Raw genomic sequence first — 60,948 nt, forward strand, 5'->3', positions numbered from 1 at the left:
TGAGATTCATACGTTGATTATTGATGTCTGTGTTTGTGATCGAACAGTAATGATTCGTGCTCATGTTTGTTAAAGTCTTCTAACTGATTGTTATAATATTGCTGGACCTCACGTTGCAGTAACACAGGGTTTGTGATGAGAATATATTAATGGTACAACACAATTGTTAGATTCAAATTATCTCAGTGAAACAGGTTATTTCATGATGATTATAAAACCATCAACAGGTAACCATCATCACCTGATCTCATTTCACTTTAGCTTTCTTTGCTGCTGTAAATGTGTTTGACAAACACTCTGTCACAGCAGCCAAAGAAGACAATAGATATAATAAGAGTTAAGAGCCCAACTAATGGAAACACTATTCACTGTAATGGTGACTTCAAATGAAACACATTATAGTTAAAACTCTGTTAATTCTCAATAAAAACTTTTGTAGACGTCTGAAAGAAATAAAGTCAGTCTGGTTGGTAATAAGTGAAGCTGGTAATGCTGTTTGTGGAGTTGTTTAATCCTCCAGTTCTGGTTTATTTCTTTGCTCTTGGCTGAGATGTGGCATTGCTATGGCCTGCTTGTGGCCCAGATCTGGCAAACAGGAGTGGCCCACCCAAGTGCCGTAAGTCCATGCTGCATGTGGGCCAGATCATCTTTCCATGTGTGCCAGATGTGGGCCGGATCTGGGCCGACACAATGTTGCTATGTGGGATATATATTCTCAGATTATTTGTACCATTTGTAGTGTTGATTTATGTGTGTCTTATTTCTGTTGTAGCCACAGCAAGACGCCACAGTAAGATGAAGCACAAGCTAAACTTTACTCAGCTTTTGTCTCATCGCTGGACAGATCCACATCACAACTACTGATGAAAAATGAAACGCATCTTCAGAGTTTCCATTCTGCAGAAAGTAATAGATTATATTCATGTGACATAATTTAACAGTCAAAGTGTAATTAATTAACAAGTTTAGAGTAGTTTCTGTAATATTTTATACATTTTATCTGTGTATTAAAGGGTCCATGTGACAGATTTTTCTATTTTTTCCTTTTCAAATAAAACATTAAATGATAAAAAGGTATGAATATTCAGAATATTCATATATCAATATTCTGTTTCAAATCTGTGTTTTAAAGTGCATATCAAAACTGGCCAAGTCACGTGATTTCAGCAAACGAGGCTCCGTTACGTCATACAATGTCAAATGAAATTCTGATAATTTGGCGCTAAAACAGTGGTTCTCAATTTTTTTTGGTTTTGCCCCCTTTAATCCTTAAAAAAAAAAAAAATCTTGTGCACCCACCTCAGACAACCATATAATTTCACAAAAAAATTATGAAGATTGAAAGATTTGCAGCTAAAAAACCTGCAACGAGAAACACCTGCAATAGTTTCAATGTCACCGTGTCTGCATGTGACGCGAGCAGCGAAACACAACTGAAGACAATAGAAACCATCGGCACTGGATCCGGCGGGACAAGACAAATCCCAGACAAGAAGCTGATGCTTCTAGTTTTGACATTGATCTTTCTGACCCCTCCTCATCCCCTCTCCTGACTGAAAATCCTGTGGGTTTATTCAGTAATGTGTAAAATGATGACATGTCTAAGATACAAATAAGATATAAACCAAAACTTAAGTATATAAGCTATTAGACAGTGTTGTATAAAACATTGATATTTTACTTTTTTTTTCATTAACTTTCGTAGACATTGTCTGGTTTTAAGCATTCGTTTCTCTTCTGGAATTTATGTATGTTTGAGTACCTGGCGTAAGCAAGACACACACAGTAAGACAAATGGTTAAGAACCTTTAACTCTTTAGGTATGGAAGATAATTTAGCCAAGGAGGGTTAGAGGGGTCATTCTATTCGAACGGCGTAGCTGCTGTGATTTTGTGACTAAGCCTCTTGCAAGAGAATAAATATCTTTTAAAATACAATTTGATTCTTGGTGTCTCTTATGCAGTGATGATGATTGTTTAATTATTGTTTTTGCCACAACAGCAGTTACTGCTTCTCAAAACTATACCTGAGACAAAAGTGAATGATTTCTGTGTTATATTCAATAACTAAAATACCATCTCAAGGTAGGTTTTTTTTTTTTTTTTTTTTTTTTTGCATTCTAACAGTTTTCTGCTCTATATTAAAGGGGACCTATTATGCAAAATTCACTTTTATAAGATTGATAAACTTTATTAATCCACAGGGGGAAATTTACATGTCACATGTCTCAGCAGCACAACAATAAAATGACTAAATAGAACTTAAACAACATTCATAACAGCAACACAACTTATTCTCCAGTATCAATTTTTGATTACAGCATTCCCAGTCAACATGTTGATCTCACAGTGATCTCTCCATATGACCACAATGTGAGTTCACAGTGAGCTAAAAGTGTAACCGCACTGTGCACTCACTGTGTGCTCATATTATGGACACGATGTGAGTCACCCCAGCTAGAAATGTAATTGGACATGGATGGACACAAATTGTAAGTTACCATTAAGGTGATGGGTGTTTGCTTTAGTTGGGCTCTAGACCATTATATGTTTACTTTAATATTTACTGTTGTTTGACTGCTGTTATTGATTTATAACAGTTAAATGAACAAAGTAAAATATTATCTTATAGTGTTGGTTATGTTTTGACATAATCATGCTGTGATCTGAAAAAGGAGACTTATTGAGATAGTTTGATTTAACTTGTTAGCTGCAGTATAGTGATTCTTCAGCCTATGATTATCAGTACTTTACTTATAATTCAAAATATTTTATAAACATTGTTCTGAGCAAGAGACATTCAGATAACTTCATTTAAAACACAGAGATCAATAATCAGCCTGTGAATCTCAACAATGGTGACAATAATAAAGCATGTTGCAGTGGCTGCCACCAATCACAACTCATTAATGGCTCCCATCATGCATTGCGGTATGAATAAATTATGATCTGAATTGTCTATGTAATTTACTTTTCCTATTTGAATATTCTGCTCCTCACCATTGTTGAGATGCATAGACTGAATCTTGACATCTGTGTGTGCCTAAAAGAATGATTTTTTTTAAACAACTTTTAAGAAATCCTTTATATTATATCAAAAATTCTGGGCATTTATGCAGATTCCCTTACCAACAACATAAATCGAAGTCAGAAAGAAGGATTTTAATGAGTTCAGTGATCAAGCTCAAATGATGATTCAAACAAAATCTAAAGTTAATAATATATGGGTCTAGAGTCCAACTAAAGCAACCATTGATCGTCATAACGGTAACTTACAATTTGTGATTTTCTCCTTCAGTGATTCTGCTTGTTATCATCAGGTGTCTTCAATAATGTTCAATCATCACTAAATTAATCACTTAATTATCTCATTAACTTAAACACTCTTGAGTGTGGACTCATACACTCCCAGGAGTGTTAATTTAACACTGGAGTTTTTGCTGTGTACAAAGAGCCGTAGTTCACTGACAAGCTGAGCCATATCGCATTAATTATTGCTGCCGATACGTCCGCGATATTAATGCGATATGGCTCAGCTTGTCAGTTAACTACGGCTCTTTGTAGTAAATGCCGCTCCATCTGAAAGCAGGTGATGGCGATTTACTACTAATCAAGGAACCGGCTTTACTGACGAGATGCGCATAGCAATATCGCGATTTAAATCGCCCAACCCTAGTCAAGACCAAAGAGCCCAACTACAGCAAACACTGACCTCTACAATGGTGACCAAACCAAACTCTTCAAACAAACTTCAACATGTAAACCTCTTAAACATAATTTCTAAACATCGAAACTTCCCGCTATAACTGTCTAAGAATGTTAGGGGGGATAATGTTCTATCAATGTCATCACTAAACATGTTTGAAATGTTTATAGAGAGTGTTATCCTACCTTTTAGGAGAACATTCTGGTTACAAAAATAAAATTAGCTACAGAAAATATTACAAGAACATAACATAATGCTCTCAAACCATTCATAGAACAATAACAATTTCTAGCTGGGATGAGCTCATATTGTGGTCATAGTTTGAGCACACAGTGAGAGTGCTGTGAGGTTACACTTTTAGAACACTGTGAACTCAGATTGCAGACGTTGTGACCACATGGTGACATCACTGTGAGATCATAGTGTTGACTGGGTTATGCATATAAAGCATTATGATTACAACCAAATAATCCTAGAATATAGTCTCTCATCTTGTATAATGCTGGTGGTACAATCTAATTGCGTTTGTAAAAAAACATACTTCCTAAAACGCTCCTTGTAACAGCGGGGATGAATTAATCTTGAGCTGTGAGTACTCACAAGAGCTCAAACTGTTTCATTAAGGGGATGACAATCATGATTCATCATAAAAATTATTCTTCTCTAAGGTGGGTAACACAATCCCTACAACAGAACCTGCCTTCTTTATAAGATTATTTATTCTTCTCCTTTTCCAACAGTCCCCCTCCCCAACATGTGACAGAGTACAAGATCACAGATGAGACTACAGAGTCATAGAAGGTCTTAAGTAGTACATGACAAACCCCAAAGGATCTCAGTCGCCTTAACAAATGAATATGACTTTAACCCTTCTTATAGTCTTGCATCGTATTTTCAGACCAGTTGAGCTTGTTGTTCAAATATACACCCAGATACTTGTAAGTTCTTACAATCTCTCATATAAGGTGTTTGAACACAGATGTGTGTCCACAGTGTGTGTAAAAAACAGCCTAATGGTAAAAATCAACCCCACACTTTGTTATAATCCCCACATATCATTATCAATCTCTCAGAACAAGCTGTTTCAGATTTCCCTCTACTCCTACATAAGACTAGGGAAACTCGCCCAGGACACTGGTGACGACCTGCACTAGATCCCGCCCTGAGTGAAAAGCAGCAGTCCCACATTATAACTGTAAACTAAACCATACCTGCAACTAACCATCTCCATGCAGCATGATCTGGCTACATCCTAATACAGTTCACACACAAGCACCTTTACAACAGTTTATAGATTAACACGACAGTACAGGCTAGTCGATGAGATGAAGAAACATAACTCCACAACAACTAAGTTACATAAATGTATCCACTAACCATTGAGAAACGTCCATGTAGAGTCTAACAGTTGCAGCCTCTTCCTGAGTCTCTCCATCTGTGTCTGACTCTGGCACAACCATGTAAGGCTGCACTCGCTACTGGGTATTATTGACATTTTGCCTGAAAGAAATTTGTCAGTTATGTAGTTCCCACAGTATCCGAAGCTCATGTAAAGGATTGGTCCTCGTCTGAACGGGGGCGGGGAGCAGCAGCTCATTTGCATTTAAAGACAACCTATAATAAAAAAATCTGGGTGGTATTTTGAGCTGAAATTTCACTGACACATTCTGAGGAAACCAGAGATTTATATTAAAAATGGGCATAATAGGTAAACTTTAAAGGTGCATTGTGTAATATTTAGGAGGATCTGTTGACAGAAATGCAATATCATATACATAACTATGTTTTCAGTGGTGTATAAAGCCTTACATAATGAACCGTTATATTTTTATTACCTTAGAATGAGCCATTTCTATCTACACACACCGCGGGTCTTTTTACATTGAAATAGACATTTTGCGCCGACATGTTCCTACAGTGGCCCTATATGGACAAACTGCTACAGAGCGTTTAGTCAATATGTTGTTCTTCGTGCAAAAAAGCTAGCTAAGATCAGCAAATTAAACACTGACACAATGATGAACAAGTAGCAATAATATATCGATTTACTGAATAATTAAGTAAACACAATTTCTTAATGAATCTTTGTTAAGAAACCTTAAATGGCTACTCTCTACTGTCTCAGAAGACGACATATTTTCCTGTTGGCCACCTTAACTCATGTTGGTTGCAATTTGCAACCTCGCCACTAGATGCCGCTAAAAATTACACAGTACACCTTTAAAAGTACAATATGTAAGATTTTTTAATTAAGATATCCGAAAAAAACACTGGCACAGATATATGCATTTGTTCAGTTGTGTACTTATAATATCCTAAATGTTTCCAAGAATTTGTAAATCCAGAGAAATTCACAATTTTAAATACTGCCCGTCGCTTGTCGCCTGTCAATGACGTAATATTCCTGGTTTCCGCTTGTACTGCCATAGTAACCATGGCGACAGATGTGGACAACTGCATAACGTCTAGCAACACGCTGTTGTTGTTTTGTTCAAACATTATGGACCATGGCAAGCAGACTTTGGGACAAAAGGAGAAATACAATATCGGTGTGCCGTTTTCGAGATGACGAGAGCTTCGCGACACACTTCTATTTGAGACGCAAACTCTAGAATGTGCTTTATTAGACAGGTGAGCAAATGTACATAAAAACAAATCAATGTTATATAGATCAACATGATGAAATGTTAGAATATGATCAGTATGATTAATGTTGATCTATCTTACTGCTAGTCTCATTCAGCCAACCAACTAACACACAGAATAACATTATAACTTTCAACACACTCAAATGCTTTAGTGTGATAGTGTAACTGTTAGACCAAGTGAAACAGCGCTGCATTACCTCACAAGTTTAATTTGTCTACTGACCTGTGTGAGTAGTAATTCAGAAATTGCAGGTAGTTCGGTTCAATGAAATGTCCTCATTCCTTTATATCCCCAGGACTCTCATTAGCAATCGAGCCCTACTTCATACCACAGTCATGTTAAAAACATCAATGTATTCACTCATCCATAAACATTTCCCAATAGACATTATTAGATCCATCGGCATGACGACAAGTTCCATGATTCCACGCTCATTCACTGCGTCATCAATCTACGCCTTTGTTATTGTTTAGAAGAGGTTAGCGACTCCTAGCGGCAAAAAACTACATATTGTACCTTTAACAAAAGGCTGTATCAATTCATTCAGTGAACTTAATATTTTTTTTTTTATTTAGTGAAAACAACAAAAAAACGTGTGGTGCTGACAGAGGTTGGATTATCGTAGCTGTCAGAGGAATCTAGGGTTTTGATGAGGCTGTTGATGAGGATTCAGTGATCAATAGTGTGATAGATCGCCTCTTCTTGAGCAGAATCTGCTGTTAAACTCTGATACACGTGACTCCGTCTACTGGCGTTCAGTTCTGTGTAGATCTGATCTTGTGTTTGTGCTGAAACAACATCTGTGTAGTAGGAGTCTGTGTCGGCCACTTCTGTGTTTGTGTAATCCAGGTTTATGGGTCTGTAAAATTCCTCTTTATCACGTTGAGCTTTGGATGAGTCTGGAAGCATTATTCTCTGGTAGTCATCCTATAGAAAATAAATAAATATAACATAAATTATAAGCAGATAACGGTTAATATATAATATAAACTGCCTTCTTAAGAGTCTATGGTTGGATCATTATCACAGTGATTATTCACAGTTTCTAGCATTTTATGTTTGGCAACAGTTCTTCTAACCCTAACTGATGGAGTGTGTGGTTTTCATTACTTAAACAACCATGCAGGAAGACACATAATGGCCATATTCCAGGATTACAATGTCAAGATTCATGAAGCTCATATTGTGAAGGAATGGTTTGGAGGATCATGAAGAATCATTTTCACACATCAATCTGCTCCTCTGAGTCCAGAGTTTAAATTCACTGAAAGTCTTTAGGATGAGCTGGAGGAGACTTTACAGAGAGCTGGACTCTTGCATTGACAATACAAGATCCTGACCAAAAACATCACACAGTTATTTCCATCCAGAGATGAATCTTGATATTGTCATCCTGGAATATGGCCATGATGTGTATAATAATAGTGTCTCAATGATTCTAAAATAACACTGATGTTAAAACAACATTATTAATTATGAATGAGATTTGCTGTCGTCACCTGAACTGGGTTTGATATTGTCCTTCGGTGAGGAGCAGAACCTGATAAGAACATAACGATTTAATTATCGATTTATTGAACTCTCTCAGAACTTGAACAGAAGATGTTTTGAAGAAAAAGACATGTTCTGTTAGTGCTGTAGTCTCACCTGAGTTACTGCGACTGCTGTGTTTCAGGACTTGAAACAGACCAAACAGAAACACGAAAAGCAGAGCGCAAACACACATCAAAGCCACCATCATCATGAACCTGGAGTAAGACTCTGTTGATGCAAACCCACAATGAGTTGACTGAAAAAAGCAAAACCACATGTGTGTGTGTGTGTGTGTGTGTGTGCGTGTGTGTGTGTGTTTCGTAACCTCACCGCCAGGTTCTTCCGGGAACAGGTCTGTGGTTTGTTCTTGTGGATCCTCTGCAGAGAAAACAAAAGTGAAAGGACTATAGTTCATCATCTGATAGTTCATCATCTGTATCGAAACCTCAGCTGGCATTCATTCACCACACATTTGAGTGAATTCAGGTCTCACAGTGACTCATTATGAGACGTGTAAGAGGAAGACGACGCTGTATCACATCCCATCTGAAACCAGTCTGAGTCTCAGTGGCACCTCAGAAATCCCTGTAACTGTTGAACGGTCGTGTTTCTCAGTGCAAATGATGCCGAACAGATCGAGATCGCATTAATAATCGATCGGGTTAATGACAAATATACAATAAATGGATGTTTTTTTTTTGTCATCAAGATATTAGGTGTCACAGTCTGTGTGACGAATTGTCCTCATGGCTCAATTTACATGAGCTCTTAAAAACCACAGGCACAGTGAAAAAAGAGCTTTTTAAAATAGTTTTAAAACTATTTTTTCCACAACAGTTAGACAAATGAAGATGTTTAAGTCAAGTCAAGTTGCCTTCATTTATATAGCAACAATATAGATTGTTTCAAAGCAGCTTTACAGTGATAACAGGAGATTACAGTAACAGAGATTCTTTGGCTTTACAGCAGCTCTAGAATAAAGTTATTGTCCAGCTAAAGTTAGTTTTGATTGATTCACTTCCGTTGCAAAGATCATTAGTTATTAACTTAGGGGCCGCTAATATGACACCGTTCTAACAGAAAACCCAACTCATCACATCAACTGCTCGTATTAAGGATATTCATTAGGACGGATAGTCTTCAGCTGTTGTGAATCTCACCTTTGCTGACTGTTATCCAGATCTCAGAGGTAAAGTCAGGCAGGAGATCGACATCTACACCACACCAGTACTTCCCCGAGTCTTCTGGAGCCAGTCTAGAGACGAGAGCCGTGAGAACATGAGCGCTGGTGTCGTCCAGAAGAGCCAGTCTCCCTCGATCAGACCTCGTGTCTTGATGGGTCGTGTGAACACACTGAGGATCTCTCAGAGAAAACCATCCGCTCATCTGACAGAAGAACTTGCTGTTATTCTCGTATGTTTCAGGGTATCTGCAGGAGACTGAGATGTTGCTTCCCACAGATCCATTGACGGTAAGAGCCAGTGAGTTATTCATCAGCCACAGCGCTGACAGAACAAGCACTGCTGACAGAGGCAGATTCAGAGTTATTAGGCTGAATTGTGGTGTTTATCAATGACACTGAAGAGTAAAAAGTGCAATTCTTACTGATTTAGTGTTAGGACAGATATCATACCTGAGAAACTGATGGAGGAGACGGTTCTCATGACTGTCCACTTGAACATCGACTCCCACTACCTGTTCTCACACTACATACTAGATAGATATTGTGTGTGTGTGTGTGTGTGTGTGTGTGTTTATAGAGTTACACTTCCCTAATGCACTTGGATAAACACAAACACAGTGTCAGAAGTATGATCTGAAAAACAGCTCCCTCTTCAGGACAGTGGAGGTAAAGTCTGGACATCCTCAATGTTACACCATCCATCCATCATAGTGGTGCCTGATTCTTTTATATAAGGGAATGCAATTACATGTTAATGCCCCATCCATCCATCCATCCACATTTTCATCCATCCATCCATCCATCCATCCATCCACATATTCATCCATCCATCCATCCATTCATTCATTCATTCATTCATTCATTCATTTATCCACAAATTAATCAATCCATCCATCCAATAATCTTTCTTTCTTTCTTTCTTTCTTTCTTTCTTTCTTTCTTTCTTTCTTTCTTTCTTTCTTTCACCCACAAAATTATCAACCCATCCATCCATTCATTCATCCATCATATTGTTTCCTGATTATAAGGGAAGGCAATGGCATGTTCCTCCTCAAATAGGTGTAAATACTGAACATGCATGTAAACACACACAGTTTGATCTTATTTTGTAAACACTGTCTTTAAAAATGAAGAACTACTTGTCTTAAAGAAAAAAGATCACTTTTCAGGAAGCTGAAAAACACCATCTAATCATGTTGACAGGAGGTTTCCCTTCACACTGAAAGTTTCATTTGATATGTGTAATGTAAGCTCTATAGTCATGCTTTTAGATATTCTTTAACCAATCCTTTAGAGAGAGTGTTTTATCTGTTTCTATTTCCGAGTGGTTTCATTAGGGTTGTTCCTGTCTCGGCGTGGGGAAGGTTGCTCAGACTTTAAAAAGAGGAAGGAAAAAAACTGTAAAATAGCAGAAGAAAGTTTTCAGCTTGCATTTGCACTTCACTTTCCTGGAGTCTGTTTACAGCGGCTGAAACTACAAAACGGTAAGAGATTCACTTGTTCAGTAATTAATATTGTCTAACTAATTAATCTCCACACAAGAAAATGGAAGTGAGAAACATTTTCTTTCATAATAACCTCTGTTAGATGACTCATGTGTTCCTAACATTATCTTTAAATGAGTTTCATCTGTGGAAATCTACTAACAGTGAAGATTGTAAAGTATTTGTATCATTTTTGCAGTGTTTATAATGCAATAAACGGCTGTTATTATAGTTTTGATGAAATGAAAGATGACATATTGAACTGTTGTGTAAATTTAGTTTCCTGTGATGTCACTGATAACTCTTGCTCTGGTGTTTCTGCTCCTGATTCCAGGTGAGTCTCTCCTGTAAATGACATATGAGTCCATTACTAACTAAGAGTAAAAGGTTTTGGCTAGTTAACATGGATCAGTTAGCACTGCTGTTAGCAAGTTAGCACTGCTGGTGCCCCAGGAAACATAGCACTGGTAAAATGTCTGCTATAATGGAGGGAAATTTCTGTGATTTATTTTTTGCTTGTAAAGAAAATGGCATTATTCAGGTTATGCTGATATAAACTGATGAAGCTGCTAACATTTCGAGCATAACATGTTTCATGGTTAGTGTTCAATGTTCTGCTTCCTGCATTTCATCACCTTCTGTCTGGTGGCTGTAGGTTTTACACAGATCACACCATAAGTGTAATTCTTCATTTATAAACACTAGTTTTGTAAAGAAAAACAAGTTTTAATGATAGTGTATGGTCCTGTTTAACTCATAGATGGGTATTTGTTTCCTTCTGTTGTTGTTTCCTATCCTTGTTGCCTTATAAATGTTGTGTTTCAGGAGTTTGTAGCGCGTGGGGTTGGAGTGTGAGTTACAGTGCTTCACACATCTGTGCACTAAAGGACTCAACAGTGACAATGAGCTGCACTTATACATACCCTACTGGATATCAGATCAAGAAAGTGTTCTGGACTAATAAAAATAGTGAAGAGCCTCCAGATCTGTCTAATGACCCTGAATACAGTCAGAGGCTTCAGTATCTGGGAGATCAACAGCAGAACTGCACCGTCAGACTGAGTCATGTGACACTGACGGATTCACACATGTACTATTTCAGATTCATCACTGATAAACCTGGTGGAAAATGGATTGGTAATCCTGGAGTGACTCTTACTGTCACAGGTGACTTTGGTGAGGTTTACCTCTTCTTCTGTGCATTATGTTGAATAATAATCAGTGTATGACAGCAGCACTAGATATAATGTGTGTGTTGTGTTCAGATCTTCAGGTGGAGTCTCCTGAGAGAGTGACAGAGGGAGATTCAGTCACTCTGAGATGTAAAAGCAGCTGCGCTCTGACTGACAGAGCAACATTCATCTGGTACAGAAACTCAATGAAGATATTAACTGAGAATAAATACAGTAACAAACTCTCCCTCAATCCAGTCAGAAGAGAGGATTCAGACAGATATAGCTGTGCTGTAGATGGACACACTCACATCTCTCCTGATGTTCAGCTCAATGTCATGTGTGAGTATGTTCTTTGAAGTTTTCTTTCCAAAGCCAGTAGAGTTCACTCGTCCCTCCTTTTTAATAAAAATGATAGTAATTGGGGCTAATATTTAAAACATTTAAATGCTCACTGTTTCAATAGTACAGTCACAAAACATGAACAATATGTGGGATTTTAACATTTCATGTTATATTAAATTTTACTCCCTTGTCATGGCAACGCCACACCATAAACACAACACACTAAAACAGCTGTTCAAATAATGGTTTAAACACCTTTAAAGCTCAAATAATGCACATATTTGAACAACATACTGATTGTAAATGCTTTTATGAAATAATAAGATTCATATTTATGCCTTTAAATTCTCCAAAATTAACCCCTATTCACTTCTATTGTAAGTACCTCAACATTTTTTTCTCTTTTTTAAAGCTACACTGTGTAAGATTTTCTCCCATCTAGTGGTGAAATTGTATATGACTACCAACTGAATATTACTTTCCAGCCCCTCCTATTCCGAGGGCGTTTTAACTTCTACGGTGGCTGTATTATTTACAAGGTAACAATCCTTTTTCATCATTGACGTGAGGAAAAGTATCCTAGACGTCGTTCTAGCATTATCCACAACCATGCTATAGTTAGCCAATCAACTATAAAACTTTGAATTTACACAAATAGGCTGAATTACCTCTGTCGAATGAGCGCCTATTGAGATCAGAGGAGTGAGGTTTACTCGCACAGCGACTACTAGCTGTGGTGTGGTGTGGGGGAAACCGAAGTACCCTGGAAGAAACCCACGCTGACACGGGAGAACATGCAAACTGAAAGCACTCCTGCTGTGAGGCAACTGTGAGCTGACCAATGAGATTCATGAATAAGGACTGTTTATTTCTATGAATCTCCTGCATCGGTTGCTTTCTTGTGATGAAAAGTCTGATTCATTTCCGCGAGCCAGTTTATTCGACAGTAGACAGTTGGTTGAAAAAAACGATTCGTCTGTTCCATATGTCATCAAGCAATGATGGCACTACGCCATCCTCGGTAATCCTTGGCAAACTTCGACAGTGGGGTCTTTTTGAGTGGGATATGCTTTAGCTTGTGTGTTTTGTATCATTAACCTGGAACTAAAGTTCGATTCAGTTTGATTAATGAACCAGCTCGACTGGTTACTTCCTACCGGCTCAAAAGAACAATTCGTTCAAGAACCGAATGTGACCAGAGCGGTATTTTCGATATGCTTAAACCCAGATTGTACTGACAACGCCATCTTGGGAATTGCACCCAAGGAAATATGAAAGGAACACAGGGTCAGTGGTGCAGAGAAAAAACAGAGTCGTGTCGTCCAATAAACAAATGAATAATTTTATTTAAAAGAAAGAATATTTCACTGGCATCATTTAATCATGGTATAAAGCACTGGCAAGTTTATTATAACAATATTAGGAATATCACAATGTTAAAAGAACATTCCTCCAGACCCGCCTGATTCAAACACTGAATCACATCAAACCAAACATCACAAAAGAAAAAAATACTGTGCCGTTCCCACCAAAAAAAAAAAAAAAAAAAGAATTAATAACAAAAATAATAGAAACTGCAAGACTAAAGCTTACCTTAGGGGTGGCAACCTAGCTGTAATAAATTGTGCTCTCAACCACATGTGTGCATGGCAAACAAAATAGGAAGAGGTGCTCAAACCCTGGTGCTCCAAACTCACAGCAAATGTGTTTCACCCAAGTGACTAGCCTCGCCCTCGGCGCACTCAGCCTTGACTCGAACCAAAAGAAACAAAGAGAAATGAGTGGGTGCGGTACAAATACAAAATCGTCACAACAATCACATTAGACACAACTATGATGATTGACCAAATCAGTTGGTGCACGGATAACCCGTCCTTGAGGACCCCAAAGTACTCAACGGGTGACGATTAGATGGACACACTACGCGCTGCTAGATAATTACACCACACGGCCACTACGGCCCAAATCACACTGGTCAAACCAACTGACATACAGAAATAACAAAATAACCCAAACCATAAAAATGAAAAACAAAACACAGAGACTAATGAAGTTATGGGAACCTGAGAAAAGTATCCGTTCACGAAAAACAGCAGCGCGACCTGAGTTAACCCTCTGAGGTCGGCAAACGCGCGGGCGCGTTTTGCTGGATTTTCTCCACATTGTAGCACTATAAACTTAAATTACTCCGTCATTTATGGTCATACAGAAAAAAGAAATATAAAAAAAGAATCTGTGATATTTCTACTTTTGTATGTGTCCACTTACAATCAAATCAAAACGGTGTGCTTTTGTAAAATAATGAAAATAAACAGGGTGTGCGTTCTGCCTCTCCGTCGCGGTGAACTTTTTTTTATTGAGCACGTCTATAAACTGAAACAAAACTCAGCGAATACTTGTCACACATTTATGAGCCATACACCTTTATAAACATTTAAGTATGTACTTTTAAATGATCGGGTTCAAAACGAAAACAAATATTTTCTGTTTAAGTAATTTGTATAAAACCAACAAGATGTCCAGCTTCTCAAACGCTTGCTCATTACAGTTAATTTGGCCACGCCCACTCGCGCAAAAGATATTCACATGCAAATCTCCACATGGAACGCGAACGCGCTCGTTACCTCAACAACAAAACACCAAAACACTGCACTTCACTTTTCGTCGAGTTTGAAAGACGCGCCTGAGCTTACATTGGATTTAGGCTACCTCAGAAGAAGAAGAACGCGATTTGAAGACAAGAAAGATTTAAGGTAAGAAATTCTTACATGTTTGTTATTGTTGCATAAATGTCACATTGCAGTTGAACTGTTGCTAGATATATGGGGAATATTATAATATTTAGACCCGTGTTTACTGTTAGGCCTACTGTGTTTGTGGATATCTGGTCAAACGTGGTAACCATAATGTTTTATATTTGAGCGCGATCGCGTTTGAATGTATCAGATTTTGCAGCGCGATCGCGTTTGAATGTATCATTTGAAAATTTGAAAAGCAAAACACACCAAACGGCTTCATGTTTTTACTATTATCTCATTTCATATCATCATAACGAATGGAAACATTTGAAGTAACATGATAATCAATATATTTTTCTCTAGCTTGGTTGTTACTGAAATATTTTGGAAGATTTATACTGCTATCTATTGTTATTATTATTTTACCCAGCACTGCGCATAGCCTATGCCTACAAGGCACAACAAACCTGGTGTTCATTATATTATATATTGTTGGAAACATTTGTGTGTGTGTGTGTGTGTGTGTGTGTGTGTGTGTGTGTATTTTGTGAATTTTAAAAAGCAATTTTAACCAGAAAAATCTAATATTTATAATCGTGCAGGCCTTTCTCTTGATATCAGTATGTTCACTTTTTTTTCAGGGCCCAGATGCCACTGAGTCCTGCCGACTTCAACATTCACATGAGTCTCTGGAACATGAACATGGTAAAGTGAAAATCAAACACCTTGGAAATGAAAGGTATGTACAATGTTTTTAAGAATGGCACAAAGGTCTCTGTCTTTCAATAAGTGCTTTTTTGCCATTTGTTGTGTCTATTTGGATTATGTTGTGTAAATAAATCCAAACAATCTAAAAGCCATTCTTTTTTAAATCTCCTCATTTACAGTATTGTGCAAGGTTGCTCAGAATGATAGGGGCCTGATAGCTCCTAATAGGGCCGTTAGGGGAGTGTCTTTGTCTTTCTCAGGTGAGAAAAGCCATACATATTAATGAGCTCTCGCATAAGGCTTATTCACACAAAACACGTCGTAAAATTTTTAAATCAATATATTGTCTTCTCTGAATGAGCAGTCAGGGTGATTTTCACATAGTTTTGCAGCAAATATTCTAGGCTACGTCATACAATTTTCAAAAGTCTTGTGAAGAAATAATCAGTATGGGTTTCATGGCCTTATTTCAGTGAGAATTTATTTTTGTATTTTCACAAACCACGCATAAATGTCATTATCTCAAAACTACAAACTTTTACATACATGCTGTTGATATATTATTGTAGCAGAGTTTGTGCTGAATACAGTGTAATTAGACTTTAGCCATGAAAATGTCACAAGTAACAGAAATAACCAGAAATGTCAGAGCATGTCAGAACACCTCCAGGGCCCAGAAAACAGCTCAGACCTCAGAGGGTTAACCATCATGTGGTACGCGAGAGACTGCAAAACAAAACATAACAATCAGACAAGGATTTACTCCAATCAAGAGATACAAAACATTCACTAAATCATACATACCACACGAGAATCACACGTCACGATGTCAGGATGCACTCGCGAATGTTCCGCTAAAACACACAATAACCCCCATTAAACTCGACTAACACCATAGAAGCCACACCACAACACATTGCGATAGCCGACATACCTTAAAGCTTTCAATGAGCGCTTAACGCAACTCCAAGGGCACGACTCAGAGACGGCTACAACAATCACTTCAAAGATACACTTTAAAACCACACAAAGCCGTGCATAACCTCCGTCACTTACCTCGACTATAGTGACACCGGTAACCGCAAGAGGGGCGGGAATGACAAAGCCTACATTCTAGGGCTTCCAGTCTACACACTTAAATACACCGGCCCTAATTACCTCATTCCACCCATTCCCGTATAAGGGTAACAAACGCAAAAAGGGAAAGGAAAATCCCCTATTACTACATTCCACCCCCCCCCCCCCCCTTCTTTTATCGGCGCCCCAACGTGCCAGGGCCTAAACAAAGCCGAAACGGTCTGAGATGCAACCCTGGAAGAGCAAACAGTCCCACCAGTGACTCCCTGTACCGTCTGCGGAAGATGGTACAAATTAGAATGTTGCCCGGCAGTCGAGCGAGCCGTCCGTCGTAAAGATGGTTGAGTCTCAGCTGGCAAACTTGAAACTGGACCGTCAAGCAGAGCAGTAGGAGGGGTCAACAGCCTTAACTCCTGAGCATCTGGGGTAACCGAGGGCAACACTGGGACATCTGCTGATGTTAAAAGGTTGTCGGGAGAAGACCTTGTAGGGGCAGCACTTGTACTTGGACCATCTAAGCTGGTAGATACTAAAAGCCACAAATCATCATTAACACCTTCCTGAGGTGGCACAGCCGTCACCGATGGACTGTCCTGAGGAATGTCCTGGGGCTCTGGCTGCAATTGGGCCTTCAGCATAGTACGATGTACGTGTCCACCTTCCCAAGATCGTTCACAGGTGCAATTGAATACACCACTCCTTTTTCTTTAGGCGCCTTCAGTACCTGGTAAACAGTAAAGCTCCAAAGATCTTGAATTTTGTGACGGCCCCTTACCCCAACATTACGCAAGTAATGACTCGTAAGGGCTCGCTGAACTTCATACAGTGGATCCTTCTTCACCCTCTTGTCATGATAGTCCTTGCGGCATGAGGCAGCACTGGCCAGTCTCTCTCTAGCACCCTCAAATGCAACCTGAAGTCAGGCCTCATGTTCTCGAATCTAAAGGTGTCCCATGCAACTAGGGGTAGCTGGATTCGTATGCTTTGCCACTTGACACCTCTCGCACTCTTGGCACCAGCGCTTCACTTCCGCAGCCATTCCCGGCCAAAAGCAGCATCGACGGACCAACTCCATAGTCCGTTCTACCCCCTGATGCCCATGGTCATGGTGTAACTGGGTAAGTACATCTTGCTTCAACACTGCTGGTTGAACTACTTGAAACTACTCCTCACCCCCATTAGGTCGAAGGATGCGACGATGTAATACTCCATCCATCTCCACCAGACGATCCCAGTGCTGTAGTAACGCCAACTCCTTGGTGGATAGTGCTTGATGCATCACCAAACTAGAGTACATCTTCTGCTTCCGAAGAGTCCAAATAGCTTGAATATCCGGGTCTGACCACTGCAGAGAACATATATCAGAGGCAGAATGATGGGGTAAGACAAAGATGGCCATTTGGATTACCTGAGATGGTAGTACAACTCCGGTCTGCTGCAGAGATTCTGGAACAGAGGTGGTGGTATTCTTTGGCAAATACTGTTGAGATAAAGCATCAGCATTCCTATTTACTCTGCCAGACCGGTATCAAATTTTGTATTCAAAGCATGACAATTGGGCCACCCATCGCTGCTCCGTTGTTCCCAACTTGGCAGAGGCAAGATGACTCAAAGGATTATTGTCGGTGTAGATTATGCACTTTTGTCCCAAGAGATACTCGCAGAACTTTTTGGTAACTGCCCATTTCAAGGCCAAGAACTCTAATTTCATTGAACTGTAGTTATACATATTACGTTCAGGGGGGCGAAGGCCACGACTTGCGTAGGCTTTAGGCCGGACTTTGCCATCCTGTTCTTGTGACAGGACTGCTCCCAAGCCATTATGGCTAGCGTCCACTTCCAGGATAAAAGGTAGTGCGAAATTGTCATAAGCCAATACTGGGGTGGAGGTGAGTTTAGCTTTCAGTCCTTCAAACCTCTGCTCACAGGCCTCTATCCAGGCCACAGCGAAGTCCCGTCCGGTGCTTTTCCAAGCCCTCGTACCAGCCAACTCTGCTACTAACTTATGTAAGGGTGCGGCCATTTTCACAAAGCCCTCCACGAAGCTTGGCTTTAACCCTCTGAGGTCTGAGCTGTTTTCTGGGCCCTGGAGGTGTTCTGACATGCTCTGACATTTCTGGTTATTTCTGTTACTTGTGACATTTTCATGGCTAAAGTCTAAGTACACTGTATTCAGCACAAACTCTGCTACAATAATATATCAACAGCATGTATGTAAAAGTTTGTAGTTTTGAGATAATGACATTTATGCGTGGTTTGTGAAAATACAAAAATAAATTCTCACTGAAATAAGCTCATGAAACCCATACTGATTATTTCTTCACAAGACTTTTGAACATAGTACCACGTAGCCTAGAATATTTGCTGCAAAACTATGTGAAAATCACCCTGACTGCTCATTCAGAGAAGACAATATATTGATTTAAATTTTTTACGACGTGTTTTGTGTTAGAAAGCCTTATGCGGCAGCTCATTAATATGTATGTTTTTTCTCACCTGAGAAAGACAAAGAACCTCCCCAACGGCCCTATTAGGAGCTATCCTAATATAGCTCCTAATAGCCCTGTCATTCTGAGCAACCTTGCACAATACTGTAAATGAGGAGATTTAAAAAAGAATGGCTTTTAAATTGTTTGGATTTATTTACAACACAACATAACCCAAAGATACACAACAAATGCCAAAAAAAAACACTTCAAAGACAGACCTTTGTGCCATTCCTAAAAACACTGTACATACCTTTAATTTCCAAGGTGTTTGATTTTCACTTTACCATGTTCATGTTCCAGAGACTCATGTGAATGTTGAAGTCGGCAGGACTCAGTGGCATCTGGGCCCTGAAAAAAAAGTGAACATACTGATATCAAGAGAAAGGCCTGCACGATTTTGCAAATAAATATTAGATTTTTCTGGTTAAAATTGCTTTTTAAAATTCACAAAATACACACACACACACACACACACACAAATGTTTCCAACAATATATAATATAACAAACACCAGGTTTGTTGTGCCTTGTAGGCATAGGCTATGCGCAGTGCTGGGTAAAATAATAATAACAATTGATAGCAGTATAAATCTTCCAAAATATTTCAGTAACAACCAAGCTAGAGAAAAGTATATTGATTATCATGTTACTTCAAATGTTTCCATTCGTTATTATGATATGAAATGAGATAATAGTAAAAACATGAAGGAAACGTTTGGTGTGTTTTGCTTTTCAAATTTTCAAATGATACATTCAAACGCGATCGCGCAGCAAAAATATGATACATTCAAACGCGATCGCGCTCAAATATAAAACATTATGGTTACCATACATATCTACGTTTGACCAGATATCCACAAACACAGTAGGCTTAACAGTAAACACGGGTCTAAATATGATAATATTCCCCATATATCTAGCAACAGTTCAACTGCAATGTGACATTTATGCAACAATAACAAACTAATATGTAAAAAATTCTTACCTTAAATCTTTCTTGTCTTCAAATCGCGTTTCTTCTTCTTCTGAGGTAGCCTAAATCCAATGTAAGCTCTGGCGCGTCTTTCAAACACAGTAAGGAGTAAGTTACGAAGTCTCTGCTTCTTTGTTTTGAGGTGATGAGGGCGTATACAGGTCTGCGTTTCTCCGCATGGATCATTTGCATGTCAATCGCTCGTGCGCGCGTAGGCGTGTTCAAATTAAATTTAATGAGGATGCGTTTGAGAAACTGTACATGCCGCTGCTTTCGTATGGATTACTTAAAAATAGAATATTTGTTTTTTATATAATTTACATACTTTAAAAATAGAGATTCCAAGCGTTGTATAGACATGCGTTTCAAGTCTGTGTGACAAACATTCGCTGAGTTACAGGTCATTTTCTGTCGCGTTTCAGAATGAGTTTCACATTGAGAGAGACGGCAGAACGCGCATCATGTTTATTTTCTTTGTTTTACGAAAAACACAACATTTTGTTTTTATTATGAGTGTACACAAATAAAAGAAGACATTTAACAGTTTTGAATGATGTACAATACAAGTATGTAAAATCAAAATCAACAGAGTATTTTGCACTGATATAAAAAAAAAACGAGCAGATCACGCCGGCGTGATTGCCGACCTCAGGGGGTTAAGTCCTTCCTGTCCCAGTCGGCTTAACACTCCCTCTAATCACTCCAGATGTTGTGAAATGGAAGAAGAGAAAACCACAACGTCATCCAGGTAAAGTAACAGAGATTGACAGTGCTGTTCCCCAAACAAGCGTTGCATGAGGCGCTGGAATGCACTTGGGGCGTTGCAGAGGCCGAAAGGCATACGGTTAAACTCGAATAATCCAAAAGGTGTACAAAAGGCCGTCTTGGCTTTATCCTTCTCGGCAACAGGAACTTGATTGTAGCCGCTGACTAAGTCGAGAGTAGAGAACCAATGGGCCCCAGAAAGGGCATCCAACGTTTCGTTGATGCCTGGTAACGGACCACAACAATGAGGGACGCATAGGGACGGCTACAGCAATCACTTCAAAGATAAAAACACACACTCTAAACACTTTAAAACCACACGAAGCCGTGCATAACCTCCGTCACTTACCTCGACTATAGTGACACCGGTAACCGGAAGAGGGGCGGGTATGACAAAGCATACATTCTAGAGCTTCATGTCTACACACTTAAATACACCGGCCCTAATTACCTCATTCCACCCATTCCCGTATAAGGGAATCACTAGCACTTTCTACAGCCACACCTAACAATTATGTTACTAACTACAATTTTTGTCATGTAATTTGGAATCAGTAACCGACTATAGTTTGTAAGTAATCTATCCAGCACTGATTTACTGACTACCACACACACAGAAAAAAGTACTGTTTCTTAATATTTCTTATTTCTTAATAAGTGACATGACCTTTTGACTCAAGGATCCATGGATTCATGTTGTTTATGCTAAATTCTGCCCCTACTATCTGTATGTAAGAACAGAAATAGAAGTGCTTTGGTGGGGCGAGTGATGGGTGATACTATATGCTTCTCCTGTAGATCCTCCAGTGAATCATGTGATCTCCATCAGTCCAGCTCGTGTAATAGTGGAGGGAGATTCAGTGACTCTGAACTGCATCAGTGACTCAAACCCTCCTGCAGAAATCAGCTGGTTTAAAGGAGGAACGTTTGTAGGATCAGGAAGAATCTACAGCATCTCAAAGATCAGCTCTGATGACAGTGGAGAATACAAGTGCAAGTCCATCAATGAACATGGAGAGAAATACTCTGCTGTGACTTTAAATGTCATGTGTGAGTTAATGATAAACATAAGATGCAAATTTTCTGTTTTGATACATTCAGTCCATATTAGTCATTTAAAACATATGTAATACAATTTAATAATACTACTACTAATAATAATAATAATTGTTATTAGACCCTCCCAGGAGCGTCTCAGTGTCCATCAGTCCATCTGGTGTAATAGTGGAGGGAGATTCAGTGACTCTGAACTGCATCAGTGACTCAAACCCTCCTGCAGAAATCAGCTGGTTTAAAGGAGGAACGTTTGTAGGATTTGGAAGAATCTACAGCATCTCAAAGATCAGCTCTGATGACAGAGGAGAATACAAGTGCAAGTCCATCAATGAACATGGAGAGAAATACTCTGCTGTGACTTTAAACGTCATGTGTGAGTTTATGATAAAACATAAGATGCAAATTTTTCGTTTGATAAATTCAGTCCATATTAGAAAAAATGTTTTTAATTTATTACAAAAAATTATTTTAAAAATGTGTAATATGAGTTAAAATAATAATCTGCTAATTATTATTAGACCCACCCAGGAGCATCTCAGTGTTGATAAATGGATCTGGTGTAATAGTGGAGGGAGATTCAGTGACTCTGAACTGCATCAGTGACTCAAACCCTCCTGCTCTGAACTTCAGCTGGTTTAAGGAGAATGAACCCTCAGCTGTTGGATCTGGACAGAGTTTCAGTGCACTACAGAGTGGACGCTTCTACTGTCAGGCTCACAATCAACATGGATCTCAGAGATCAAACGCTGTAACTGTCACAGGTGAAGCTTTTATTTTATAAAGGGTTCAAGACAGTTATAGTATGTGGCTTTGAGACTTAATCTGAACTCAAAATTTTCATCTTTCAGTACATCGTGGTCATGGCTGGCTCGTCTGGTTGGGGATCACAGCATTTTTAGGATTCTTCATCGTCATCATCATCATCATTCTGTTTATAATGTAAGTTTGATTAAAATCATTCCCGATTACAGTGAGTGTATGAATGTAATTCACTTTCACACTAGTGCAGGTGGAAATGCCTCATGTAGCCTAATGTGATTAAACTTGTAAGCTGAATTTTAAAGATTCATTACTAATGTCTGTTAAATCAGGAGAAAACGAAGAGGTGCTAAAGCTGAAGACCTCACAGAAAAACAGGTAAATCTTTCAGACACAACATGTGAAGAATCTAGTTAGACAGGGCCATTCACACAAAACATGAGAGACAAGTCAGTGGAACGAGAGACAAAAAATCCCTAGTTTTAAAAAGTCTAGAGATGTGTTTTTAAAAGTTTACCGCATTTTAATTTCACTGCCGTGTTTATAACGGTCACACACGTCGGTCTAGCACAAGCTTACATAGAAAACCAATGGAAAAGTAGTGCACTGAGGTGGAAAAACATGTTCTGTGTGAACAGCCTTTAAATATGATTGATAAATAATATTTAATTTTCTTCCGTTTCAGGACAATCTGTACTCTACCGTAACAGAGAGAGACGTTCATGTTTCTGAATCAGCCGATTGTGATGACGCTCAGTACGCCAGTGTTACTTCCAGCAAACCCAGAAGAGACGGAAATGCTCCTGAATGCAGAGATACTGAGGAGATCCAGTACGCAACTGTCCAACATCACAGAAAGACCGAGACGAAGAGAGCAGAGGAGAACGAAAGCCACTACGACAATATCAGGATTCGTCAGCCTGATTCTGTCCTGAGGTGAGAAGAACGAGCTTAAAGAGACAGTTCACGCAAAAATAAAACGTTTGCCATCAACTCGCCCTCATGTTACTTTTGTGTTGATGAAAGGAGAATTTATAGTTCTTTAAATCTGTATTTATTTTTTTCTAAATAACTTTGTGTCTCACTGATGTTTCAGAAACATCTGAATTGTTTAATGACTTTAATCATCATGTATTCTGATACATAACATCATGATTGTTGTTTTATTTGATGTTTTTAGGCTATCAAATGTGCAGACTGTGGAAGAGGCGTCTGTGATCTACAGCCGTGTCAAATGAGTAAATGAGACCATCATGAAGACAAAGGCCAAACAATTAAACAATATTCTGAGAGTAGGGCTGTCAATTTAGCATGCTAATTCACTATTTATTATTCGTTAAATCAAGTGAATACAGTGTCTGTGATCTTTTTCTCATTACAAGAGCATGAATACAAAGGAAAGAGCCAAAGAACCAACAACACATTTTGTGATGTCACTGCATGGTAATTTGTTTGTTAAAGTCATTTGAACGTTTGACTTCATGTGTTTTCTGTAAGCAAATAAAAAGGCTGTATCAGTTTTACCAAATTCAAGCTTGTGTGTGGTCATTTCTGGGTCATTGTAGACCTAAGCTCAGAATAACCTACTATATGTGATAGCTGGGTTAATATTAATATTTGGGCTATTCTAACAAACGTGTGCAACAGTGGATACAATTAAAGCTTTGATGAACACCTCAGTCTATTAAAGTCACCAGTGATGATTATTTGTAGAGCAACTTCTGTACGTGTGTTAAGACGAGGTCAATCATGTTGGTTTAATCAGCTTGACTAAAACAACATTTAATGGAGCCCCTAAAGTCACATGGTGGTGGAAATTATATTTCAGTGCTTTTGCGTTTTCTCTCAAATCCTTTGCATTCCTCATGCATGAAACTTTTGCGAGCAAATGAAAAAGCATTGGAATATAATTTCTCCTCCCATCTCATACTTTTGAATCTCTATGTCCTTTTAGGAGTTTTTGTTTTAAGCAATGTTAGCAAATAATTGATTGTGAGCGATGACGTACATTGAGACACATTGGGCTGGCGCTTATGTGTGGGTGAACTGATTTTGGATGAGGTCATTTCCTGTCCCACCCACCTCTACTGCCCACCACTTCTTGTCGCTATTCTTCTATTCGCCAATAAACTGAAGGCAAAAATTATCTTGAGGATGTCAAAATACAACTTGTCTGTCTGCGGTCAAAGTTTCGACATCCAGTCTTACTCAATATAAGTTCCTATCTTGCTAGTGTCTTGCTCAATAATTCTACAGAAAATGTTTCCAGGACGAAAGGCTATAAAAACCAAGTTTAAAAAACCCACTTTTATTTATTTATAAATAAATTACACTTTTATCATATCATTTATTTATGAGCACTTAAAATGCACTTCACTCTTAAAATGCTGAAATTCAAGTTAAACTGTAAATGCATCCTATATGTTAATACATCTTTGTACATGACCTATCAAATTGGTGGACAAAATTCTTCATATTCTTAAACATTTTGGGTTTAATGACTTTTTAGATCAATAAATGCCATTGGATCATGATGAAAAGTTGTCTAAAGTTGCTTGTGTGGGCAGGAGTCAAGAAAGAGGAAGAAACATTTTCTGTCTGTGCAAGTATTTTAAAATAAACACGGTTAACCACGAGAAATTCATCAGTTCAACGCCTGCTGGAGAGACTCACCAGAACACGGTAAGAGTTACGCTGGTCACTGTGTGAATATAGTCAGATTAATACTGTTGTAGAAACCACTGACCTAATCAAATGGAAATATTCTCAGTGAAACATTATTTATGAAAATGTTTTTAAAGCTAAAGATTGTTTTATAATGCTCATTGTGTGTGTTATCCCTGTGGTCCCAATCCTGGTCTTTGAGGACCCCCAATACTGCACAGTTTTGATGTCTCTCTTATCTGACAAACCCATCTAAGGCCTTGGAGCCTTTAATAACGAGCTGATGAACTGAATTAGGTGTGCTTGATTAAGGAGACATCTAAAATGCTGAGGATCGTCCAGGATTAGGAACAACTGTGTGATTCTGTATTATTGTTCTTGTAGTGGCGTCACTGATAATGGCTCCTCCTCTTCCTCTGGTGTTTCTGCTCATGATTCACGGTGAGTCGCTCCTGATGGAGAATATTTTGATGTTCTTTAGTCACTCATCAAAGTCTTTCTTTTTTAAAACCATGAGTCCGGCAGCACCCTGTTAAAACCCCTTTCACAAACTAATTTCTGTGAAAAAAAAAAGAAAAAAGAATCATCCAAATAAAGTAAAAAATAAAGGTAATCAGAGCTAAAATAAAAAAAAAGAATAATAACTTTAGATAAATGTTTAAATTCTTCTGATTGGAATTAATGTACAATATAAATATGTGCATCAATAAGAGTTATATTCATGTTTTTAATGTGTTTAATGTGTAAAAATTAATGAATGAATTAATGAAAAATGAAGAATGTAATGAATACGAGGGGTCAATAATTATTAAACAATCATTTTTGTGTGAACTATCCCTTTAATGTGTGTTTCAGGAGTTTGTACCCAGTGGGCTGATTGGGGTGTGAGTTACAGTCCTTCACACATCTGTGCACTAAAGGACTCAACAGTGATAATGAGATGCTCTTATACATACCCTACTAGACGTCAGATCATGAAAGTGTTCTGGACCAAAGGCCCTGTAGAGGTTAAAGAGCCTCCAGATCTGTCTGAGGACCCTGGATACAGTCAGAGGCTTCAGTATCTGGGAGATAAACAGCAGAACTGCACCGTCAGACTGAGTCATGTGACACTGAAGGATTCACACATGTACTATTTCAGATTCATCACTGATAAACCTGATAGAAAATGGATTGGTGTTCCAGGAGTGAATCTTACTGTCACAGGTGACTTTGATGAGGTTTATCTCTTCTTCTGTGCATTATGTTGAATAACTAGATGTACCGCATGGCGGTACAAAATATGACCGCCGCTCAGGCCTGCACTGGCTTTCCACAAAAAGAAATGACGTGGAGCAATTTGGCTGTATTGCGTGTTTATGTATATACCTAAAAAAAGTAGTAGTATGTGCATGTCTGTCTGTGTGTGTGTGTGTGTATGTGTGTGTGTTTGTGTATGTGTGTCTGTGCATGTGGATTTGTATGTGTGTGTGTATGGGTGTGTGTCTGTGCGTGTGGATGTCAGTGTGTGTGCATGCTTGCGTTTGTTTGTATTCCTGCATGTGTGTGTGTGACAGTTAGGGTTGCCAACTTCAGAAAAGGAAAATGCGGGACAATCGTGGTTACAATTAGTAGATTACATGTTTTCTTGCATGGCTGGATGTTAGACTCATGAACAATCACGTTGTTTGCATTCGCCAAAACTGATTAGCCGAAATCAAAACGTGGACAGTGAAAGGAAATTACCGTAAGCGGAGACGAGTCCGGCTTGAAGCGGAAGCGACCAGACGGCAGAGGATGTTCGCAAATCAAACAATGATTTGTCTCAAAACAGTGATTAAAAAAAGCTGTGATTGGATGATGACAGGTGTCGGTGATCATTCTCAAGTGTCGTGGTCAGCACTGCTGCTGTTGCTGTTGTATCAGTCAGTGGTTTATCAGCTTGTCAAAAAACGGGACACAGGAGGTCACGCAAGGGACAAATAAATTAGGCCCTAAATGCGGGACGTCCCGCCTAATTCGGGACAGCTGGCAACCCTAGTGACAGTATCATCCTAAACCAGCAACCCTTCGCTCAACAGCACCATCTACAGGCCGATGAGTGTACAGTCACTAAATGTGCACATAAATGAATTTATTTTATACCCCCCCATGGATGAAATTCTACGAAACTTAGCATACCCCCAGATGATGTCAAGTTAATCATACACATGAAATATGGTGCAGTTCTGAACATCTCAACTGAAGATAGGGGCGATTAAAGCAGAATAATATTGCATTTTCATTTTTTATGGGAGGGGCGCAAATCACAAATGAGTGATTATCGGCTAGGTTGATGTGGGCCCTTAAGACCAACATACCATAAAAATTTCTTCATCCTCGGTGCCACAGTTCAGGTAGTTATTTTGGGTTTGGGGGGGCCCAGCGCGGGGGGGGGGGGAGTGGCCCCCGGGGACCAAACGAATTTTTTCCGTAAAAGGACTACATGCCCACCAAATTTCATGTTCCCCGGTGTTTCAGTGTCCCTGGTATCGTTGACGAAAAAATTCAGTAGATGACGAAAAAAAAAAAAAAAACTTTGACAATCCCTATATGACCGCTTTTTTTAGCGGCGGTCATAATAATCAGTGTATGACAGCAGCACTAGATATAATGTGTGTGTTGTGTTCAGATCTTCAGGTGGAGTCTCCTGAGAGAGTGACAGAGGGAGATTCAGTCACTCTGAGATGTAAAAGCAGCTGCGCTCTGACTGACAGAGCAACATTCATCTGGTACAGAAACTCACAGCCATTAACTGAGAGAAGAGACAGAAACAATGAACTCCTGCTGCAGTCAGTCAGAAGAGAGGATTCAGGCAGATATAGCTGTGCTGTGGACGGACACACTCACATCTCTCCTGCTGTTCAGCTCAATGTCATGTGTGAGTATCTATTTTATTTCGTATATAATAAAATTATACAGTTCAGTTAATGCATTATGTTTAGATAACAAACCTTTGTTAACAACCTATTTTTCATCACCACTTTGCTAGGGTGAATATTAAGTGCAAGAATTTATATTAAAATCTATATTATTTGCCATTTATAATAGGAATGAATCTTCACAAACATCAGAGGCATTTCACAATAATCAGGAGCTTAAGCCACAAAAGTAGCAACTCACCAAATGCAGATTACAAGAGGACAATCTGTTGTTATCTTCACTGAGCCACTGGTGCTGTTCTTAATCACAGACATCAAATACAGAAACTTTGACTATTTCAGTCAGATACAGAAGGTGGATATAAAGTTTTGAGCAAGTGTACCATGTAGTCACACACAGACATCAAGATTTTGCATAGAAATCACAACAACGGTGACAATCAAAACAAAAAAAGCTTCATCCTGCAATGCATGATGGGTGGGTTTATAGTACAAAACTCATCCCTGATTCCAATGCTTTTCTTTTTTTTTAATTGTCACTGTTGGGATTCATATGCAAAATCTTGCTATAAATGCCAAATATAAACCCAAAATTAAAAACACAACATAGGATGCTCATTTTGTGATTATTTTGTCATCATCAACAAGGAGCTGATAACACCTGATTGTGTTACACACACACACAGCTACAGCAGCCAAAAAACAGCTAACACAAGAAGTACAGGGACCAACTAAAGCAAACACTGCCCACTACAATGATGACTTCAAATAGATGCTAAGTTGTCTAAAGCGGTGCGTGGTTTCTTTTATTTTCAAGATTTTTGGACAAACACACACTGTCTGTGAGATACTTTGCAACTACAGATGGAAATTACATTGAGATTAACGTGAGTTTTAATTTAATGCATGCTGAGAGTGATTATTTGGTCCAGAAACAGTATAAATAGTCTAAATGAGACCTTGACTTTGAAAATGACCACAATGACCACATTTGAGCTAGTTTTTAACCTTGTACGGAGGACCCATGAACATCTATATCGGACGTGCAGAACACGTAAAAAAAAAGAAAAAAAAAACTTTCATTCTGGCTCATCAGTGGACGTCTTTTCAACGTCTTTGTGACAAAAGCGTACGTTTAAAAGACGTCCACTGATGAGCCAGAATGAACATAATTTTGCTTGGCTGTGATCTCCATCAGTCCATCTGGTGTAATAGTGGAGGGAGATTCAGTGACTCTGAACTGCATCAGTGACTCAAACCCTCCTGCAGAAATCAGCTGGTTTAAAGGAGGAACGATTGTAGGATCTGGAAGAATCTACAACATCTCAAAGATCAGCTCTGATGACAGTGGAGAATACAAGTGCAAGTCCATCAATGAACATGGAGAGAAATACTCTGATGCTGTGACTTTAAACGTCATGTGTGAGTTCATGATGGTTCAGTAAATGTGACATTAAATCCTCTAAACATTGTCTGTGATGTGAAATTTATTGTGTTTTCTACTTTAGACCCACCACAGAATGTATTAGTGTCATTCTTAGTTTGTAGGTTTAATTATAATATTCTTCCTCTTTCAGATAATCGTGGTACTGGTTGGTCCGTCTGGGTAGTGATCACAGTGGCATTCATCATCATCATCATCGTATTGTATACAATGTAAGTAAAAATATATCAACAAAGAGTAATATAATTTGCTTTTAGACTAATGCAAAAGTACATTTGAATTTTACACAAAACAATGAAATGGCTTGTTTCCGTTTATTTTTGACAGTCAGAAGAAAAGGATAAACTGTAGATCTGCAATACACGAGTATGAGGTAAGATGTCCAAAACCACAGAATGATACTAATAAATCAATTACAGCTTCTTTGTACATGTATACAGCAAAATCCCCAGTGTTAAATTAACACTGCTCAGTGTTTATATGAGTCCACACTCACCCCTAATTTCCACCAAATGCTGAACGGCTGCGGATCCGCTCCGGAACGGCGGCGGAGTCAATAGGTTTCCATTGATGTCAATGTGTGTATTTTCACTGACTGCGGAACGGCTGCGTTCCGACTCCGGCGATCCGCAGCCCTCCGGAGCAGATACGCAGAGCTTCTATTTTTGCCGGATGCTCGTGAATTTGCGAGATCTCGTGGGTCCTCGTGACTTCAGCTGTCAGCCATGGCCACAGCCGCTCCGCAACAAATCCGGACCTGATTTCAAACCATGTTTTTGAGACTGTCTGGTATTGAAGGACGACGGAGCACAGAGCCGACATGCAGCTGGTGGAAATCCGGGGTAAGAGTGTTATAAGTAACAGTGAAGCAGTGTTAAAGTTAATGAGATAATTAAGTGAATAATTGAGTGATGGTTGAGCATTATTGAAGACACCTGATATTATTAGACACCTGAGCATTATTGAAGACACCTGAGCATTATTGAAGACACCCTATTATTTCTAGCCTTGGCTACCATATATAGACCGCCAGGGCCTTACACTGATTTCCTAAAAGAGTTTGCAGATTTTCTCTCAGATCTATTGGTCAACGTCGATAAAGCATTCATTGTTGGAGATTTTAACATACACGTAGATAATTCAAATGATGCATTAGGGGCTGCGTTTACAGATTTATTAAACTCCTTTGGGGTCAAGCAAAACGTCACCGGACCAACTCATCGTCTTAATCATACACTCGATTTAATTATATCATATGGAATCGATCCAACCGATATAGATATCATTCCACAAAGGGATGATGTCACTGACCATTACATGGTAACTTGCATATTACGTACTCCTGTAATATGTCATGCTGCGCCGCGTTATCGACCAGGCAGAACAATCCTCCCATCCACCATAGATAATTTCTCAAATTGCTTATCTGATCTGTCTCAGCTGCTCAGTGAACCCAAAAAAACAGATGAACTAGAAGAACTCACTAGCACTATGAGCACCATTCTCTCTAGAACACTGGATATTGTTGCACCCATTAGATTAAAAAAGGTCAGAGAGAAAAGTAAAGCACCATGGTACAACAATACTACGCATGTTCTAAAGAGAGAAACCCGTAATTTAGAGCGTAAATGGAAACAAACTAATTTAGAGGTCTTTAGAATCGCGTGGAAAGACAGTATGTCACGTTATAAAAAGGCCCTAAAAACGGCCAGGGCTGAGCACCTCCGCAAACTAATAGAAAATAACCAAAATAATCCAAGGTTTTTATTTAACACCGTGGCTAGACTAACAAATAAACAGACATCACCTGAACAAAATATCCCGTTACAGTTTAGTAGTAATGATTTCATGAACTTCTTCACTGAGAAAATAGAAAGCATCAGAACCACAATTGTAAACGTTCAATCTTCAATCGCGCCTTATAATTCAGCCTCAATTATCACCCCGCAAGAACAATTACAATGCTTTACAACTATAGAACAAAAAGAGTTAAATAAACGTATCACTTCATCTAAAACAACAACATGTTTGTTAGATCCTATACCAACTAAACTATTGAAAGAAGTGTTACCTGTAGTGGAAGAGCCTCTCCTCAATATTATTAACTCATCTTTAACTTTAGGTCATGTTCCAAGAACATTTAAACTGGCAGTTATAAAACCAGTTATTAAGAAACCACAATTTGACCCACATAATCTAGCAAATTATAGACCCATTTCAAATCTTCCATTTATGTCTAAAATATTAGAAAAAGTGGTGTCCGCTCAACTGGGCTCTTTCTTGCAAGAAAATGACATCTATGAAAAGTTTCTGTCTGGATTCAGGCCGCATCATATCACTGAAACTGTGCTCGTTAAAATCACAAATGATTTACTTTTAGCTTCTGACCAAGGCTGTATCTCAATACTAGTTATACTTGATCTTAGTGTTGCGTTCGATACTATATGTAGCGCCCCCTACCTTTTTTTATAATAGATTAGTAAGGGGCAGCACCAGGTTCAATAATCTAGTGCCCTAAGAGATGTTGTATTATGGGCCCCTCTGGAGTCACTGACTGAACTAATGTATATTAGAAAGTTACTCTAAATAAAATGGCTATTCTGCACCTTTACAGGCTCTTATAAAAACCTTTTGAATAAAGAAAACACGTAGAATAAGTAGAAAAATGTAAAGGATTTACTTAAATTTAAAATAAAGGAATGGAAAGTGTGAAATGTATAAACAAAATAAAGCTTTGGAGTAGTTAAACAATCAAATAAATATCAAATTTGATACAAATTTAAGCTCAACTGGGCAAGGTTACAAATGACTGAATTTCTGAAATGACCAAAAATGTCAAATACACTGAATTAATTGAGCAAGTAACACATGAAAATTAAAGTACCAAAATAATCACTGTAGGTGTTTGCAATTTCTGAGCGCGCTGAATAACACTGTATAAACTGACTTTAAACACTTGTGGGCCCACACACACACACAGTCATTCAAAACACAACCCGTTGCAGGCCTGGATCGTAGCTCGTGTCCGTGGTGGCCAGATAAACTGAAAATTGGCCTCTTCACTCTCCTGAGCACAAATAAAATCAACAATATACCTTAACTTAGCGTGCGATGCAAACCCGTGATCGATCGAGGATCCCGTGTCAGGCCTCCGGCAGCTCCTCCTCCTGCGTTGTCCCTGTCAGCCGATGTGTGTCACACTCCAACGCAGCCAGAGGAATCCCAGACCTCACGGTGATCTGGGACGCTATCTGGTCTTCCTCGGTCCGATCACACGACCAAACACGTTGATTTCTGTCCTTCTGTTCTTCTTTTAAGTTATTTTTAGGATAACTTTAAGCACAGTCTGTATAACCGCTGTTTACGAGCAAATGAGTAACCGCAGTGACGGAAAAACATACACGGAGAATACAAAACCAAACGATGAAACAATCTTAACCCGTGTTTACACAAACACACACTATAAACACTTATTAATACGTATTTAATAAGTATTAATACGATGTTTTATCGATTAATTAACTCCAATTACTGCAATCGTAAGCTCAGATCGGTCTGATCAGCTCTCTTCCTCTGCCGCTCCCCAACTCTCTCTTCCTCCCTCTTACCCACTCAAAATTCTTAATTTTTTCGGGAGGGAGGGTCTTAACACTTTTAAACCAATGAAAATACAAACAACCTAACTTGTAGGGCAAAACCACGTTTTTCCCCATGTACACACCCATCTACCTTGCTACAAAGCACGGCATTCTTAAAGGGACAAGCACACATATATTGTGACTCTGAAATATGAAGCGTTAGACTCCATTAACATGTTAGCTCTGAATGAGAGGCTAAATTAAACAAACACAAAGAATAAAAAATTATAACCCACAACATACTAGAATTACATTCTAGTGGGTTACATATAGATCACACAATACTCTTAGATCGACTACAAAATTATGCTGGTGTTCAAGGACAAGCATTAAGCTGGTTCAAATCGTACCTATCTGACCGCTACCATTTTGTCTATTTAAATGGAGAAAAATCAATCATAACTCCAGTAAACTGTGGAGTGCCGCAGGGATCTGTATTGGGCCCTCTATTATTCTCAATATATGTGATGCCACTTGGAAATATTATAAGGAAACATGGAATTAGTTTCCATTCTTATGCTGATGACACTCAAATATATATATTTCATCACGGCTGGATGAAAACGCTAAATTATCCAAATTGACAGAGTGTGTTAAAGATATAAAAGATTGGATGACGCGTTATTTTCTTTTATTAAATCCAGACAAGACAGAGGTAATACTTATCGGTTCAAAAAACCACCCACAAAACCTCTCACAATACAACTTTAACATAGTAGGATGTCCTGTTACTTTATCCTCTACAGTAAAAGACCTGGGTGTTATACTAGACTGCAACCTGTCTTTTGAAAATCATATTTCATATGTTACAAAAACAGCCTTTTTCCACCTTAGAAACATTGCTAAGCTACGTAATATGCTATCAGTTTCTAATGCAGAAAAGTTATTTCATGCATTCATGACCTCGAGACTAGATTATTGTAATGCTTTGTTAGCTGGTTGTCCTGTATCCTCAATAAACAAGCTACAGTTAGTCCAAAATGCCGCCGCTAGAGTTCTTACTAGATCAAGAAAATATGAGCATATAACACTAAGATTTTATCATCACTACATTGGTTATCTATAAAGTTCTGGAATAATTACAAGGTATTGCTACTGGCTTATAAAGCCCTAAACGGCTTAGCTCCAGTCTGTTTAACGGATCTTCTATCGCCCTATAATCCATCGCGCTCTTTAAGATCACTAAATTCAAGGCTTTTGGTCATACCTAGGATATCCAGATCCACCAAAGGAGGGAGAGCATTTTCACATTTAGCTCCAAATCTCTGGAATAGTCTTCCTGATACTGTTCGTTGCTCAGACTCGCTCTCCCAGTTTAAAACTAGATTAAAGACGCATCTCTTCAGCCAGGCATTCATATAATACTTTTAATCTTACAGTTAAATCCGGTCTCTAGTTCATAAACGCCAGAGGAGAACTGGCCCCCGACTGAGCCTGGGTTCTCCCAAGGTTTTTTTTCTCCATTAGGTCACCTGATGGAGTTTTTCGGTTCCTTGCCACTGTTGCCTTTGGCTTGCTCAGTTGGGGATATTTAATTTAATTTAATCAATCAATAATACTATTGATCAGCCTTACCAAACGTGGACGTTTTTTCCACTAGAAACAAACCTTGTTGTGTTATTTTGATTTAATACTGTGAAGCTGCTTTGATACAATCTGTATTGTGAAAAGCGCTATACAAATATACTTGACTTGACTTGATATTAACAAGCAGAATCACTGAAGGAGAAAACTGTAATGTAAGTCACTGTAAGGACCACCCATTGGCCCAACGACGGAATCCAACGGCCTGGGCGAAGAAATAATAATGCGTGTATGTCTTTCCAGCGCTCCAGTGAAGTTCACTAAATTTATTGGAATTTAGTTTCAATATTACTTTATGCTGCACAGAGTTACACGCCCCGGGTTTACGTGGATCTCACGGACACAGCCTCGCCAGTCTGATCTTGGTCAGAGGGTGCAGGGTTTGCTAATACCTCTTAAGTCGGTTGCCTACTGCTCACTCATACAAAAAAGTGTAGTTTATTTAGCCACTTCCGTACAACTTGCCAAGTCAGTGATAGACAGAAATCAAAAGGTCTCCAGATGACGTGCCTACTGCTCTGTTCATACATGCACCTTTAGTTTGACCTATCCTGGACACAGAGCTGCAGTAGCACCAGCCTCCTCATAATCTACTAAAATAATGATTTCAGAATACTTAAGAATAAATCAAGATGTAACATTTATTTGTCAGGTAAAAATGTATCCTGCCAATTACACAAGTAAATGATTAAAAGCCAATTCAGAAATAATAAATACATGACATAATTTACTCAAAGATGACTCTAAAAGTAAGTAATGCTTTCCTGACCGAGACACACAGTGGTGTGTGAGTGTTTCCCCATGGGAAAACACTGAAACAGCACTGTATGGGGGATGTTCCTGGTAAAGGGTCCCTTAGACTGCTCTGACACCTAGCCTTGAATACCCAGACCAGAACAAAAGGGTTATACAAATATTGTTTAGAGTTGTTTGGGTCAATCCATGTGAGCACCTGTTTCGGGAGATATCACCCAGAGAGGGGAACCAAATTCTCCTAAGTTCTCAATCTTTCTCATTAAACCAATGACTGCAATGAAATTAAGACCATTTTACCAATCGCACTGAGACACTTAAAATTATACCAAACATGAAAAGGAAAAACAATAGATTCACAAGATACACCATATGTGATATATATATACATTCTTAATGAACTTTCAGTGACTTGAGGAGGGAGTGGGATCCCCCCACTCCCTCCTCAAGTCACTGAAAGTTCATTAAGAATGTCAAACAAGGAGACAAAGAGATAAGTTTGGACAGGACAATCCTGTCCTGTGCTCTGTCTTTGCTATCTTCTGTGAGTGTGTTTTATGGCTTTATTGCAGGGTGAGTCTTTGTTTTAGCAGGAAAATCAGTCATTACATCACCATTATGGTGATCAGTGTTTGATTTACTTGGGCTCTTGACCCTTACATTTTTAACTTTAGATTTTGTTTGCCTACTGTAACTGAGTGATAACAGTGAGATGAACAAATAGAAAAGGTGATCTGATGGTGTTGGTTGTGTTTTAACAATCATTATTTGACCTGAATCACTGAGCTCATTGAGAGCATAATTTCTGGGTTAAGTTTACCTTATGGATTATAGAAGCACTGTCCTTGTAGAGCATGCCATTTTTAGCCTTTTCAATGAAATCAAAATGATCAAATCAATTACCAGAAATGTAATGTAGGCACACACAGACATCAAGAATTAGCGTATTGAATCTCAGCAATGGTGACGAACAGATCACCTCTGACCATAAGCTCATTATTTATTCATACCGCAGTGCATGATGGGAGCCACGAATGAGTTTTGATTGGTGGCGCCCAGAACTCACTGCAACATGCTTTATAATTGTCACCATTGTTCACTGGCTGATTCTTAATGTCTGTGTCTAAACAAAAAAAAAAAAAGCTTTTTTTTTGTATAAGAACAACTTTAGGGAAATTATTTGGATTACATTGTAAAAGTTAAAAATATTATGCTGTACAAGGACAGTGCTGCAATAATTAAAGGTATTATGCCCCTTTTTTTCACAAGATGTCAAATAAGTCTCTGATGTCCCCAGAGTGTGTATGTGAAGTTTCAGCTCAAAATACCCAACAGATAATTTTTTACAACAAAAAAAATTATCTAAAAATTGAATTGTCATTTTTTGGGGCTCAGAAAAACGCGCTGTTTTAGTGTGTGCCCTTTAAATGCAAATGAGCTGCTGCTGGACGACACAGGGGGCGGAGCTTCATGAGCTCGCGCACAGTCTCTCAGGACAATTTCATCAGAAACTCTCAGTAACGGTGTTCATTTCGAGTCGGACAATAATGCCTACAGAGTCAGAGTGCTGTATAGAGATGATACAGGTATAGTTTAGTAGTTTAATTACGGTTATTATAACGTATTTGTCATCTGCTTGTATGTATCCATTATTTATTAATAGCCTACAAGTCTGCTGTCTGAATGATGATCAAACATATACTGATGAGTTTAATAAAGTTTATTGTACATCACACAAAAGATGAAGCGTCAGTTTTACTTTGCTTTACTTTTACAGTTTTTTACACTGTAAGAGCTGAGTAAACACAGTAAGTTGAGGGAGCATTCCTGTGGGCGGAGGTTAGTCAAAAAACTGTTTTAATGACGTCATTAAAGAAGGAAGTAGAGGGATGTAGTCCAAACGAGCCGTTCGTTGTAGGCGACTTCTGTTAAATAAAATATCTCGCTTGGCATTGAACTTTGAGCTTTATAATTTTACATATATTATTTATACTCTAACAACAACATTACACACTAACTAAAGTTTGAAACATGGGATCACGAAGAACGGGACCTTTAATAAAGTAAACCTAACTCAGAGATTGGGCTCTATATGAGTTCATTTATTCAGGTCAAATGATTGTGAAATAATGATTATGTTAAAACACAACCAACACCATCAGGTCACCTTTTCTCTTTGTTCATCTGGCTGTTATAACTCAGGTACAGCAGCCATACTAGATCTAAAGTTAATGATTTAAGGGTCAAGAGCCCAACTAAAACAAACACCGAAAATACGTTTTTCTCCTTCAGTGATTCTGCTTGTTAACATTAGGTGTCTTCAATAACTTCAAAATCTCCTTAACTTTACTTATAACACTCTTTAAATGTGGATTATATAAACTCTGAGCAGTGTTAATTTAAAGATACACTGTGTAATTTTTTAAGTTTAAGTTTTTAAGTTTAAGTTTGTTCTTTCCAAATGATATGTGCTCATTAATGTGTAATTACTTCTACCAACTAATCAAGTATTCTCGTAAGCGTAGAATCTGCCATTCAGAATACATATGAGCGAGTCGCTCGAATGATGGCAGCCGTGCTGCGCCACCATCTTGAAAATACATTAGCCAAAGAGGGACATACCTGGAAATTCAAGCCTTGCCTTTTGCGTTTTGACACTCAGTGGCACCGTGACGAATGCGAGGGGGAGATTACTCATGACTGCCGGCAGATTTGAAATAATACGCCACCGTAAGAGTTAAAAAGCCCACGGAATGGGAGGGGCTAGAAAGTAATATTCAGTTGGTAGTCATAAACAATTTTACTGCTAGATGGGATAAAATCTTACACAGTGTAGCTTTAACACTGGGGATTTGGCTGTGTAGAACACACACACACACACACACACACACACATACATATATATATATATATATATATATATATATATATATATATATACAGTGAGGAAAATAAGTATTTGAACACCCTGCTATTTTGCAAGTTCTCCCACTTAGAAATCATGGAGGGGTCTGAAATTGTCCACAGTGCATGTGAGAGACATAATCTAAAAAAAAAAATCCAGAAATCACAATGTATGATTTTTTAACTATTTATTTGTATGATACAGCTGCAAATAAGTATTTGAACACCTGAGAAAATCAATGTTAATATTTGGTACAGTAGCCTTTGTTTGCAATTACAGAGGTCAAACGTTTCCTGTAGTTTTTCACCAGGTTTGCACACACTGCAGGAGGGATTTTGGCCCACTCCTCCACACAGATCTTCTCTAGATCAGTCAGGTTTCTGGGCTGTCGCTGAGAAACACGGAGTTTGAGCTCCCTCCAAAGATTCTCTATTGGGTTTAGGTCTGGAGACTGGCTAGGCCACGCCAGAACCTTGATATGCTTCTTACAGAGCCACTCCTTGGTTATCCTGGCTGTGTGCTTCGGGTCATTGTCATGTTGGAAGACCCAGCCTTGACCCATCTTCAATGCTCTAACTGAGGGAAGGAGGTTGTTCCCCAAAATCTCGCAATACATGGCCCCTGGTCATCCTCTCCTTAATACAGTGCAGTCGCCCTGTCCCATGTGCAGAAAAACACCCCCAAAGCATGATGCTACCACCCCCATGCTTCACAGTAGGGATGGTGTTCTTGGGATGGTACACACAGGGGTGCCGCCAGAAATTCTGGGCCCTATGGAAACCAAAATTTCTGGGCCCCCTACATTTTTTACAGATAAAATTTAACCCAATAAACATGCCCTGTATACTTTAAAAAAGATACTTAGCACATTGCGTAGTTAAAATGTCTAAAGATGAGTACAAAGCCTACAAAAACAAGAAAAAAAAATATATTTGTATAAGTCAAACACACACGTAATAACCATATTATTTCTATTGGCCTATTTAGTTTTCTTAATATTAAAATATCTATTTTGTAAACTCCTTATAGCCAATGGTTACTACAGACACATGTTTTATTCAGTTTTTTATATAATTTTTTTCTGGGGCATTTTATTCATATTAAGAACGTCAAGTTTGACATAATTGATCGTAGCAGCAGCACTGTCACTTCGCAGAACACACGACACACACGGCAAACTGATTTTGTGTTTTTTTTTTTAGCGTATAGATTACTTTTTGTTTTGTAAAGTTATCATCATGTGGCGAACACAGTAGATAAGACGTGTTTAGAGGCTTCAATCTTCGTGAAGTTTCGCGCTCAGGCTCACCTTGTTCGGCTGAAGGTCCTTGCACACTGAATCCGAAATTTTCGCATGCGTTTTTTCGTATCCGTCATTCTGTGGCTCTTTCAACTATCAAAACACCATTCAAACCCTTGTTAAGGATGCGAAAACCGCAGAAAATCGAACCCGATCCGATTTTTTTTTTTGACGGACGAAAGTTTCGGAGGCAGTGTGCAAGTGTGATTGACATAACGTGAGGTTGTATTTATTTTTTAACGTGCTAAAATATCGGACGCGAATTTCGCACGGGGGGAGAAGGAGGACGTGGGTGTGCAGCAGCCGCTGAATCTGTGTAGAGCTATTTTTTACAGTCTATGGTGTAGAGACATGATAACCCAGAGATGTTATTATTGTTGGATGTAAATCATAATTCAGTAATTATTTTACTAAGCTAGCTAGATAAAAGCAGGTCATGTAGCAACAAAAATAAGTAACTCTGAAAGTTTTGGAATACAGGAATAGGGCAAGCTATAGTACCTTTCTTTTTGAAAAACTGTGTGACATAAGCCCCTTTCACACAGCGCTTTGAACCCGGGAAATTGCCGGCAAATTGCCAGAGTGCCTTCTGTGTGAACGCAAACACGACCCGGGATTTATACCGGGATCGATGCCGGGTTGGGGACCTAGTAACATTGCCGTGTTCAGTCCCGGAACCCGCGCTGTGTGAACAAAAGACGTAATAATGCCGTGTCATAGTGATGATGCTGAAGCGCGGGATCGTTCGCCAGCTGTGAAACGGTACGTAATGCGCAAGTTTATGATCGAATCAGAGAAAAAAATGCACAAGCGTGGTTTCTCTCGAGAGAAATCGCAGCTCATAAGCAAACTGAAGACGCTGCTGAGACATTAAAGTCACATCAATGTCACGTTTCTTTACGGGATTTTTACGGGTTGTGTGTGAACGCACTCTCTGATTCCGGAAAATCACTGGCAGTGTGAATGAACCAAAATCAAAAGAACCCGGGTCAAATCCCGGGTCACTTTATCCGTGTATTTTCCGGAATCTCTGTGTGAAAGGGGCTATACTGTCGACTTCGGCGTTCTCTGTCTTCTCTTTCCTTTCCTTTTTTGATGCCCTAACTTTTGATGTGACATGCCTGCGTGTGTCACTGTCTGCGCTGCATTATAGCAAGTGCAATAAGCAAGAGACGTTAGCGATCGTAGCTCGGACAGCGCAGGTGGAATGAACCATTGTAAGGGGAGGGGTGTGACTGAAACAGTAAATACATTATTTGTTTTTTAAATATTAAATCTATGGTCAAAACGGACAAAATACACATTTAGTGCATGAGGGGCCCTAGCACATTTAATGTATGTATAAAAAAGAGAAAAGAAAAAGGGGGTCTGCTCTTCTGGGCCCTAAATTAGCCTGGGCCCTTAGAATCGTCCTAACCTTCCACCCCTTTACGGCGCCCTTGGGTACACAGCAAAATCCCCAGTGTTAAATTAACACTCCTCAGTGTTTATATGTGTCCACACTACAGAGTGTTAAAAATTAACACTGAAGCAGTGTTGAAGTTAATGAGGTAATTAAGTTAACACTGAAGCAGTGTTGAAGTTAATGAGATAATTAAGTGATTAATTAAGTGATGATTGGCCATTAGTGGTGACACCTGATGATAACAAGCAGACTCACTGAAGGAAAGAGAAACATGAACAGAAAAAAGAGAAACACAAGAACTACTGACTTCGAGCCATTATTGCACTTATTATTTTACCAGTTTGACTTTATTTCTGTCATACATCTACACACGGTCTTATTTAGATTTAACAGAAGTTTAGATGGTAATGTTTTATGGAATGTTTCGTTTCATGTCACCATTATGGTGACCAGTGGTTGCTTTAGTTGGGCTCTTGATCCTTTACTTTTTAACATTAGTTTTTATCTGGCTGCTCCAACTCTGTGTTTATAGAGCATATGTGTTGTGGCAAGAGGAGCTATGACTTTGGCTGTTTCCTGAAAACATCGCAAGCCTAATTTGATCGTATAGACCATTTGTTGCAGTTGGTCTGCAATCAAGTTAAGTTTAAGATGCTTTTGGAAATTCAGCCCTGGTTATGTTTCAATGATGAAATTACTAGTGACCTGATTCAATAATATCACCCAGCATTATAAACTGATTATCTAATTGTTTTATTAATTTTTCACTACAGTAGTTACTTCCAGCAATGTTTTAAAGATCTGAAGGATTTAAAATCACACACAGACATCAAGAATCTACATATGAATCTCAACAATGGTGACAATCAAACAAATGCTTCATGTTGCAGTGCATGATGGGAGCCACCAATCAGAACGCATCAATGGCTGACATCATGCATTGCAGCATGAATAAATTATGCAGCTGAATTGTACTGTAATTTTCATTGTTTTTTCTGTTGGCTTTTATTTTGCTATTGTTTTGTTCTGACTTTAGTATCTTGTTTTGTGATGTTCAGAGTTGATCTGTTCGTCACTAGTTTGTTTATTGTCACCATTGTTGAGACTCGTATGCTGATTCTTGATATCTGTGTGTTTAAACACAATAACTTCTTTGCACAAAGTATTTTCAAAATGTTTCATATTGCTGTTGGATCTCAAACTGTAGAATCTCAGAGCTACAATCACCAATACTAAAACAAGACATCAAGCATATAGTCAAAGATTTAGACTCTGAATGACATCAGTGAATCAGGACACTACATGATAATGTTTTTATCATCAAAACATATTGTGAGCAGGTCATGTTTTCTCTTGCAGTAACAAATGTGCTTTATAAACACAGAGTTGTAATAACCAGAGAAAAACATATATTAAAAAAAGAAAAGTGTCAAGAGCCCAACTAAAGCAAACACTGACCACCATAATGGTAACTTGAAAAGAAAAATTCCATGAAATATTACCGTCTAAACTTCTGTTGAATCTCAAGAACTTTTGTCGATGTATGACAGAAATAAAGTCAAACTGGTAATAATAAGTGCAACAATGTGTAATGACTTGAAGTCAGTAGTTCTTGTGTTTCTCTTTTTTCTGTTATTGTTTTTTCTCTTTCCTTCAGTGAGTCTGCTTGTTATCATCAGGTGTCACCACTAATGGCCAATCATCACTTAATTAATCACTTAATTATCTCATTAACTTCAACACTGCTTCAGTGTTAATTTTTAACACCCTGTAGTGTGGACACATATAAACACTGAGGAGTGTTAATTTAACACTGGGGATTTTGCTGTGTACTCATCATTCTTCTTCCTCCAAACACATTTAGTGGAATTATGACCAAAAAGTTCTATTTTGGTCTCATCTGACCACACGACTTTCTCCCATGACTCCTCTGGATCATCCAAATGGTCATTGGCAAACTTAAGACGGGCCTTGACATGTGCTGGTTTAAGCAGGGGAACCTTCCGTGCCATGCATGATTTCAAACCATGACATCTTAGTGTATTACCAACAGTAACCTTGGAAACGGTGGTCCCAGCTCTTTTCAGGTCATTGACCAGCTCCTCCCGTGTAGTTCTGGGCTGATTTCTTTCTTAGGATCATTGAGACCCCACGAGGTGAGATCTTGCATGGAGCCCCAGTCCGAGGGAGATTGACAGTCATGTTTAGCTTCTTCCATTTTCTAATGATTGCTCCAACAGTGGACCTTTTTTTCACCAAGCTGCTTGGCAATTTCCCCGTAGCCCTTTCCAGCCTTGTGGAGGTGTACAATTTTGTCTCTAGTGTCTTTGGACAGCTCTTTGGTCTTGGCCATGTTAGTAGTTGGATTCTTACTGATTGTATGGGGTGGACAGGTGTCTTTATGCAGCTAACGACCTCAAACAGGTGCATCTAATTTAGGATAATAAATGGAGTGGAGGTGGACATTTTAAAGGCAGACTAACAGGTCTTTGAGGGTCAGAATTCTAGCTGATAGACAGGTGTTCAAATACTTATTTGCAGCTGTATCATACAAATAAATAGTTAAAAAATCATATATTGTGATTTCTGGATTTTTTTTTTTAGATTATGTCTCTCCCAGTGGACATGCACCTACGATGACAATTTCAGACCCCTCCATGATTTCCAAGTGGGAGAACTTGCAAAATAGCAGGGTGTTCAAATACTTATTTTCCTCACTGTATATATATATTAGAGGTGGGCATAGATAATTTTTTTTTTAATCTAGATTAATCTCACTGTAATCTTGGAATTAATCTAGATTAATCTACATTAAAATGGCTCATAAAATTTGCCGGAATTTTATGAATTCTGCCGAAGGCATTCAGAATATGTGTGCTACCCAAATAATGACTAAAGGGCACATGTTTCTTAAATACAAAGTGACATTTAAAAGAACTTGTGAAGAAATGCCAGAGATTTTTTATTTATTGATTTATTTATTTATTTATTTATTTATTTATTTTTTAATAAAACTAACATAATAAAGTAGGATTTTATTTATTTTTTACTTTGAGAAATGATGGAGCTATAATAGACTCTTCTTATGAGCATATAAAACAAAACAGCTCCTTGGAAAAAATTAAATGTAGCCTAATATTGTAGTAGTTATAAACAAAGGTCTATTTTTAGTTCAGATTAACATTTGAGGGCAGCAATTTTATTCATAATGTCAAAATAAAACCAACATAATTTTACTTGAAAGCATTAAGCATACTATTCCTGCCAAACTTCCATGGTTGCAGTTAGTGTTACTAGAGTAAATCCATGGTGAATGTTGCAGATCTGTGGACACCGGATAGTTCATTCATGGCACAATGTTTCTTCCTGGCTTCCACGCACTGTTTGATCCGTTAATAACGGAGAAATGTGTATGTTTCTCACTATAGTGCCACACGCAACACACCTACATTTGAAATAACAAAATTTTAGTCGGCAGGAAAAATGGTCCAACGAACCGTTCGGTTTGAAAATGCGTACCGAACACCGAACCGAATCCGCGCTAAAATATCGAGGTGAAAGTCATCATAGCTTGCGTAGCATAGACCCAGCTCCCAACCCAACTTTGAGTATAGATTAACGGCGATAAGAGTTATCGCCCGATAAGAGTCTCACGTTAACGCAGCACGTTAACGCCGATAACGGCCCACCACTAATATATATATATATATATATATATATATATATATATAACACAGGATTGTACATTGTTTTATGAGTAAAGACTCTGGAGTGATTACACATTTGATTGTCATGTAACAATTTAAATCTTTTACATTATTATTATTTTTATTTTTTTTCAAAATGTAATATGGTGATAGTCCTTTTCTCTGTTTCCCTGTAGAACCATACCAGAACTGATCCCAGTGAAGGCACATATACAGGTCTTGACCTCGAGTCCAGATCATCTGACCTGTACAACACACTCCCAGTAAGAGAAATATCAAAAACTACATGTGCAAAAGAGTCAAAAGTCAGATAATCAATAATCAATGTGTTTTTCCCATAGACTGTCCATCCCAGACCTGCTTTTCACCAGTCGGGCTCTCTTGAATATGAGAACCTTCCGTAAGTGTGAGATCCTCAGGTCTTCTCAATATCATCAATAAAGAAAGAAAATGTCTTCAGTAGTCAATCAACTAGTCAATAGATACTAAACAGTCTTTTCTTTCTGTTACAAGATGGATTATACGAGTCGATTCACTGACAGAAATATATATTTTTTTTCTGAGATTATACCATTTGTAGTGTTGATTTATGTAAATGTGTGTCTTATTTCTGTTGTAGCCACAGCAAGACGCCACAGTAAGATGAAGCACAAGCTAAACTTTACTCAGCTTTTGTCTCATCGCTGGACAGATCCACATCACAACTACTGATGAAAAATGAAACGCATCTTCAGAGTTTCCATTCTGCAGAAAGTAATAGATTATATTCATGTGACATAATTTAACAGTCAAAGTGTAATTAATTAACAAGTTTAGAGTAGTTTCTGTAATATTTTATACATTTTATCTGTGTATTAAAGGGTTCATGTGACAGATTTTTCTATTTTTTCCTTTTCAAATAAAACATTAAATGATAAAAAGGTATGAATATTCAGAATATTCATATATCAATATTCTGTTTCAAATCTGTGTTTTAAAGTGCATAACAAAACTGGCCAAGTCACGTGATTTCAGCAAACGAGGCTCCGTTACGTCATACAATGTCAAATGAAATTCTGATAATTTGGCGCTAAAACAGTGGTTCTCAATTTTATTGGTTATGCCCCGTTTAATCCTTTAAAAAAAAAATCTTGTGCCCCCACCTCAGACAACCATATAATTTCACTAAAAATTATGAAGATTGAAAGATTTGCAACTGAAAAACTGCAAAAACCTGAAGACAATAGAAACCATCGGCACTGGATCCGGCGGGACAAGACAAATCCCAGACAAGAAGCTGATGCTTCTAGTTTTGACATTGATCTTTCCGACCCCTCCTCATCCCCTCTCCTGACTGAAAATCCTGTGGGTTTTGTCAGTAATGTGTAAGATGATGACATGTCTAAGATACAAATAAGATATAAACCAAAACTTAAGTATATAAGCTATTAGACAGTGTTGTATAAAACATTGATATTTTACTTTTTTTTCATTAACTTTCTTAGACATTGTCTGGTTTTAAGCATTCGTTTCTCTTCTGGAATTTATGTATGTTTGTGCACCTGGCGTAAGCAAGACACACACAGTAGGTCAAATGGTTAAGAACCTTTAACTCTTTAGGTATGGAAGATAATTTAGCCAAGGGGGGTTAGAGGGGTCATTCTATTCTAACGGCGTAGCTGCTGTAGTTCTCTAAACTCATACACTTATAAACTAATTAACTTATAAACTCATGAATTCATAGACTTATGAACTCTTAAACTCATAAATTAATAAACTCTAAACTCTAAACTCAAAAACTCGTACACTTATAAACTCATCAATTTATACACTTATAAACTCTAAACTCATAAACTCTTGAGTGTGCGTGTGTGTGTCTGAGTGAGTGTGTGAGCGAGTTAGTGTGTGTGTGTGTGTGTGTGTGTGTGTGTGTGCGTGCGTGCGTGTATCTATCTAACTTATTTATCTATCTATCTGTCATAAACTTCAAACTACTGTAGCCTAAACTACTTTAAACTTCAAACCACTTTAAACTTCTTAAGTTTAAAGCTTCCAGCTCCCAAGCAACTCCATAGCAACCAAACTTGAGTACCCTAGCAACCATTTTGCAAGACCTATATCTCTGTATCAGAACATTGTATAGAGATGAGGTTTGGCTCTTTTGACTCATGCTAGCAAACAGCACTTCCAACATGCTACATATGCTAGCAGTGAATAGCTACATGCTAATAGCGATTAGTTAAGTGTTAAATCATTCTAAGAACTCTATAAAAACTCCATAGTAACCATCTGTGACAACTACCAACCACCTAGTAACACCATATCAACTGCCCTGAATACCTTAGCAACCGCCTAGCAACCGCCCAGAATACCTTAGCAACCGCCTAGCAACACCATAGCAACCACCCAGAACACCCTAGCAACCGCCTAGCAAACCACCCAGAATACCCTAGCAACCGCCTAGCAACACCATAGCAACCACCCAGAATACCCTAGCAACCGCCTAGCAACAGCATAGCAACCACGCAGAATACCTTAGCAACCGCCTAGCAACACCATAGCAATCACCAGAACACCCTAGCAACCGCCTAGCAACCACCCATAATACCCTAGCAACCGCCTAGCAACACCATAGCAACCACCCAGAATACCCTAGCAACCGCCTAGCAACACCATAGCAACCACCCAGATCACCCTAGCAACCGCCTAGCAACCACCCAGAACACCCTAGCAACCACCTTGCAACACCATAGCAACCACCAAAACACCCTAGCAACCGCCTAGCAACCACCCAAAACACCCTAGCAACCGCCTAGCAACAGCAGTTACTGCTTCTCAAAACTATACCTGAGACAAACGTGAATGATGTCTGTGTTATATTCAATAACTAAAATACCATCTCAAGGTAAGTTTTTTTTTTTTTTTTTTTTGCATTCTAACAGTTTTCTGCTCTATATTAAAGGGGTCCTATTATGCAAAATTCACTTTTATAAGATTGATAAACTTTATTAATCCACAGGGGGAAATTTACATGTCACATGTCTCAGCAGCACAACAATAAAATGACTAAATAGAACTTAAACAACATTCATAACAGCATCACAACTTATTCTCCAGTATCAATTTTTTATTTTTTTATTATGCAAGGAGTGAAATTACAGTGAGAACAGTGTATGTATATACAGTGAAAACAGTGAAACATCAAATTGGATCTCAACGGAACAACAGTTGAATTGTTTAAATTTCTGAATAGAAATGTATGTTTGTGTACATATGCTCTATATATTATGACATATTAGCATTAATAACATTAACAAAAAAAAAAAAAAAACAAACAAAAAAAAAACATTCAAGGCAAATAAAACAAAAACAAAATAAAATAATTAACAAAAAAAAAAAAAAAAAAAAAAAAAGATACCACTGTCACCATTCCGACTACTTATGGTAGCGATAGTAACAATAATAAAGATGATAATATCAATAATTACTACCATTACTTCCACCAGCATCATAATATACAATAAATAACTAAATGCAGTAGCAAATAATTACCGCTATTATCCAGTCGTGTTGTGTTTTGTCATGTCTCCGCCCTGCCACCCACAGCCTGTAGGATGTGCCCAGAACGTGCCGCCCATCAACAAGGGAAGATACCGCTGAGCCCAGAACACCCCAAGTACCCTGGCAACTCCCACCATCGCAGACAGGCCGCTATCACCAGATTGCCAACCCTGGCCTAGTTAATGTGACAATGTTCCTAATCTAATATGTTGCATTAAAATGAGACATGGCATGAAACACAGACCCAGGGGTAGCCAGTTGATGGCAAGGCCCGAGTGGAATTCTGACCTCTGCCACTCCTGTGCTAACTAACCTTGGTCAGAAGTAACGCACCATGCTTACCCTGTTCTATATGTGTTAATTTTGTTTTTTTAATATATACATATATATATATATATACATATATATACATATATATACACATATACATACATATATATACACATACACATACATACATACATACACATACATACACATATATACATATATATACATATACATACATATACATACATACATATATACACACATACACATATATACATACATACTTTCTTTTTTTTTTTTTTTTAATGAATTAGATGCATTAAAAAGGACAATAGTGTTGCGGCCGTCCAAGCCCAGCCCAGAGCACCCGGGGAGCAGGCCCCACCGGCATCCCCACCCTGAAAAAACCCCGGCCCAGGGACCATCATGTCTATAGGATAGCAGGACGGAGACACGACAAAATTTTGTATAATCAATACGATTACTTTAGTAATACTATTTATAACAGTGATAACAACAACAACAACAACAATAACAATAATAATAACAATAATATCAATAACAACAATAATAATAATATCATTATTATTATTATCATTAACAACAACAATAACAATAGCCACAGTGGTATCATGGCACCAACAAAAAAAAAAAAAAAAAAAAAAAAGAACAAAAAGAAATGGAATCCTATAATGAGAGATAATATAATAATAATTATGTCAGGAAGTATAAAATCACTAAGGTCAAATAAATGAATAAAATAAAATGTCAAATAAAGCGATAATAATAACAGTAAAATATTTTTATGATCATACGTATATAACATTAATCCTTATAGTATAGTAGTAGTAATGCTTCTTATAATAATAATAATGATAATAATAATAGTCATTACTACCATCCTCATCATCACTATACACAATTTTTGATTACAGCATTATGCATATAAAGCATTATGATTACAACCAAATAATCCTAGAATATAGTCTCTCATCTTGTATAATTCTGGTGGGACAATCTAATTGCGTCTGGAAAAAAAAAAACTTCCTAAAACACTCCTTGTAACAGCGGGGATGAATTAATCTTGAGCTGTGAGTACTCACAAGAGCTCAAACTGTTTCATTAAGGGGATGACAATCATGAGTGGTGGTGGTGGCGCAATGGATAAGACACATGCCTTTGGTGTGAGAGACCCGGGTTCAAATCCACTGTGAGACACCAATGTGTCCCTGAGCAAGACACTTAACCCCTAGTTGCTCAAGAGGCGTGCTGACATATATTGCAATTGTAAGTCGCTTTGGATAAAAGCGTCAGCTAAATGAATAAATGTAAATGTAAATGATTCATCATAAACATAATTCTCCTCTAAGGTGGGTAACACAATCCCTACAACAGAACCTGCCTTCTTTATAAGATTATTTATTCTTCTCCTTTTCCAACAGTCCCCCTCCCCAACATGTGACAGAGTACAAGATCACAGATGAGACTACAGAGTCATAGAAGGTCTTAAGTAGTACATGACAAACCCCAAAGGATCTCAGTCGCCTTAACAAATGAATATGACTTTAACCCTTCTTATAGACTTGCATCGTATTGTCAGACCAATTGAGCTTGTTGTTCAAATATACACCCAGATACTTGTAAGTTCTTACAATCTCTCATATAAGGTGTTTGAACACAGATGTGTGTCCACAGTGTGTGTAAAAAACAGCCTAATGGTAAAAATCAACCCCACACTTTGTTATAATCCCCACATATCATTATCAATCTCTCAGAACAAGCTGTTTCAGATTTCCCTCTACTCCTACATAAGACTAGGGAAACTCGCCCACGACACTGGTGACAACCTGCACTAGATCCCGCCCTGAGTGAGAAGTCTCACATTATAACTATAAACTAAACCATACCTGCAACTAACCATCTCCATGCAGCATTTTCTGGCTCTGTCGGCATCCTAATACAGTTCACACACAAGCACCTTTACAACAGTTTATAGATTAACATGACAGTACAGGCTAGTCGATGAGATGAATAAACGTAACTCCACAACAACTAAGTTACATAAATGTATCCACTAACCATTGAGAAACGTCCATGTAGAGTCTAACAGTTGCAGCCTCTTCCTGAGTCTCTCCATCTGTGTCTGACTCCGGCACAACCATGTAAGGCTGCACTCGCTACTGGGTATTATTGACATTTTGCCTGAAAGAAATTTGTCCGTTATGTAGTTCCCACAGTGTCCGAAGCTCATATAAAGGATTGGTCCAGTCTGAATGGGGACGGGGAGCAGCAGCTCATTTGCATTTAAAGACAACCTATAATAAAAAAATCTGGGTGGTATTTTGAGCTGAAATTTCACAGACACATTCTGAGGACACCAGAGATTTATATTAAAAATGGGCATAATAGGTCAACTTTAAAGGTGCATTGTGTAATATTTAGGAGGATCTGTTGACAGAAATGGAATATCATATACATAACTATGTTTTCAGTGGTGTATAAAGCCTTACATAATGAAGCGTTGCATGAACCGCAGTGGTGTATAAAGACCTTACATAATAAACCGTTATATTTTTATTACCTTAGAATGAGCCATTTCTATCTACACACACCAAGGGTCTTTTTACACTGAAATAGACATTTTGCGCTGACATGTTCCTACAGTGGCCCTATACGGACAAACTACTACAGAGCGTTTAGTCAATATGTTGTTCTTCGTGCAAAAAAGCTAGCTAAGATCAGCAAATTAAACACTGACACAATGATGAACAAGTAGCAATAACATATCGATTTACTGAATAATTAAGTAAACATAATTTCTTAATGAATCTTTGTTAAGAAACCTTAACTGGTTACTCTCTACTGTCTCAGAAGACGACATATTTTCCTGTTGGCCACCTTAACTCATGTTGGTTGCAATTTGCAACCTCACCACAAGATGCTGCTAAAAATTACACAGTACACCTTTAAAAGTACAATATGTACGATTTTTTAATTAAGATATCCGAAAAAACCACAGGCTCAGATATATGTATTTGTTCAGTTGTGTACTTACAATATCCTAAATGTTTCCAAGAATTTGTAAATCCAGAGAAATTCACAATTTTAAATACTGCCCGTCACTTGTCGCCTGTCAATGACGTAATATCCCTGGTTTCCGCTTGTACTGCCATAGTAACCATGGCAACAGACGTGGACAACTGCATAACGTCTAGCAACACGCTGTTGTTGTTTTGTTCAAACATTATGGACCATGGCAAGCAGACTTTGGGACAAAAGGAGAAATAAAATATCGGTGTGACGTTTTCAAGATGCCGAGAGCTTTGCGACACACTTCTTTTTGAGACGCTGCTCTAGAATGTGCTTTATTAGACAGGTGATCAAATGTACATAAAACAAATCAATGTTATATACAGTAGCTCAAAATTATGAAATGTTACAATATGATCAGTATGATATATTAATGTCTATCTAGCTTACTGCTAGTCTCATACAGCCAACAACTAACACATAGAATAACTTTCAACACACTCAAATGCTGTTTAGTATGACAGTGTAACTGCCTTGCCTTGCCTTGCCTAATAAACTGACCTGTGTGAGTAGTAATTCAGAAATTGCAGGTAGTTCAGTAGAATGAAATGTCCTCATTCCTTTATATCCCCAGGACTCACGTGTCGCTGATATCTGTCTCTTATTAGCAATCGAGCCCTACTTCAAACCACAGTCATGTTAAAAACATCAATGTATTCACTCATCCATGAACATTTCCCAATAAACATTATTAGATCCATCGGCGTGACGACAAGTTCCATGATTCCACGCTCATTCACTGCGTCATCAATCTATGCCTTTGTTATTTTTTTGAAGAGGTTAGCGACTCCTAGCGGCGAAAAACTACATATTGTACCTTTAACAAAAAGGCTGTATCAATTCATTCAGTAAACTTAATATTTTTTTTATTTTATTTTGTGAAAACAACACAAAAACTTGTGATGCTGACAGAGGTTGGATTATCGTAGCTGTCAGAGGAATCTAGGGTTTTGATGAGGATTCAGTGATCAATAGTGTGATAGATGGCCTCTTCTTGAGCAGAATCCGCTGTTAAACTCTGATACACGTGACTCCGTCTACTGGCGTTCAGTTCTGTGTAGATCTGATCTTGTGTTTGTGCTGAAACAACATCTGTGTAGTAGGAGTCGGATAGTGAACAGCCTTTAAATAGTCTGGGACGGATAGTCTTCAGCTGCTAATACGACACCGTTCTAACAGAAAACTCTACTCATCACATCAACTGCTCGTATATATAAAGTATATTCATTAGGGCGGATAGTCTTCAGCTGTTGTGAATCTCACCTTTGCTGACTGTTATCCAGATCTCAGAGGTAAAGTCAGGCAGGAGATTGACATCTACACCACACCAGTACTTCCCCGAGTCTTCTGGAGCCAGTCTAGAGACGAGAGCCGTGAGAACATGAGCGCTGGTGTCGTCCAGAAGAGCCAGTCTCCCTCGATCAGACCTCGTGTCTCGATGGGTCGTGTGAACACACTGAGGATCTCTCAGAGAAAACCATCCGCTCATCTGACAGAAGAACTTGCTGTTATTCTCGTATGTTTCAGGGTATCTGCAGGAGACTGAGATGTTGCTTCCCACAGATCCAGTGACGGTAAGAGCCAGTGAGTTATTCATCAGCCACAGCGCTGACAGAACAAGCACTGCTGACAGAGGCAGATTCAGAGTTATTAGGCTGAATTGTGGTGTTTATCAATGACACTGAAGAGTAAAAAGTGCAATTCTTACTGATTTAGTGTTAGGACAGATATCATACCTGAGAAACTGATGGAGGAGACGGTTCTCATGACTGTCCACTTGAACATCGACTCCCACTACCTGTTCTCACACTACATACTAGATAGATATTGTGTGTGTGTGTGTGTGTGTGTGTGTGTGTGTGTGTTTATAGATAATATATATAAGATATAAGATATAAGATAAGATGATATAAGCATTTTTATGTTATAAGTTCACTGATATGTGGGCATTTCTATGAATAAAAGTATGTCTTTAATAGCAGGCAATAATCATATGAAAATGATTTACATGCAAACGGGACAGTTATCAGCAGTGTAACTGATCTGATTATGACAAAATAATCGAGTATCTGATGTCATGTGACAAGTCAGATAAGCTTTTCCACCCTTGCAAACAGGTAGGTTATGAGGTGTGGAGAGACATCATGTATCAATGGAACATAAACAGACGGGGACCAATTTGCAATTAATATAAACTTTCTGACAGTGTGTGTGACATCCGACAACTTTCCAAGAAGGGGCGCGACTGATTTACAAATATCGCGATAAATATGTACAGGAATTGAGGCAGTAGCCAATGACAGCACTAGGAGTAAAAGCTGCAGGATTGTGTACGAGTATACAAATATGTACGAGTATCATACGAATTTGACAACTTGTTAAATCTTGTGAATTATTAAGACTTTCAGACTATGTTTGTACTGATTGGGCTATGGGTTTTTTAAGAAACAACAAATGCTTGATAAAATGTTTGATTTAGGGTTAAAACCAACACAAACATACCATTGTGAATATTTGCCTTTGCAGCTGTCCGTCTCCTCCGTTTACTTGTCCTCAAACAATAATGGGCTGACTGAGTCCGAAAGGCCCCTTTGGTCTTTTCAGCTGAAAAAAGAGAAAATAAAATATCATTATGTATAATATATAGGATTAGTTAAAGGAAAAAGTACTGATTTACCTTACAAATATTGGATGTTACATTATAAAGCATTAAAAGCATGGCAAGTGTTGTAGTTAATATGCATTTACAACAAATATCACTTTAAAACTATCAATACTGAGGTAAAAGCATGGTCAGTTTTGTGATTACTGTCCTTTGCTACACCAATCACAGTAAAACTAAGGTTACTGAGGTTTAAAGCATGGTAAGTTTTGTGGTTACTGTCCTTTTACCACAAAATGTTTCATTTTGGAGATTTGGAGATTTAACCCAATTTCTTATAAGAAATATCCAAAGCGAAAAAAAACCCACACTTTTTTCTGTGTGTGTGATAGTCAGTAAATGAGTCAAAAGTCAAAAGGTCAAGTTTGAGTCAAAAGGTATTTAGGTAAGATCCTTGAGTCAAAAGGTCATGTCACTTATTATAATAAGTGACATGACCTTTTGATTCCAAGGAAAATCCAAGGACAGGCAGAGATCAAAACCAAGAACACCGGAATAACAGACAGAACACTCAGAATTGCAGTACAAACACTAAACAAGACTTTGCAGAGAATGAATGTGAAAACCAGGCTATTATAGGGTGAGTAAACAAGGTAATGAGACAGAGGTGAATGTGATAATGGATGATAGTCTGAACTAAGGATTATGGGGAATGTTGTGGATATGCACTCACCTAAAGGATTATTAGGAACACCTGTTAAATTTCTCATTAATGCAATTATCTAATCAACCAATCACATGGCAGTTGCTTCAATGCATTTAGGGGTGTGGTCCTGGTCAAGACAATCTCCTGAACTCCAAACTGAATGTCAGAATGGGAAAGAAAGGTGATTTAAGCAATTTTGAGCGCTGCATGGTTGTTGGTGCCAGACGGGCTGGTCTGAGTATTTCACAATCTGCTCAGTTACTGGGATTTTCATGCACAACCATTTCTAGGGTTTACAAAGAATGGTGTGAAAAGGGAAAAACATCCAGTATGCGGCAGTCCTGTGGGCGAGAATGCCTTGTTGATGCTAGAGGTCAGAGGCGAATGGGCCGACTGATTCAAGCTGATAGAAGAGCAACTTTGACTGAAATAACCACTCGTTACAACCGAGGTATGCAGCAAAGCATTTGTGAAGCCACAACACACACAACCAAGAGGCGGATGGGCTACAACAGCAGAAGACCCCACCGGGTACCACTCATCTCCACTACAAATAGGAAAAAGAGGCTACAATTTGCACGAGCTCACCAAAATTGGACAGTTGAAGACTGGAAAAATGTTGCCTGGTCTGATGAGTCTCGATTTCTGTTGAGACATTCAGATGGTAGAGTCAGAATTTGGCGTAAACAGAATAAGAACATGGATCCATCATGCCTTTATGACCACCATGTGCCCATTCTCTGATGGCTACTTCCAGCAGGATAATGCACCATGTCACAAAGCTCGAATAATTTCAAATTGGTTTATTGAACATGACAATGAGTTCACTGTACTAAAATGGCCCCCACAGTCACCAGATTTCAACCCAATAGAGCATCTTTGGGATGTGGTGGAACGGGAGCTTCGTGCCCTGGATGTGCACCCCACAAATCTCCATTAACTGCAAGATGCTATCCTATCAATATGGGCCAACATTTCTAAAGAATGCTTTCAGCACCTTGTTGAATCAATGCCACATAGAATTAAGGCAGTTCTGAAGGCGAAAGGGGGTCAAACACAGTATTAGTATGGTGTTCCTAATAATCCTTTAGGTGAGTGCATATACACATACTCAGGATTTGTACATGGTTTTATGAGTAGAGACTGTGGAGTGATTACACTTTTGATCGTCATGGCAGCAATTTAAAATATTTTACATTCATTTTTTTTCTTCAAAATTTAAAATGGTGATAATCATTTCTCTCTGATTTCACTTCTCTCTGTTTCCCTGGAGAACGATCCCAGAACTGATCCCAGTGAAGGCACATATACAGGTCTTGACCTCAAGTCCAGATCAGCTGACCTCTACGACACACTCACAGTAAGAGAAATATTAAAAAACTACATGTGCAAAAGAGCTGCATTCAAAAGTCAAATAATCAATAATCAATGTGTTTTTCCCATAGACTGTCCATCCCAGACCTGCTGTTCACCAGTCAGGCTCTTCTGAATATGAGAAAATGTCCGTAAGTTTCTCAAGTCTTCTCAATTTCATTAAAAAATTAAAAAAATGTCCTCAGTAGTCAATCAACTTGTCAATAGATACTAAACAGTCTTTTCTTTCTGTTACAATCTGGATTATATGAGCAGGGCTGCCAACTTTTGAGTTTAGCTTGGAGTGAGATTTTTTTTTTGGGGGGGGGGTGGGTGTCGTGATTGTCACATTTGGTAACTAAATAAAATTTTCTGAAGTTTAGTGACAACATGTTACAATGTTTACATTGTACAATGACTGGTAGGATACAGTTTTTATTATTGCATGACAAAAATGTCAAGATTTCAATTCCATTCTTGTGATTTGATTCCGATTTTGATTCAATATTGACTGGATTTGGGTACATTTTACATATTTTAAATTTTATTTAAAAAAATAATCTCACCTAATGCTGTAAACATAGAGGGCCCAATCTGCTGGTATTATTAAAGGTTAAAAATAACAAATCAAATGAAATATAATGCAGTTTTTGTTATAATAACAATTATTTAATGACATAAGTAAAAATATAATAAATATGTAATATAGTGCTCAGCAAAATCTCTGTAGCTATTTTTTCTATTCAATTAACATGCTATGGTCATGAGGTTAATGTAACGTTATGTGACATAATTGTTCTCCTGCTGTTATATGGACCTCTTTCCTTGGTTGAAAAACACTAATTGGTCGATATTATGTATACTTTCGGTAAGTTGTACTGCATCTTTAAATAAAAAAGTAACAGATGATCGGTTCACGTGCACTTGAACTGAGGCGCTCAGCGATCTGTCACGTCACATTTACAAGCGCCAAACGTATTTTTGTCTGAATTTCGTAATAGAATTGACGGAATCTAAGAGCTGAGAATTAGTTTAATATTAAAGTACCTCTTTGCTCCGCAATTTTTCTGAGCGTGAGAAAATGGATGTGTGGCGTGAGAGCGTGTAAAAAGTGTCAATTGCGTGAGTCTCACGCTCAATGCGTGAGAGTTGGCAGCCCTGTATGAGTCGATTCAATGACAGAAATATATACATTTTATATCATTTTCTGAGATTATGGGCCCTATCTTGCACCCAGCGCAATTGACTTTGTACACCGACGCATGTATCATTCCTATTTTGCACCCGTGCAAAGCGGACTTTTCCCTCCACAGACGCACGTCGGTAAGTTAGGAAATAAACTTGCGCTCCCCGGGGCGGTTCAGCGCAAAGAGGAGGCATGTTCCGGCGCAAACATTCCTTCATGCTATTTTGCAGGTTTAGAAAACAATTGCGCCACTAACCAGGAAAAAACAGTTTAAAGTCAGTGGCGCGTTGCGCATGTTATTCATATGCTATTTTAAGGGCGCATGCTTGGCCATAATCAATGTAGCGTGTGCACAACGCTCACTTTGATTCTCTCATCTACACAGAAGCAGCCGTTTTCATTTTTGCAAATCATACATTATTACAATAGATAGATAGATAGATAGATAGACAGACAATTTATTATAAAAGCATACATCTAGCTTACACATTTACCCAAATTATCATACGCCTGTTTAACCGAAGTTAATTTGGGTGGGTTTCTCCATTTCAATATAACTTCTCTCTCTTTTACGGCCGTGACGAGAGCGTTGCTCTCCTTGGCTGTGAACCGCTCCTGGCGCTCGCCTGGCAAATCCGCCGTTACAATAGCAATCGCTATGGAAAAAGCGCGTCTGCTCTTAAAGGGAATGTGAGATGTCGCTCTGATTGATTTATTTCACGTTACACCCAAACCACACCTATGAATAATGAAGCTACTTCAGACCAACCCCTTTCAGATTTGCGCCAGGCGCAAGAGTCATTTATCCCGCCGGGAAAATAGCAACAGCACCAAGACCCGCCCACAAAGTCACTTGCGCTTTGCGCTTGACACTTGTGTTTCAGATCGTTAAAATAGGGCCCTATATGTACCATTTGTAGTGTTGATTTATGTAAATGTCTTATTTCTGTTGTAGCCACAGCAAGACGCCACAGTAAGATGAAGCACAAGCTAAACTTTACTCAATTTTTGTCTCATTGCTGGACACATCCACATCACAACTACTGATGAAAAATGAAACGCATCTTCAGAGTTTCCATTCTGCAGAAAGTAATGGATTATATTCATATGACATTAATAAACAGTCAATGTGTAATTAATAAATGAGTTTAGAGTTGTTTCTGTAATATTTTATACATTTGATCTGTGTATTAAAGAGTCCATGTGACAGATTTTTCTCTTTATTCCTTTTCAAATAAAACATTAAATGATAAAAAGGCACGAAGATTCAACATTCTGTTTCATATCTGTGTTTTAAAGTGTATATTAAACTGGCCAAGTCACGTGATTTCAGAAAATGAGGATTTGTTAGGTCATACAATGTCAAATGAAATTTGAAAATCTGATAATTTGATGCTAAAACAGTGGTTCTCAGACTTTTTTGATCATGCCCTTCATGACACATTGTTCACATTTTTCCAAAAATTTGTAAATTCAGAGACATTTTAAAGAAAGTGCCCGTCCCTTGTAACTTTGCCGCCTGACAAATGACGTAATATCCGCGTTATCCCTGGTTCCCGCTTGTACTGCCATAGTAACCATGGCGACAGACATGGACAACTGCGTTACGTCTAGCGGCACGCTCATGCTGCTGTGGTTTCGTCCAAACATTATGGACCATGGCAAGCAGACTCTGGGACAAAAGGAGAACTCTCATACAGCCAACCAACTAACACAAAGAATAACATTATAACCTTCAACACACTCAAATACAGTTTAGTATGATAGTGTAGACCAAGTGAAACAGTGCTGCGTTACCTTACTAGTTTAATTTGTTAAATAAACTGATTAGTGTGAATAGCTGGTAGTTCGGGAAAATAAAAGTCCTCCGCGGGACTCGTGTGTCACTGATATCTGTCTCTCATTAGCAATCGAGCCCTACTTCATACCACAGTCATGTTAAAAAACATCAATGTATTCACTCATCCATAAACATTTCCCAATAAACATTATTAGATCAATCGGCATGACGACAAGTTCCATGATTCCACGCTCATTCACTGCGTCATCAATCTACGCCAGGTGTCACCAACCCTGCTCCTGGAGGGCTACTGTCCTGCAGACTTTAGGTCCAACCCTGTTCCAACACACCTGCCTGTAATTATCAAGCAACCCTGAACAGCTTGATTAGCTGGTCCAGGTGTGTTTGATTGGGGTTGGAGCTGAAATCTGCAGGACTGTAGCCCTCCAGGAGCAGGGTTGGTGACACCTGATCTACGCCTTTGTTATTGTTTTGAAGAGGTTAGCGACTCCTACCCACATAGCAAAATTGGTTTGGCCCAGTGATGGGCCACACAATCCACTTTCACTTGGCCCAAACACAGCAATGAATTACGGTACATGACTGGACCAGGTCTGGTTGCCAGAACTCGGGCCAGATATGGCCCATGGCATAGCCATATCTCAGCCAAATGTATGACTATAGCTGGCCCTATTCTGGTCCTTTTTAGGACCAAACAATTGATTCTACATGTCAGCCTCAACTAAACCTTGATCTAGCCACTTTATACACACCCTTGGCCCAAATGAAAAATGCCAGAAAAACAACAGTATTTTTAACAAATATTTATTGTTTAACATTTAAATGAAACAATAAGCAAAAACAATGACATGAGGCATTGTGCACACTTCAACATCTGATTCAGTTCATGAACAAGAGGCACTGTGCACCAAGTCGCAAGTCGGTTAACCTGTTGTACTCTCCTGACGCTCTTTTCTCTTCATCCTTTCTCTTCTGCCACCATCCCTATCCGGGGCCAGATATAGCCATCTCTTAATGGTGGAATCGATTTCCTTTTCTGTGGCCGCAGACGTCAGGTGGTTACGCCTCACAGCCGCTGAAACATACATGGTCTGAAATTAGTTTCTGTATAAAAAAAATATGGCTATTGGATTTTAAAGGGATAGTTCACTTTAAAATGAAAATTCTGTCATCATATACTCACCCTCAAGTTGTTTCAACCCTGTATGCTGGCATTCTTCAAAATATCTTCCATTGTGTTCAGCAGAAGAAAGAAATTCATACAGGGTTGAAATAACTTGAGGGTGACTATATAATGACAGATTTTTCATTTTAAAGTGAACTATCCCTTTAAAGGACAATTACATTAAAACTGAACACAGAACCTATTGACAGACATTATGTAACATCTACACAGAGACTGTAAATTGATGCAGATCAGTAGTGAGTCTGGCACCATCCTCCTACCAGGTTCCAATATGACTCC

At 38.4% G+C, this 60,948-nt stretch overlaps 3 protein-coding genes across 4 annotated transcripts; 2 read left to right on the plus strand and 1 right to left on the minus strand.

Annotated features, from left to right (window-relative positions):
- Positions 1-5,928: 5,928 nt before the first annotated feature.
- On the minus strand, positions 5,929-9,577 carry LOC307154586 (uncharacterized protein). Of its 2 annotated transcripts, none has more exons than XM_079864584.1 (6): positions 9,521-9,574; positions 9,048-9,410; positions 8,218-8,265; positions 8,002-8,115; positions 7,854-7,894; positions 5,929-7,281 (listed from the first exon to the last, which is right to left on the minus strand). In XM_079864584.1, the coding sequence occupies exons 1-6, from the start codon at positions 9,567-9,569 to the stop codon at positions 7,024-7,026; spliced, it is 873 nt and encodes a 290-aa protein (XP_079720710.1). In that variant the 5' UTR covers positions 9,570-9,574; the 3' UTR covers positions 5,929-7,023. The 2 variants fall into 2 exon arrangements, with proteins under 2 accessions (XP_079720710.1, XP_079720711.1); XM_079864585.1 differs by having other exon boundaries at positions 6,314-7,281; positions 9,048-9,407; positions 9,521-9,577.
- Positions 9,578-10,441: 864 nt separating this feature from the next.
- Positions 10,442-24,160, plus strand: LOC307146382 (B-cell receptor CD22-like). Its single transcript, XM_079850323.1, has 11 exons — positions 10,442-10,554; positions 10,834-10,888; positions 11,380-11,730; positions 11,820-12,068; positions 21,619-21,870; positions 21,998-22,249; positions 22,395-22,637; positions 22,725-22,815; positions 22,968-23,013; positions 23,321-23,571; positions 23,816-24,160. The coding sequence occupies exons 2-11, from the start codon at positions 10,843-10,845 to the stop codon at positions 23,871-23,873; spliced, it is 1,839 nt and encodes a 612-aa protein (XP_079706449.1). The 5' UTR covers positions 10,442-10,554; positions 10,834-10,842; the 3' UTR covers positions 23,874-24,160.
- A 1,537-nt stretch (positions 24,161-25,697) lies between these two features.
- On the plus strand, positions 25,698-45,634 carry LOC307154728 (B-cell receptor CD22-like; the record flags this gene model as incomplete). The annotated part of the gene is made up of 9 exons (XM_079864814.1): positions 25,698-25,740; positions 26,155-26,505; positions 27,950-28,196; positions 29,449-29,621; positions 29,777-29,855; positions 29,971-30,016; positions 45,112-45,198; positions 45,277-45,335; positions 45,555-45,634. 9 exons carry the CDS (start codon positions 25,698-25,700, stop codon positions 45,574-45,576), a joined length of 1,107 nt encoding a protein of 368 aa, XP_079720940.1. The 3' UTR covers positions 45,577-45,634.
- Between the last annotated feature and the right edge of the window lie 15,314 nt (positions 45,635-60,948).

This window comes from Squalius cephalus, assembly GCF_949319135.1.
Source record: "Squalius cephalus genome assembly, chromosome: 2".
In the NCBI taxonomy this organism is placed as follows: Eukaryota; Metazoa; Chordata; class Actinopteri; order Cypriniformes; family Leuciscidae; genus Squalius; species Squalius cephalus.

What these genes read in the sequence shown, in the direction of transcription:
- LOC307154586 (XM_079864584.1), bottom strand. Translation starts at nt 9,569, where the DNA reads ATGTTCAAGTGGACAGTCATGAGAACCGTCTCCTCCATCAGTTTCTCA. An exon ending in CTGGATAACAGTCAGCAAAG is followed by an intron (nt 8,266 to 9,047) that starts GTGAGATTCACA and finishes TTTTCTCTGCAG; the next exon opens with AGGATCCACAAGAACAAACC. An exon ending in CAGCAGTCGCAGTAACTCAG is followed by an intron (nt 7,895 to 8,001) that starts GTGAGACTACAG and finishes TGTTCTTATCAG; the next exon opens with GTTCTGCTCCTCACCGAAGG.
- LOC307146382 (XM_079850323.1), top strand. Translation starts at nt 10,843, where the DNA reads ATGTCACTGATAACTCTTGCTCTGGTGTTTCTGCTCCTGATTCCAG. An exon ending in TGTGACTTTAAACGTCATGT is followed by an intron (nt 22,250 to 22,394) that starts GTGAGTTTATGA and finishes AATTATTATTAG; the next exon opens with ACCCACCCAGGAGCATCTCA. An exon ending in ATCATCATTCTGTTTATAAT is followed by an intron (nt 22,816 to 22,967) that starts GTAAGTTTGATT and finishes CTGTTAAATCAG; the next exon opens with GAGAAAACGAAGAGGTGCTA.